Below are 66,226 nucleotides of genomic sequence, written 5' to 3'. Positions count from 1 at the left end.
ATTTGTTATAAAGCGTGACCATCCCGCTGAAATCGGGACATCTGTTCACCTTAAATTACTGACTAATAGTTTAAAAGGAATAGATAGCTAGAACAAATTGGCTCATGATGGTGGTGAGTTTAAAAGACAGGTCTGTCTCCAGGCCTCTTGGAATCTTTTAAGGCTAAGCATTCCAGTTCATTGGATTTCAGCAGAAGCTCAGAAACCATTCATTAGTTCAACAGTTTGTTGTTGCTGCCTGAAAAGGCTTTCCATCCTTAACTGCATTTTTCTACCTTCTGGTCTTCTTCCAACAGGACTTCTGATTGTGTGCCATGTTGCTAAGATTCCACTCCCAGAAGAAAGTAGGAAGGAGATGGTGCGTTACTTGCGTTCAGTGCAACTCCCAGATGGAGGATGGGGCCTGTGAGTAAAGCTCAAAAGCCGTTGCTTCAGAAGGACTTTCCCCACTTTCTGTTATTTCATTATCAGTGGTGGTGGCAGCAGCACTAGCAACATTTCAGTTCTCCTCAGCCTAAATAGAGATGTCCTTGAATTTTTTTTTCAATTGTAAATATCTGACAGTCACTCCTTTTTCCAGCTGGCAAATGCCATCCTGGTTCAGAAGGGACTGATATGCCGCTCTTGGTGTGGGCAGTGTGAATTCATAAGCATATTACAGAGTGGCATATCATACATGTTTGAACCAAAGGCATAAAAAGGCAAAAGCTCTTATTGCTGATGGGCATCAATGCCGAGCCAATTACTTCAGGAGCAAATGGTTGGGATTCCTAAGGAGAAGATGATACCTGTTTCAGGAATTGGCCAAGAGTGTTTAGTGCCTTAAGAAATCAGTAAGAAATCTACAATTACTTTGCATTTTGAAAGGGTAGTAGAAATGTGTTATCTTGCAAAAATCTACTATTGCAGTGAAATATTTTATGAAACCTTGGAGAATCTTTCTCAGTCTTGGCATACTGCAACCATCATAAATATAAGTCAGTTGCCAAACATCTGAATTTTGTTCATGTGACCACAGGAAAACTGCAATAGTCATAAGTGTGAAAAATGGTTATAAGTCACTTTTTTCAGTTCTTCTGTAACTTTGAACGATTACTAAACAAATGGTTGTTAGTTGAGAATTATCTGTATAGTTATTTCTAACATTTTTCTATCTCTAGGAAATATACAAGACATCAACTTGAACCAAAAAAGCTTGTGCATTATCTGTGCTTTTTATCCCTTATTTCCTTCCCTGCCAATACTTTGTTTTATCCAATTTATCTGCTATTGCAATGGCCTGTAGCTTACTCTGTTTTGTATCTAATATATGTCTTTTGTCATGTTGACTAATTTTTATTAATTTGGGGGCTCCAACATAGTTCACACCTGTGTTTATTAATAACATTTGTCATAATCTACACTAATTTAAATATAAGCATAGATTTCCCTTTACATAAAACACTACTTTCTTAATAACTGTTCAGTAATTCTAGCGTCACGATTGACAGATTTTTTATGAAGCCAAGAGGGGATAGACTGGACAATCATTTGATTGGGATAGCATAAGGCTTCTGCCTTGAGCAGAGGGTTGGACTAGAAGACTTCTGAGGTTCCTTCCATCATTATGATTTTATTACCAAAATAGTATAAAATAAAAGCAGAGCGAATGACTTTGGTAGGAAAAAAAGTGGGAGAATGAGGGGAGGGCTTAGAACAGACAGTGGCTTTGTTTGGAATAGGGGGAAATTCTGTTGCTTAGTCCTATTTATGCTTCTTAAACCCCACAAAGTTTGAAAACTCAGCAAATGAAAATGATATGAATTTCAGGAAGACTTCTTAATGCTAGTTTAATGTGTAGTCTTGAAAACTATAAAAATAACTTCCAGACAAATTCATAGCAGATCAATTAAGGTGGAGTTACTTTAAAATGTTTCCTACCCACCTATGGGCTGGGAACTCGTGGCTGGTTCCTGCAGTTGTTTCCAATGCTTCTTCTAACAGATACATTAATTGTAGCTATAGATAGTGAAATGTCCAGACTTCTTTGTTTTCTTTTTAAAGCTATCCTTCCTATAGTTATATTTCTTGGAAAGAAATTTTAGATTTATTGCATTGTTAAAATGCGCTAATAGCTTCCTTTCACAAATGAGGTTGAGGAATGACTTTCTGTCTAAAAGACATTGTCTTCTGTCTTCCACATTGTCTAGAAGGTGGAATGTTTAATTAATAGAAGAGAGAAAGAAACTCAAAACAGCCCAGATAACACCATATTCCTAATGTTTATATGGCTTGGATGAATAGGAAACAAATCCATAGAGTTGTTATCACTAGTGCTCATTAAACTTTGCTTCTCTGATTTACCATTTGAATGCTTAGGGATTACAGTATTAATTTTTCCTATTTCTGGTGAATTGATTCTGCAAGCAAACTGTAATTCTACCTAATCTCAATCTGCAGCATTATATTTCTCTCTTATGCATTTAAAATAAAACTCTAAAATATAGCCATTGTTCATCAAGTTGTAATAAAATTACTCCATGCTCTTTTATTTTGCCTTCTTTGGTTTAATCAGTTCTTAAAAATTCACAGAACTTGAAGTGCAGTTGGGTTTTCTTGTGTGAACACATCTACCTAACACTTTTCTTGTTTGCTGTCTATTAGACACATTGAGGACTTGTCTAAAGTATTTTCTACTGCTCTGAACTACACGGCCATGCATATTCTTAGAGTCAGCGCTGATGATCCAGATTTAGTGAAGGCTCGAAATAACCTCCATAGCAAAGGTGAATGACCAGCTGGAGCCTGGAAGTAAATGTGGCTTTTATTTTTCATTTTACCATCATTTGATGCCTTTGGAAAAAAGGACTCTCTGCTTACAGAATAATCGCAAATTATGGTTTATGTGTTTATGGATTAAGTTGATTTCACCTCTTAATGACCATATTGGTACACTGTCTTTAGAAATATTTATCCCTATTCTGGCCCTTCAGGCCTTCCTGTCTTCAGTGTCTTTATTAGTGTCAATACCACTTCTTGTCGTTTGTAACAGCTTTCTGAAACTCTTTATTTGGTTGCTTCCTGAGATCTTTGCCTATATTTACTTTATTTTCTGTTTTCTTTTTGGCAATTTCCACTTCTTATTCTGACATCTAGTGTTCTTTATTCAATTTTTGGCAGTCTTTTTTCACATTTATTCTTAACAATTTCTCTGATATTATTCCTCATTTCCTCTGATCCTCTGTCAAATTAGGTTCAGGGCTTCCAAGCAGTTCCTGACAAGCTCCTTGAAAATGGTGGATATATGCTCAAGATTGTATCATAGAAACAAGTTGGCTTTGTTCTTATGCTTTAGGTTAGTTTGGAACTTGTACATGAACAGTTCATGATCTGTTCCATAGTGAGTGTCTGGCCACATTTTTGCTCTTGTAGCTGAGTCTTCCACATCCTTCTGCCAATAGCATAGTTATTTTCATTTTTGTATTCATCTTCTATGATGTCCAACACTTTAGATGTTTGAAGATTTTGATAGCAGTGAAGTAATTAGATTGCCAGAAACTGATATATTGTTCTGTTCTTGAAGGAGAAGGAGTGGCAGAACCTGGAGGCAAGTCAAAACAGGAATCAGCCTAGAGTGTTTACATAATCACAGACTAAATCCACCTTGTCTTGAATTCCGTTGACTTTATCTAGTGCCAAAATAGTGCTAAAGTTTAGTTGAGTAAATTCCTGTGCATAAGCATGAATTGTAATAAATCAGTTTAATTGGAACTTCATGTGTGCTCCTGTCTTTCATGCCTGACCATTCCAGTTCAGTTCAGTTTCCTAAGTCGTATAGTCCAACTATATTTTCTTCATCATGATTTCCACCATTGACATTCCAATCTCCAAATAGCACATTTTGTTTGCATATTCTACTGATTTCACGTTAAACTGGATCATAAAACTTGTCCATAAAATTGGACAAGTTGATCCAAACACTGGACCATAAAATTTCCTCTTTTTCTGCATCAGTGGTTGGAGAATATACTTGGATAACCTTCATATTAAAAGGTTGTACAGGAAGTGTAATGGCTAATATTTGATCATTGCTACATTATGCCCAAATACTACTTTCACTAGATCCCTGATTATGAAAAAATGCAATTTCTTTGTTTTTGTGTCCTGAGTAGTAAACATTATGGTCAACTGGCTGAAAATATCCAGTTGGCATTCATTTTAATTTGCTGATGCCAAAGACTTAAACATGTAGCAAATACATTTCCTATTTCATTGTTTTGAGCTTTCCCATGTTCAGGAGGACTTGAGGGGGAATATTACATTTTTACTTTAGATTTTTCAGTGCATTCTTGATTCTCCTTGAGCATGTTTGTTATTATGAAAATCTAGGAGAAGAAAAAAAGATCAGCTTGATGCAACCTGCCTCCTTTTCTAAATATCTAGCTAAGAGGTTCCTCTGGTTTTCAGGTGGTATTTTCAGATGATTGAAGCTGCTCAGTAATTAACATGCCTAATGCTGTTCATTGATTAATAGTTTGCTATTTGCAGGAAATGGGAATGATTATGTGACCACTTGTGAATTAAATGTTACTTACATTATTCAATTTTCCTAGTGTAAAGGCTCCTCTCCTAACTTGAGAAAGTAAAGACTCTTGAAACTGATTATTTCAAAAGGAACCTTTAATCAAGCAGGATGGAAACCATTAGAAGCAAAGCAGCACCTAAAAACCTTTAGGCCATGAAAATGGGATTAAGCTGATAATGACCCCTCTCCTTTGTCAGAATGCAGATTCTGACCAATATACAAGTGTGAAGATGCTTCCTTAACTCTTCTGTCCTGGGAGTCAATAAAGCACACGTTCCCATGGCTATCTCTAGTTAGACATCAAAGTTATATATCCTACATGGCTACCATAAACATCCCTCGAGAGATGTTGGGACCTTCAGTCTCCCGGTGACAGGAAACCAGTTGTAAAGTTATAAAACTCAGTTGTTTCAGATGTAGCTAATGATTTAACTCGGAGGCTCCCCTCCTCCCAATTGAATGGCAGTATCACTTTTAGGGATCTGATACCTAGGAAGTCTTTAAGTAGGAAGCACCATCTCTTTTTTCCTAAGAGTTCCCTGTTTTACTTAGCCTTGTGAGTAGATTTGTTCTTCTGGTCTGCTCCAAGTCCAATGAATAGTAGGTATTTGTATTAGTTCTATGGGAGGTAAAAAGTTACTCACTAGCTCTTTCTTGCTTTCTCTCTGACTGAATAAATTGAAGCCACTCTTTTACTTTTTGTTTTCTACTGTATGTTGTACATTTTCCTGGCCAGAAACTTCAGGAGATATGAAAAGTCTATCTGTAAAGATTGACTCATAAAAACTGTTGTTATGAACAGGGCTAATGGAAAAAGAGGAAGGATGAGGCCAGACTATTTGGTAGCAGTGTCTTTTCGGGACTGAGAAGGCAAGACACACCACATAAGCAGAGGGAAAAAGGAGAACCATAGCTCTCAAATAGATCATTTCTCCCCTTTCTTTTCCTCTGTAATAACTATGAACTGTTTATGTTTTATAAAGTTGTCAGCTGCTTTGATATTATTCTGTTTTGGAATTCTTCAGGTGGTGCTGTAGGAGTCGCTTCCTGGGTTAAATTTTGGCTGGCTGTCTTGAATGTCTACAGTTGGGAAGGAATGAATACGTTGCTTCCTGAGATGTGGTGTGTAAATCATCATCAAGAAAATTATACCCAGCTTCTGTCTGTGTTCATTATATGGATGGATGCTGATTCAGTCGTAAGTGTGAAAGTTATAAGTCACTTTTTTCAGTGACATTGTAATTTTGAATGGTCACTAAACAAATGATTTAAGACTGCCTGTAGTCCAGATATCTCCACCAAGAGGCAGCACAGCAGGACCTGGCCCATAGCTTCTGTTTCTCCCTGACTTATATTTTAGAGGTGTTGCTAAATTGGCTGTTGAAAAGAGCAGGTGGAAGAGCATTACAGTGGGATAATCTAATTTATTTATTAAATGTACTTATGAAATGTATGTGACACTCATCTCACTGTAAAAGTAAGTCTTACAGCATAATAAAAAGATAATACAAAACAATTTTAAAAGTAAGAAAGATTAAATACAGATAAAAAACCAAGAGGACATATTACATGGTGGGGATATTCTCTCTGCATAGTCAGCCCCAGCATTAAGCACCCTTATTGGAGCCCTAGGCCAGCCAACAGAGCCAGGTTTTAAGGCTCTTCTGGGAGGCCAGGAATATGGGGCCAACCTTACCTTCAATGGAAGAATCTGCCAAATGTCGGGAGCCACAACAGAGAAGGCTCTTCTCCTAGATCCTGCCAAAGAAATTATTGCACATGGGAACTCGGTTTGCTGTGGCCTAGAGGTGGAGCTGTATGCTGTCTTAAAGGACTATTTGTTATATTCTAAAACATTGGGATAAAAATACACCTATGCTTAGTAAGAAAGCTTTTCCAGGGGCAGTGGGATACTACTGAGAATGTCAATCTTCTGGTCTCAGTCAACTCATACCACCAATTACTTTCAAGTTGGATTGTTTTCGGGCGGTGTTATCTTACCCGCAGGATGCCAGGATGCCAGTAGACAATCGGGGGAGGCTCCTTTCCTGTCCCTACATGGTTTTTTGCTCATGGGAATTGAGCTGCCAAGCTGCCGACTTCAGCAGAGTGCAGGCTCAGCGTCTTACCATGAAAACAATGTCACTTAATATTATACTATTACTAACCCCTTAACAATCAAGCTCATGAAGAACTAGACAAACGAATCCATCATGTAGAACTAGAAAGTTTTGAAATATATAGTTATAACAATTAGGACAACATGAATGGGGCATCCAGCAATTTGATATATGTCAAAATGCTCTATTTGAGGGAATGCACTAAAACAAGTTTCCAACTTATATTTATACTGTGTAATAAATAACTATATTCACACCAAATCTGAAGACTTTATTTCCTCAAACTATGATCCACAGGCTAAATCTGACCTGCCATTTGTTTTTATACAGCCCATGAGCCATGAATGAACAGGCAAGTGGGTGGCAGATTATCAGTGCCATATTTCAGCCAAGGGCCGTGGATGCGTGAATATCCTAGGTGGCCATAAAGGCCTATCAGTCAGCCTGCTTTCTGACGGGCTGGCACTGTCCAATGGCTACTGTGCTGTTTGGCCTGCAGTCTTGCCATCTTATACCTGCAAAGACAGAGGTAGGATCTGGCCCTTGATCAAAAGAATTTCCCGAATCCTAGTTTAGACCAGTTATGTTGCATAGTATGTTCTATTCAACATGCAAAGTGAAGCAGGACAATTTTCTGTCACAGAATGATTCTCCCACAGAACGATGCTCTGCTCTGACGAAAAATATATTTCAGCAAAACAACCTGAAACATATCCCAGTAAAATAAGCTTGTCAACTCATGAGTAGAAATCATAACTGCAGCAAGGGAATGTTCCACTGAAATCTTTCTTTTTGGCCAAACATCATTTCAGCGAAAAAAATACCAAAAAAAAATCTGTTTCTGAGATATTGAGACCAGCCAAATTGATCAGTCAATATTTTTAATATTAGACACAAAATTTTGGATGGAATCACAACTAGCAGATAGGAGTTTGTTAGCAGCTATCTTTCAAAAGGCAGTTTTGAAGGAAGAAAAGATTCAAAATGTTCAGACTCTGCCTTAAACTCGCTTATAAATGAGGCTAGAAGTTCCTATTGCAGTTAGTGTAATTCTTACTTTTGGGACTTCATCCTGTTGTGAAAGTATAGGCAGTCCTCATCTTACATCCATTTGTTTACTGACCATTTGAAATTACAACACTACTGAAAAGTGACAATCAGTACTCAACTATTGCAGCATCCCCAGAGTCACATGATCAACATTTAGGAGCTTGGCAATTAGCATATTTTTATGAGGGTTGGAGCGTTGGGGTGTTTGTGTCACATGATTATATTTGCTACTTTCCCAGCCAGCTTCCAAGAAGCAAAATCAACGGAGTAAATTGCATATGCTTAATGACCATGAGTCACTTAACTGCTTAACAACCATGGCAGAAAAGGTCATAAACTTGCACAACTCACTTAACAACCACTTTGATTAACAATGGAAATTCTGGTCCCAATTGTGGTCATAAGTCAAGGACCACATATGTACTGATATGTCTTTTCAGTTCAACTTTATGGAAAGAAATGGGTACTCTTATTCAACAAATGTTCTTGGCATATAATTTGACATCTATGTGATATGGTGAACAATCTGCCTCATTACCATCAACGTACAGAATTATTGGATGTCTACAATGGCTTCCTTTAAATAGAAAGGCTGTCAGTTTCATCAATAGGAAACAACATTCAGAATGCAGAATTTAAGATCTGACATTACAGTTCAGGATTCATTTAAGGGTTTCGTGTTTGCACAAACACTGCAGCAGCTAGTCCTGGCCTACTGGTGCTAATTGAACATCTCAGCAATAATGACCAACTTTGTTAGAGATGAACCAGCCAAGCCTCTTTATTTAGCAAAAACAAATAGTATGTTCGTTAGATGACATTACGGGCTAATTTCAGTAACTCAAACTGTTTCAATCGTTAACTGCCTCCCTCCAGCCACAATCTGTCACAGTTAGGCATAATCCAAGAACATGTTTGGTTTGCTGTGAAGCTGTAAATCACTTTAAATTCTACAGAGATCCCCAGCATGATGCGATTTTTCACCGGAAGATTTCCACCTGGTGTTAATGCCCTACAACTATATGTATCTATATCTGGAGAGTTACATTGGTTTGGCTGGCTTGAAAGAAGTTTTGCCTCATATCCTGCAAAGGGCTGTAGCCCCAACACATGATTTTTGCACTTAATTTAGAAGCGTCCCTTCTGTGCTCTTTGCGGCTTTCTTCCCATCCCCATTTTCTTGTCACTGATCTGAGCCAGACTCGCTTCCTTCGCATGGAAGCTCTGCAGCAGTCCACATTTAAGCTCTAAGGAGGAAAACCAGATCAAAGCGTGGAAGGGCTGGCGCTCCTCCGTGGCCTCGGCTTTAAATTTTCAATGATGAAAGCGCCGGAATTTGACTTGCTGAGTCCCTGCATTTCTTTGGATCCTCTCGCTTGCTCCGTTAAAGCTACCAGCGCCTGTTACTGTTCCACATCCAATAACTCGTTCTTCTGTGATTACTCCCTGCAAAGGTTTCTCCTTTCCCATAGGAGACCAACAGCAAGCTTTACTTGGAAACTGACTCCGCCTTCAATTGTACCTAAACTCTCGTGATTGGCTCGTACTTTCATCAGTTCAAATCGGGATGTTTCCAATAGCTTCTTGGGAATTGTAGTCCTCAAGAAGGAACTGCTTTGGGCCACGATTCACCCAAAAGACTTCATATCCCAGCGTGCCGCTGAAACAGTCGAGCTGTGAGGTGTGTGATAAGTCCAGCCTTGGCTGTACTTTATTTTATGCCGGTCCTTATGCTACTGCCTGCAGACTTCAACCTTAGCTCAGAGTGACAGGATGGATGGAACGTGAGTATTTTGGCATCTCTCCTATTTTAGGATTCTTCTAGAGCTTTCTGGTCGTTTTAGTTTTAGCTTTGTTTGGAAAAATCACTAGGATGCTTTACTTGTGGCGATGCAAAAAGAAAAAGAAAAGAATGAAAAGTCCAGGACGTAATTGGTGATTAAAAAATGACACATTTTCCCATGGTCTGAGAAGGGATTTGAATCTTCTGTGATCATCTACCCATTAATTTTTTTGACAAAATGGGAATAATTAAAAACATATTTGTACTATGTATATATGATGTGATACATACATTATTGCTCTATGCTCTTTCTCTGTTAAACAATTTAAATCACACAGAGGCTGTTTGTGGTTTGGTTATCCTTTTGTTTCACAAAAAAGGTTAATTTTGATAATATTTCATATTATCGAGTCATCAAATTCATTCTTGTATTTTATACATCTTTTTCTTCTTCTTCTGTATTATATTTCTCTACTATAACATAGAAAAACTTGAATTGGTTTGCCATAGCCATAAACCTTTTATACATTAAATATAGTAAAATTGACAAATCCCATATAAATAGTAGAATAAAAAGATACATGGTAAAAATAATCCCTTAAAATAGAGGTGCCGAGGGAGTTAGTGACCAAAGAAGGCTGATGTAAAAAGGCTACTTTGGTAAGAATGCCTGCAGCACATCGGCTTGGAGCCTGGATTCTTGGTACTCTGAGCTCAGAAAACATCAAGAACCAACACTTTAAACTTATTCTCATATATTCTCAGCTATTGGAAAGCAAATCATTCTCAAACATGTAAAAAGGTCACCAATGCAGCTCTTTAAATAGCAGTCCCAGAGAAAAGCCGTTTGAGGGGAATTTGATGTCAACAGAGATGTTTCTTTGGTTCATCTATTTGAAGGATTTAGAACTTTGTCCAAAAATAGAAGCCCTTTTAAATTAAAACATTGTAACTTTTCCCACATCATCTGTTGAAATTGACACAATCCCCAGTATCACACCATCAGAAGGTGTGCAAGTAATTACTGGTGCATTTTTACTCTTAAGAGTTTGAGTATATTAGCTGAGTACAATAGTCCTCAACTTACAATCACAATTGACCTCAATATTTCTTGTTAAGTGAGAAAAAGATGATCATATGACCTTGGGACAATAAATGAACTGTTGTAAGTCAAGGACTACCTATATAAATATTGAACTAAGCCAAAGCACATTGAATTACCATTAGATGAATAGCCCATAATTGGCTGTTTGCATATCATGGTATGATTAATAGAAGAGATGCAAATGCTGAGAAGCAGGAATGGGGCTGAACCCTCCACAAACCAAGCAGCTTCACATTGGAAGCATACAGGGAGAAACAGTAGATGTTTTATTTCCTGATTTAATTTTTTATTGGATTTTGAGATTACACATTTAAACAGATATAGACTAACAGAAAATTGGAAGGGACCTTGGAGGTATTCTAGAGCTCAGGCAGAAAACCCTATATCATTTTAGACAAATGGTTGTCCAGTTTTTTTCTTAAAAACTACCACTGTTGGAGCATTCATAACTTCTGGAAAAAAGCTGTTCTACTGATTAATTGTTCTGTTTTACTTATCCAATGGGTTTATTTCCTTACATTTTCTATTACATGTGGCTGTAGCGAGTTTTATTTTATCCACAGTTAATCCATAGTTTAGTTTTAAGCTGGAATCCTAAAAAACAAGTTTCAGACACTGCTTGGATCCTAATGCTTGGACATTTTTCATTTGCAATGCTAGGATGAAGGCTTTACCTAGGGTCTCTCTTTTGCTTTTCACCCCTGTTAGATATTTACGGAGAAGAGGAGGCCCATATAAGACAGAACCAGCCACAGACCTAACCCGCTGGCGTTTGAGTAATGAAGAAGGTCGGCAGCGGTGGCGATATCTAGCAGATGGCGAGGGTGTGGAGCGGGAGCAGACTGCACTGGAGGCTCATTCTCTAGGGCTGGACACAGTAAGTGACTGATGCTGTTGTGAATATGAGATAGGAGGGGGATGGACAGCTTGCAAAACTCTCAGCAATTTCTTTCAAGTTCAGTCTTTAGAGAGCAGGACAGCTTGTCTGTTGCAAAATATTTCTGTACTCTAGCAGACATGGAAGAGAGCAAATTCATAGTGCATCTTTGGGTCATGTGAGGCACTGTGAAGATCTGTGGAGCTCTACTGTTAACATGAGTATCCAGGAATTGTCCCATGACGCACATTGTCTTTGCAAAAGGGAAAATGGTAATGGTGGGAGAGCGCTCCATATTTCTGGGGAGCTTGTCTGTTATTACTTAATTTCTTTTGGAAAAGGCCAAATATGGTGAAACCGATTTGCTTGACAAAAACCTCTGAAAGGACAAAACTATAAGAAGATGTGATGGAGTCAGATGGTTTATGTATACATGTCAGTGCTGGCCCTCTGTAAATTGGAGAAAGGATGCAAAAGCGATCTACAGCTCTCTTTTTAGAAAGATACCATCTGAAATACATGACTTATACTGCAGATTTCAACTTTTATTTCTAGTCTTCTGTAATTAGGAATATTACTTTCCAGTATATACAAGAAAGTGCTTGAAGAAGCCTCATATTCCATATATTTCTCTTACCAATATCTTTCAGTGTTTCAGGCATCAGTGTGTTGGATCTGGGTCCAGAAGAAATATTCAACAGATTCTCACAAGGTGAAAGAGGATACTGCCCTTTAGGAAGCATACAGATACTGGCTGGTTCCATAAAACAATAGATTAGGTGAAATCAGGGGTAGATAACCTGTGGTTTATCATACAGTAGGATTGGTCTAGTGCTTAAGGCATCAGGCTAGAAAGTGTGAAACTGAGTTCTAGTCCTGCATTAGCCATTAAAGCCTAGTGGATTACCTCGAGCCAAGCATCCTCTCTCCACCCAGCTCACCTCACAGGGTTGTTGTAGGGAAAATAGGAGGAGGAAGGTGTTCTGAATATGTTCAATCGTTTGTAAAAACTAATAAACAAAGAACAAGTAAACAAATTCACTATGAATCTTTTCTGGCTGGTATCAGAACTGTTTTTGGTTTGCCTAGGGAGCAAATCCAAGGTCAGCTGCTATCCTTTCTGTTGTACCAGAATCAGGGAGAGAGAGCAGTTAAGTACCCCTCCATACGTTGTACTGCTTGAATAAAGCAGTAGACTTCAGTGAACATCTTTATACATATGCCAGTTCCCTTTAGACTTTTATGGACCTACAGTCTGGTCATTTATATTACTTTCTGGTTGCAATTCTTTCTCTTTTGCAGACTAAAGTCTTCCCAATCTTGCCTACAGCCTGTACTGCAGAAGAGGCAGCGCTAAATGGGATGAAATTTTTTGCAGGCCTACAAGCAGAGGATGGTCATTGGGCTGAGGATTATGGAGGACCTCTCTTTCTGTTGCCAGGTATTATTACAAGAAAGGTCCCAGTAGCTCCTTCTCACAGATGGTCATGCATTGGTCAGATGATCAGTGTTTTGTATCAAAGGCAAAAAAATCTACTAAGCTACATTGGTTGTAGCTACTTCAGAATTAATTACCATATTTTTCAGAGTATAAAACGCACCAAAGTATAAGACGCACCAAGGTTTTGAAGAGGCAAATTTAAAAAAAAGTAGGTAGGTAGATAGAGAGAGAGGAAGAGAGAGAAATACAGTAAGTAGGTAGGGAGAGAGAGAGAATAGGTAGGTAGGTAGGTAGGTAGGTAGGTAGGTGGATAAAGAGGGAGGGGGAGGGAGAGAGAAATACAGTAGGTAGGTAGGAAGAGTGTGTGTGTAGGTAGGTAGGTAGAGGGATAGAGAGAGAAATAGAGAGAGAAATACAGTAGGTAGGGGGAGAGAGTAGGTAGGTAAGTAGATAGATAGAGAGGGAGGGATAAATACAGTAGGTAGGGAGGGAGAGAGAGAGAAAGTGTAGGTAGGTAGAGGGATAGAGAGAGAGAAATAGAAAGAGAGAGAGAAATACAGTAGGTAGGTAGGGAGAGAGTAGGTAGGTAGATAGATAGAGGGATAGAGAGAGATAGGGAGGGAGAAATATAGTAGGTAGGGATAGAGTAGGTAGGTAGATAAAGGGATAGAGAGAGAGAAATAGAGAGAGAGATAGAAATACAGTAGGCAGGTAGGGGGAGAGTGAGTGAGTGTAGGTAGGTAGGTAGAGGGATAGAGAATTAGAAATAGAAAGAGATAGATAGAGAGAAATACAGTAGATAGGTAGGAGAGAGAGTAGGTAGGAAGGTAGGTAGATAGAGGGAGAGAGAGGGAGAAATACAGTAGGTAGGTAGGGAGAGAGAGAGTAGGTAGGTAGGTAGATGTTTCCAGGTGTTTTTATCCATGTGCTGGAGAAGGAAATCAGTGACAATCTGCAGTACCTAAGACTTGTTTCTGCTGGCACAGCACTTGATCAATGTAATTTTCATCAATCGGTTAAAGAGCTTTCCAAAAGGGGAAAAAAAAGTTTTTTCACTATGGAAACCTCCCAAAAACAGCCCGTTTTTCATGAAAATGGGCCCTTTTTTTCAAATAAAAGGTATGAATAGCCTTGGGGGGGGCTTGCAGAGTGCTCCTGGGGGGAGGCTGGGGGGGCAAAAATCAGTAAAAATGACCCGTTTTTTCACAAAAACAGGCCCGTTTTTTAAAATCAAAAACTGCTTATGGAGGCTTATAGAGTGCTGCTGGGAGGGCGGGGGAAACCACCCATTTTTTGCTTATTTCTGCCCTCCCCAGCCCCCAAGAGCTCTCTGAAAGCCTCCATAAGGGTATGCACGGCCATTTTGGTGAAGGGATGGGATTTCAGGAAGCAAAAAATGCTGTATTCGATGTATAAGATGCACCCAGATTTTCAGCCTGTTTTTTTGAGGGAAAAAGGTGCGTCTTATACTCTGAAAAATACGGTAAATGTTTCTCTACATGCTACCAATTACTGACTAATAGTTTAAAAGGAATAGATAACTAGAACAAATTGGCTCATGGCAGTGGTGAGTTTAAAAGACAGTTCTGTCTCCAGGCCTCTTGGAATCTTTTAAGGCTAAGCATTCCAGTTCATTGGATTTCAGCAGAAGCTCAGAGACCATTCATTATTTCAACAGCTTGTTGTTGCTGCCTGAAAAGGCTTTCCATCCTTAACTGCATTTTTCTACCTTCTGGTCTTCTTCCAACAGGACTTCTGATTGTGTGCCATGTTGCTAAGATTCCACTCCCAGAAGAAAGTAGGAAGGAGATGGTGCGTTACTTGCGTTCAGTGCAACTCCCAGATGGAGGATGGGGCCTGTGAGTAAAGCTCAAAAGCCGTTGCTTCAGAAGGACTTTCCCCACTTTCTGTTATTTCATTATCAGTGGTGGTGGCAGCAGCACTAGCAACATTTCAGTTCTCCTCAGCCTAAATAGAGATGTCTCTGAATTTTTTTTTCAATTGTAAATATCTGACAGTCACTCCTTTTTCCAGCTGGCAAATGCCATCCTGGTTCAGAAGGGACTGATATGCCGCTCTTGGTGTGGGCAATGTGAATTCATAAGCATATTACAGAGTGGCATATCATACATGTTTGAACCAAAGGCATAAAAAGGCAAAAGTTCTTATTGCTGATGGGCATCAATGCCTAGCCAATTACTTCAGGAGCAAATGGTTGGGATTCCTAAGGAGAAGATGATACCTGTTTCAGGAATTGGCCAAGAGTGTTTAGTGCCTTAAGAAATCAGTAAGAAATCTACAATTACTTTGCATTTTGAAAGGGTAGTAGAAATGTGTTATCTTGCAAAAATCTACTATTGCAGTGAAATATTTTATGAAACCTTGGATAATCTTTCACAGTCTTGGCATACTGCAACCATCATAAATATAAGTCAGTTGCCAAACATCTGAATTTTGATTATGTGACCACAGGGAAACTGCAATAGTCATAAGTGTGAAAAATGGTTATAGGTCACTTTTTTCAGTTCTTCTGTAACTTTGAACGATTACTAAACAAATGGTTGTTAGTTGAGAATTATCTGTATAGTTATTTCTAACATTTTTCTATCTCTAGGAAATATACAAGACATCAACTTGAACCAAAAAAGCTTGTGTATAATCTGTACTTTTTATCCCTTACTTCCTTCCCTGCCAGTACTTTGTTTTATCCAATTTATCTGCTATTGCAATGGCCTGTAGCTTACTCTGTTTTGTATCTTATATATGTCTTTTGTCATGTTGACTAATTTTTATTAATTTGGGGGCTCGGTCATAGTTCATACCTGTGTTTATTAATAACATCTGTCCTGTGATAATCCACACTAATTTAAATATAAGCATAGATTTCCCTTTACATAAAACACTACTTTCTTAATAACTGTTCAGTAATTCTAGCGTCACAATTGACAGGTTTTTTATGAAGCCAAGAGGGGATAGATTGGACAATCATTTGACTGGGATAGCATAAGGCTTCTGCCTTGAGCAGAGGGTTGGACTAGAAGACTTCTGAGGTTCCTTCCATCACTATGATTTTATTACCAAAATGGTATAAAATAAAGGCAGAGGGAATGACTTTGGTAGGAAAAAAAGTGGGAGAATGAGGGGAGGGCTTAGAACAGACAGTGGCTTTGTTTGGAATAGGTGGAAATTCTGTTGCTTAGTCCTATTTATGCTTCTTAAACCCCTTAAACTAGCTATAGATAGTGAAATGTCCAGACTTCTTTGTTTTCTTTTTAAAGCTATCCTTCCTATAGTTATATTTCTTGGAAAGAAATTTTAGATTTATTGCATTGTTAAAATGTGCTAATAGCTTCCTTTCACAAATGAGGTTGAGGAATGACTTTCTGTCTAAAAGACATTGTCTTCTGTCTTCCATATTGTCTAGAAGGTGGAATGTTTAATTAATAGAAGAGAGAAAGAAACTCAAAACAGCCCAGATAACACCATATTCCTAATGTTTATATGGCTTGGATGAATAGGAAACAAATCCATAGAGTTGTTATCACTAGTGCTCATTAAGCTTTACTTCACTGATTTATCATTTGAATGTTTAGGGATTACAGTATTAATTTTTCCTATTTCTGGTGAATTGATTCTGCAAGCAAACTGTAATTCTACCTAATCTCAATCTGCACATTATATTTCTCTCTTATGCATTTAAAATAAAACTCTAAAATATAGCCATTGTTAGTCAAGTTGTAATAAAATTACTCCATGCTCTTTTATTTTGCCTTCTTTGGTTTATTCAGTTCTTAAAAATTCACAGAACTTGAAGTGCAGTTGGGTTTTCTTGTGTAAACCCATCTACCTAACACTTTTCTTGTTTGTTGTCTGTTAGACACATTGAGGACTTGTCTAAAGTATTTTCTACTGCTCTGAACTATACGGCCATGCGTATTCTTGGAGTCAGCGCTGATGATCCAGATTTAGTGAAGGCTCGAAATAACCTTCATAGCAAAGGTGAATGACCAGCTGGAGCCTGGAAATAAATGTGGCTTTTATTTTTCATTTTATCATCATTTGATGCCTTTGGAAAAAAGAACTCTCTGCTTACAGAATAATCGCAAATTATGGTTTATATGTTTATGGATTAAGTTGATTTCATCTCTTAGTGACCATATTGGTACACTGTCTTCAGAAATATTTATCCCTATTCTGGCCCTTCAGGTCTTCCTGTCTTCAGTGTCTTTATTAGTGTCAATACCACTTCTTGTCATTTGTAACAGCTTTCTGAAACTCTTTATTGCTTCCTTTACTGCTTCCTGAGATCTTTCCTTATATTTACTTTAGTTTCTGTTTTCTTTTTGGCAATTTCCACTTCTTATTCTGACATGTAGTATTCTTTAGTCTATTTTTGACAGTCTTTTTTCACATTTATTCTTAACAATTTATCTGATATTATTCCTCATTTCCTCTGATCCTCTGTCAAATTAGGTTCAGGGCTTCCAAGCAATTCCTGACAAGCTCCTTGAAAATGGTGGATATATGCTCAAGATTGGATCATAGAAACAAGTTGGCTTTGTTCTTATGCTTTAGGTTAGTTTGGAATTTGTACATGAACAGTTCATGATCTGTTCCATAGTGAGTGTCTGGCCACATTTTTGCTCTTGTAGCTAAGTCTTCCACATGCTTCTGCCAATAGCATAGTTATTTTCATTTTTGTATTCATCTTCTATGATGTCCAACACTTTAGATGTTTGAAGATTTTGATAGCAGTGAAGTAATTAGATTGCCAGAAACTGATATATTGTTCTGTTCTTGAAGGAGAAGGAGTGGCAGAACCTGGAGGCAAGTCAAAACAGGAATCAGCCTAGAGTGTTTACATAATCACAGACTAAATCCACCTTGTCTTGAATTCCGTTGACTTTATCTAGTGCCAAAATAGTGCTAAAGTTTAGTTGAGTAAATTCCTGTGCATAAGCATGAATTGTAATAAATCAGTTTAATTGGAACTTCATGTGTGCTCCTGTCTTTCATGCCTGACCATTCCAGTTCAGTTCAGTTTCCTAAGTCGTATAGTCCAACTATATTTTCTTCATCATGATTTCCACCATTGACATTCCAATCTCCAAATAGCACATTTTGTTTGCATATTCTACTGATTTCACGTTAAACTGGATCATAAAACTTGCCCATAAAATTGGACAAGTTGATCCAAACACTGGACCATAACATTTCCTCTTTTTCTGCATCAGTGGTTGGAGAATATACTTGGATAACCTTCATATTAAAAGGTTGTACAGGAAGTGTAATGGCTAATATTTGATCATTGCTACATTATGCTCAAATACTACTTTCACTAGATCCTTCCTGATTATGAAAAAAATGCAATTTCTTTGTTTTTGTGTCCTGAGTAGTAAACAGTATGGTCAACTGGCTGAAAATATCCAGTTGGCATTCATTTTAATTTGCTGATGCCAAAGACTTAGAGTTTTGCTGATGCCAAAACATGTAGCAAATACATTTCCTATTTCATTGTTTTGAGCTTTCCCATGTTCAGGAAGACTTGAGGGGGAATATTACATTTTTACTTTAGATTTTTCAATGCATTCTTGATTCTCTGTGATCATGTTTGTTATTATGAAAATCTAGGAGAAGAAAAAAAGATCAGCTTGATGCCAACCTGCCTCCTTTTCTAAACATCTAGCTAAGAGGTTCCTCTGGTTTTCAGATGATATTCTCAGCTTGATTGAAGCTGCTCAGTAATTAACATGCCTAATGCTGTTCATTGATTAATAGTTTGCTATTTGCAGGAAATGGGAATGATTATGTGACCACTTGTGAATTAAATGTTACTTACATTGTTCAATTTTCCTAGTGTAATGGCTCCTCTCCTAACTTGAGAAAGTAAAGACTCTTGAAACTGATTTCAAAAGGAACCTTTAATCAAGAAGGATGGAAACCATTAGAAGCAAAGTAGCACCTAAAAACCTTTAGGCTATGCAAATGGGATTAAGCTGATAAAGATCCCTCCCCTTTGTCAGAATGCAGATTCTGACCAATATACAAGTGTGAAGATGCTTCCTTAACTCTTCTGCCCTGGGAGTCAATAAAGCACACGTTCCCATGGCTATCTCTAGTTAGACATCAAAGTTATATATATCCTACATGGCTGCCATAAACATCCCTCAAGAGATATTGGGACCTTCAGTCTCCCGGTGACAGGAAACTAGTTGTAAAGTTGTAAAACTCAGTTGTTTCAGATGTAGCTAATGATTTAACTCCGAATTGAAAAGTGATACTCCCAATTGAATGGCAGTATCACTTTTAGGGATCTGATACCTAGGAAGTCTTTAAGTAGGAAGCACCATCTCTTTTTTCCTAAGAGTTCCCTATTTTACTTAGCCTTGTGAGTAGATTTGTTCTTCTGGTCTGCTCCAAGTCCAATGAATAGTAGGTATTTGTATTAGTTCTATGGGAGGTAAAAAGTTACTCACTAGCTCTTTCTTGCTTTCTCTCTGACTGAATAAATTGAAGCCACTCTTTTACTTTTTGTTTTCTACTGTATGTTGTACATTTTCCTGGCCAGAAACTTCAGGAGATATGAAAAGTCTATCTGTAAAGAATGACTCATATAAAAACTGTTGTTATGAACAGGGCTAAGGGAAAAAGAGGAAGGATGAGGCCAGACTATTTGGTAGCAGTGTCTTTTCGGGACTGAGAAGGCAAGACACACCACATAGGTGGAGGGAAAAAGGAGAACCGTAGCTCTTAAATAGATCATTTCTCCCCTTTCTTTTCCTCTGTAATAACTATGAACTGTTTATGTTTTATGAAGTTGTCAGCTGTTTTGATATTATTCTGTTTTGGAATTCTTCAGGTGGTGCTGTAGGAGTCCCTTCCTGGGGTAAATTTTGGCTGGCTGTCTTGAATGTCTACAGTTGGGAAGGAATGAATACGTTGCTTCCTGAGATGTGGTGTGTAAATCATCATCAAGAAAATTATACCCAGCTTCTGTCTGTGTTCGTTATATGGATGGATGCACTTGACCCAAAAAATTCCCAACCCTGTTTACCATCCCCCCTTCCAAGATACAAAGGTTTCTTAGAATTTGCACCTGCTGTTTGCAAGTCAGTTAATTTCCTATTCATTAAGATCAGTTTATTATCTTTCAACCCATGTTCCAGATTATCCCCCCTATCTCCTTCCAAAACAGACCACTTGTAAGTTTAAACTGCTGAAAATTTATTTATGAGGTAAGCTTCATAATGAATTCTTAGTTGTATTTTCATGGTGAGACTGAAGAAGTCACATTATTAATGGAATCTGTTTCAGTATTTAGTATGAGAGCATTTTGGGATTTTCTCCCTGATATTGGCTCTTGAATGTCCTCTAAATGCTTGTTTTACTTTCTCTTCTGTTTTCTTTTCTACAAGCTGAGGAGGAATTTCCTATATTTACTTTTAAAAATTCACCTCAATGTTTAAGATTAGAATCTAATACCCCCTCCCCATAGGAAGGAGTGTATGGTGCTTTAAGCACTACCAAATGGCTCTCTAAACTTGTCTACTTAAAAGTAAAAAGGGTCACTATATCACAGTTTTCATCTAAAACCAAAAGAGTACAACCTGATTCCAGTATTTTTGATACTGTCCCCAAAGGTGAAATTATTTACATACTGGACAACTTCATGGAGACTCTTTGAGATCTGATAGTTGCTATAGATGGGCATGCCAGTGGCTAATTTTTCAAAGCCTACTGGATGAAGTGTGTTTAAGCAGCCACTCCATGTTTTGTTGTCATGATCTTTTTGCATTTCCTTCAGTCAAGTTGTTACATTGTCTTTGCAGGCAACCGTCCACTGTTACGAGCTTTTCCCTTCTTTCCACTTCACAATAGGTTGTTTCCTTCATGGATGCCAGCTAACCCTTCCACACTTTGGTGTCATTGCCGCCAGGTTTACCTGTCAATGGCCTACTGCTATGCTGTCCGCCTCACTGCAGAAGAAGATGAACTTATCTTGAGCCTTCGACAGGTAGTTGCCAAAGCATAGCTTTCCTATTAGTCCAATGACTTTCAATTAATGGAATCTCTGATCTTGTTTAAGATGCAGGGTTGGGCCAATTTTCAGTTTCCCAGTCCCCAAAGGATTCCAAAATTGAAATATAGGAAAATGCCTTTTGACCCCACCCCTTTTTTTTAATATATATACATATAAAACCAATTTTCAAAGCGGTATTATAAAATGCATGGGATTTTAAAGCAGCTACATTTTTCAGGCTTCCACACATTCAGCTCATTAAAGCATTAAAGCTCATTATTTGTGCTGCTTTAAAGAGATGCTGTGCTTGTGCTCTTTCATATTGCAAAACATCTTTCCAAATAGTTTTCAAAGAATGCACAGCCTTACTATTTAAGCTTGTAATTCTCTGTTCATAAAATAGAATAAAACCTCTGAAAATTGACCCAAGGGACTGAATGAAAGTGGCCAGCATACTGAACAACTGTACTGATATGTACACATGCCTCATTTTACTTTACAGAAACACACATAATGAAAACATAGTAAAATCATTCATGCAATACTGCATCATACAAAATCAATACATTTATGTATGTATTATTTTCTCATGAAAAAAAGAGTCAATTTTAGTCTGTTTCTTATTCATGTTATGAAGGTAAGTGGAGAAAGCACTCTGAATGCTGGCCGTACCACTCACTATATCTAGGCAATTTTCCATGGCAAATGACTTTAATTGCATTATCAAATGACTGACATCATCTTCTTTTGGAATATCTGCAGTTTTATTATCCTCATTTAATTCTTTTGCTTCATCAGTTGCTTCCAGCACTTTCCCACTGGGTTGTACCTCAGTCAGTACTGATTGGAAAATTGCTTCTGAATCAGGGTCAGGGATTTGCTTCTGCAGACGAACCATAGGTTTGGATCTTAGCATTGACCCACTGCAGAAGCTGGGCTCAGAAGTGCATTTACAGTAGAATGTTTTGATTATGCCTTGTCAAGAGGTTGAATTTTTGATGTAGTGTTTGGAGGCAAATTTTTCAGTTTGTAGGATGATTCACTTGGGGATGGCTAGGACAATTGTCCACTACAAGAAGAATGGGCCATTTCTTCTTCTTCATTTCTCAGTCAATACCACTTATCCCCTCCTCAAATAGGGCATCAGTCATCCATGTAGGTTTGTTAAGATTTCCAGGTGACGGGAAGGTCTTTGGGCTGCAGGTTCTTGAATGAGGATGGCTTTGCCAATTTACCGATCACCAAAGGTTTTAGCTTCTCTCCGGTTAAGTCAGTGCACAGCAGAACTGTGACTCATTCCTTAGAAAGTTTTCCTTTGTGGATGCCAGCTAACCCTTCCACACTTTGGAATCATGTGGTTGTTAAATGAACCTCACTTCCCCCATTGACTATTTCTTTGAAGCCAGCTGGGAAAGTAACAAATGGTGATCACATGACCCTTGGAAAGTGCAACTGTCATAAATACATGCCAGTTGTTAAGAAGTTAAATTTTGATCACGTGACCATGGGGATGCTGATTCAGTCGTAAGTGTGAAAGTTATAAGTCACTTTTTTCAGTGCCATTGTAATTTTGAATGGTCACTAAACAAATGGTTTAAAACTACCTGTAGTCCAGATATCTCCACCAAGAGGCAGCACAGCAGGACCTGGCCCATAGCTTCTGTTTCTCCCTGACTTATATTTTAGAGGTGTTGCTAAATTGGCTGTTGAAAAGAGCAGGTGGAAGGGCATTACAGTGGGATAATCTAATGTATTTATTAAATGTACTTATGAAACGTATGTGACACTCATCTCACTGTAAAAGTAAGTCTGGATGACTTACAGCATAATAAAAAGATAATACAAAACAATTTTAAAAGTAAGAAAGATTAAATACAGATAAAAAACCAAGAGGACATATTATATGGTGGGGATATTCTCTCTGCATAGTCAGCCCCAGCATTAAGCACCCTTATTGGAGCCCTAAGCCAGCCAACAGAGCCAGGTTTTAAGACTCTTCTGGGAGGCCAGGAATATGGGGCCAACCTTACCTTCAATGGAAGAATCTGTCAAATGTTGGGAGCCACAACACAGAAGGCTCTTCTCCTAGATCCTGCCAAAGAAATTATTGCACATGGGAACTCGGTTTGCTGTGGCCTAGAGGTGGAGCTCTCGTCTCACAATCAGGAGGTTGTGAGTTCGATCCTAGGTAGAAGCAGATGTAGGGTCTCCTGCTTGGTCAGGAGGTTGGACTAGATGGCCTGCAAGGTCCCTTCCAACTTTGTTAATCTGTTAAAGGCTCTTCTCTTGGAGTGAGTGGGACTAGTCCAGCCCCCTACTCAAACAGGAAACTATAACATTTCAGACAAATGGTTGTCCAATCTCTTTTAGGATACAATATTAAATAAATATTGGGCAGGCACAATTGTTTTTTTCTGGTCTCATGGTGGAATCTCTCTAAAGGCCTTTTGGAAGTCAGCACTTCTGGCATGTTCCTTAAGTAACAGTTTTGTCTGTTCAAAACCCACTGAGATTTCTTGTGGATCTTCAAATGCTAATTCTTTATTCTTCTGGGTTTCTTTTGTAGGAACTCTATGTACAAGACTACGACAGTATTGACTGGCCAGCACAAAAAAATAATATTGCTTCTGGGGATTTATACACACCACATAGTTGGCTACTGACCGTGATCTATGGTATGTAAACCTGCTTCTTGCCGAAGGGCCTCCCTCATTTGTTCTTGCTAGATTCCATTTTACTGCAGAATAAAAAACGCTGCCAAGGAAACATCTTTGTAATTCCAAAAGGATCCTCAGAATATAAGGAAGATAAGCCTAAGAGGTGTTTTTCCTAACATTTCATTGTATCTAATGGTTCCCCAAAATGACAGTGATAGTAACAGATATATTATTCTCCTATCTGACAGCACCCTCCTTAGTCACTCGCATACCCTTGCACATCCTCTCCCATGGCAGCAGCCATCCCAAATCCCACTGGATTTGTGCCACTCCTTCCTGACCACCTGTTCCCTGATCACTCCCTTACTCACCCACACACTCCCTCTCTCTCTCTCTACCACCTGGCAGCAGCCACTTATCTACCTGCCTTGGGAGCACCTGGGACTTGCAACTTTCTGCTGGTTTCCCCACTGATCTTGATTAATGGAAGTTGGCAGGAAGTTGCAAGGAAGTACTCACTTAAAAATCCATGATCCTTGTTTAACAACCGCAATAGGGACCACAGGGATTGCTATTGCTAAGTGATGTAGTCATGTGACTTAGGCTTTATGATCACATCGCTTCGCAATATAAATTTCAGTCCCAATTGCCATCATTTCCTGAAGATTACCTATACATTTAACAGGAAATGGCAAAACTATAAACGAAAGCCTTTGTTGGGGGGCGGGGTGAATGAAGATTAAGAAAGGTGTAAAAACTAGACATTGTTTGCCTGGAGCAATATGTTAAATGGAAATTAGATGTGTTTCCCAGTTGCAGCTTGAATTAAGATGGAAACATATGCTGGGTTGATTGTGCAAATTGATTGTGCAAATCATATGCAAATTGATTGAATACAGTTTCTGTTGTATTTGCTTCTGATTTTTCAGAAGGTAAACTGAGTCTTCCATAGGTCTCTCTCTGCTTCTATTCCAGCAATAGCCAATATCTATGAGCAATTTCACATCAAAAAATTGAGACAGCGAGCCGTGGAGGAATTATATGATCATATCAAGGCTGATGACCAATTTACCAAGTTCATCAGCATTGGCCCTGTAAGTAATTTTTAAGTATCAATTAACTCAATCACACTGTATTGTATCATAAATTGCTCTGCAGAAAATCAGTGGCACCATTGTTTGTGGTATCCTTGGTGCTCTCTGAGCTTGGGTTGTGTTTTTTGTTTTTGTTCGCAACCAAGTTTCATTACTCAACAAGTACCATCATTAGTGCTGGGGAGTGTAGGGTTTGCTCCCTGTTTATATTCAGCAGCTTGCCCTGCCAGTATTGGTGGGGGTGGGGTTTTCTCCTTGGTTGCAGAACTGAACCAGGCAGTTATAGAGGTGCAGATGACCGACTCAATAATTCCTCTATATAACTGTATCAGCAGCTCCTTGGCAGTTTGAGCTTGTTGAGTTGGCGCAAGAAGAAGATTCTTTGCTGTGCTTTTTTGATGACGTTTTTGATGTTAGGTGTCCATTTTAGGTCTTGAGATATGATAGAACCTAGAAATTTGAAGGGCTCTACTAAGAGCCAAGGTGGCGCAGTGGTTAAATGCAGCACTGCAGGCTACTGCTAGATCAGCAGTTCAGCGGTTCAAATCTCACCGGCTCAGGGTTGACTCAGCCTTCCATCCTTCCGAGGTGGGTAAAATGAGGACCCAGATTGTTGGGGGCAATATGCTGACTCTCTGTAAACCGCTTAGAGAGGCCTGAAAGGCCTATGAAGGGATATATAAGTCTACTGCTATTGCTACTGCTATTGCTATTGCTAAGAGCTGAGGTGGTGCAGTGGTTAGAGTGCAGTACTGCAGGCCACTTCAGCTGACTGTTATCTGCAGTTCAGCGGTTCAAATCTCACTGGCTCAAGGTTGACTCACCCTTCCATCCTTCCGAGGTGGGTAAAATGAGGACCCGGATTGTTGTTGGGGGCAATATGCTGACTCTGTAAACCGCTTAGAGAGGGCTGAAAGCCCTGTGAAGCGGTATATAAGTCTAACTGCTATTGCTATTGCTATTGATACTGTGTTGTCTAGTACTGTAAGAGGTGGTAGTATGGTAGGGTTTCTCCTAAAGTCTATTTCTATGGTTTTGAGTGTGTTCAGTTCCAGGTTGTTCTGGTCGCACTACAAGGCTAGTTGTTCAACCTCTCATTTGTATGTGGTTTCATCATTGTCTTGAATGAGACCAATCACTCTTGTACCATCTGCAAACTTCAGTAGTTTGCTCAGTAGTTAATATTCCTTTGAATTTTATGAAAAAGGTTGTACTTTTAAATATTTCTCATTTGTGTCTACAGTTAAACAAAAGATACTGGTTTTCTCAGGAGTTTCTGAAATGATGGAGAGCTACATTTGTGAAGAGCACAGCTATTACTCTCAGATGACTTTAGACTTTAGGAGGAAAATAATAGTTTTTTCTTTGCCTTTGTAGATATCTAAAACAATTAACATGCTAGTACGCTGGCATGTCGAAGGAGAGAAGTCTCCCGCATTCCAGGGACACGTTTCTAGAATCTCGGACTATCTCTGGTAAGGCTTTGTTGAAATCCAAACTTGTCCAGCAAACTTTGTTAACCTGGAATCTTCCTGATATGTTGAACTATCTGGTTAGGTATTTTGGGAGTTGACTTTGCAAAGTGTAAATTCTAGTCTGGTGCAACACAGCTAAAAGATACCATGTTATGAAAGCTGTTATGTAGTTTGAAAGTGCAACATGGCTCTTAAATACTGCCTACTATCCTTTAGAAGATACCATATGTACTCCAAAATACATTTAGAAAGTAATTCCAGAATATAGATGGATTATCTAAGGTTATACAGGTAGTCCTCGACTTACAACCACTTGTTTAGTGACCCTATGAAGTTACAACGGCACTGAAAAGTGATCTACAACCAGTCCTCATGCTTACACTTCATAACATCCCCACATGATTAAAATTTGGACACTTGGCAACTGGCATGTATTTATGACAGTTACATCATCCCAGGGACACGTGGTCGCTATTTGTGACCTTCCCAGCCAGCTTTCAACAAAAAAGGCAATGGAAGGAGCTGATTCATGTAAGGATCTCTTGATTCACTTCACAATTGCAGTGATTTACTTAATCTTGCTTAGCAATGGAAATTGTGGCTCCAATTGGATTTGCTTGTGGCTGAACAGTCAGATTTTCCATCTCCAGTGGACAGGCCAGATCCCACACCACATTTACCCACTGACAATAAGAAATGCACAGTGATGATGCCTTAGACCAATGTTGATGAGAGTTCTGAGTGACCAGTATACCCAACAGCAGTCAAACACTGGTTGCCCCAGTAAGTGGTGAGAAGATCCCAGCGGCCTCCCTGAGGTCAGAGAAGCTCTTGGTACAAAGAGAGCCAGTCTGCACAAGAGGGCCAGTCTTCAACCATAATAGCAGATGCTCGCAACCACCTGATAGACTAAATCTGTAGAAAGTACTGGTTCTCATCTGAACTTTTACAATGTTGTGCGTTGTTAATATGAAAAGAGGAAGATGTTACAGATGTTATGTCTGCCTTGTGTGCAGCTTTATTCCTCTCTAGCATTCATCTCTATTGTTTTGTGATGCATTTCCTGCCATTCTAGGATTTACCTCTATCTGCTCTTGTGAGACCCTTCCTGTTCCTGGTGTGTGTGTGTAAATATAATTTCTTAATGAGGGCTTGTATAGTGTTTTTAACTGCATTTTATTAAACTACTTGAAACAGTTGTAAGTCAAAGACTATGTATTGTAGGGGAGAGATATCCTGAGATGAGAAGTACACATTAAAGTTCCAGGTAGAAAATCTTACAAAGTCATTTTTTCCCCTTCCATTTGTGTTGTGACTCACCCCTCTAGGAAATCACTGCAGAGTTTTAGCGATAGGCCAATAAGTATAAGGGTGGGTCATCTAGCCTGCAGAGTTTTAGCGATAGTCCAATAAATATAAGGGTGGGTCATCTAGCCTGCCTCCTTCCTCACATCCAGTCCTAATGTAGCCATTGTCTCTTATTCAAAAGGCCTTTCCAGGAATGACCAGAAGACCAATGTTCATGCTACTCATGGCTCACTGTTTATGATATATAAATATGTTTATGATAGTGAAACTTACAGGTCCCTTACCTGTTTCTTCTTTGCCATGCCTCTCATGCTTGCTTTTGCTTTTCTTGCAGGCTGGGACTGGATGGCATGAAGATGCAGGTAATCATTCCTGGCATGTTTTTATTTTGCTGAGGTCTGAACCCGTCTCACCGGGTAATGACTACTGCAGACTCTGCCAAGAGCTCTGCTTAAAATTAACAGTAACAATAGTAATTTATTAATTTTTTGTCATCTTGCTACTATCAACTTTGAGTGTCTCATAACAATAAAAATGTACAATAAAATCAATTTTAAAAAGATGGCAAGCATGATGAAGTGAAGGGTCCTTCAAGTCAAAGACCTGAGTGAAAAGCCAAGTCTTCCTAGCTCTTTCAAACAATAGCAGAGTGGGGGCCGTTTGGATCTTGGTGGAATCTGTTCCCAGAGGGCAGGTGTTGCCACTGGGAAGATCCAACTCTAGAATCCCAATAGATGTCATTGTTTAATCCAAGGAACCTACACCATGCCAACCCTGCAGGAACAAATCTGCCAGGCAAAAGCGAGGAGAGACAGGCAGTCCCTGGAGCAAGCAAGCCCTATGCCAAGTACTAGTGCTTTATATGTAACAACAGCTTAAATCACACCTGGAAACAAGCAACAAGTGCAGCTTGTAAAGCAGAAGCTTTAGAGATGGGCATGCCCATCGCTGTCTGTATTGTTGTTACATTCTAGACTAATTAAAGCTTCCAGTTAGTTTTCAAATGGAGTGCATTGAGTAGTCGAGCCAGGATGTGACTGGGCATGAGCGACTATATAAAGTTCATTTCCAAAGAGGAAGTTGGTATTAGGGAGGTAGAGAACTGTTTCTCTTCTTCTAATAAATTCCTACCCCACCCACACTCCCAGCCATTAAGTATGAGAAGGTAAAAGTGATAAAGTAAGTTTTGACTCCTGACCATCAAATTCCCTTTTCCATACTCCCATTTTTTTGCTTTCAACCACTTTCGCTTCAGAAATCAAATCATTAGTTTTCTTATCTTTGTATTCATTTTTCTCTTCAGTTTTTGGGGCTCCATCTCCATCATTTTTTCTAATATAAACTCTATCTTCTTCTCCATTCTCCCAGTTACTACCTCCAATAAGTTTTGAATTGCACCCCAAATCTTTTGCAAGATTAAAGTTTCCTCTTCTGAAAATTGATCCATGTTTCCAAATTGTAAATTACTGCCACTCTAGCTTTCAAGACTATATATTCTGAGCCTCCTCGTTCCACACCAAAGCACACTCTGAGCCAGAGATAAATTACGGCATTTAATTAACAGACAAACAGGTCTTTGGCAGCAACCCAGCACAGACAAGCTTGGGCAGCAATAAACACAGATAAGGCTTGGCAGCAATCCAGCCTAACAAGCTCACACAAAGTTCTCCGACATTCGATTCTGTGTTGACTTCTGCAAAGAGGGGCGTGTGCACAAGTAGCTTTTTATAGTCTGGAGAGGAGCCTAATGACCACCAGCTGAGCGCAATTACCTCCTGTAATTGCGTAATTGTTCCTGACGCCTAGTAGCTCTTCGATGGTGTACATCCAGGAACAACTCACTACTGGCCTCTGGCTCACTCTTCCTTGTCTCCTCCCCACTGGTCCAAGGCTCAGGTGCCTCCTGGTGGCCAACCAGCCTCTCTGCGCCCTTCCCAGAGTCGGAACCCTGTCCTGGGTCCTCCATATCCTCCAGAGCCGACTCAGAGGGCCCTTCGCTGTCGGAGTCTGGTGGCAGCTCCAATGGCACCTGCTGGGCCATAGCACATGTGCGCACGCGCGCGCGCGCACACACACACACACACACACACACACACATATCTTAAACACAAAATCATTTGCAATCTTCACATGAAAGAGGTTCCATTTTTCCCCCTCTCCCAGTGCCAATAAGGCTCTCAAAGGACAGCTGTGCTAAACACTTTGTGCCCTTGGCTCTTATCACTTTTAGTTACGGAGCTTTGAGCACAAAGACGGTGAGATCAAAGGAGAAACAGGAATAAATGCGTAGTTTCAAAAAAACTCTAGCCTATAGCCTCTGAGCAGCAGAATTCAAGTATTTTCCTTTCACTTTCTTGTGTTGTCTCAGATTTAGGAGGGACAAAGTTCTTAAATGGATTTTAATAGCAAATAATAGACGATTTTTGTTAGAGTAGAGACTGAGATTTTAATCCTTAAATTGAAAAAAATAAAGCACGAAAAAGTCGAAGAAGAAAAACCGGTCCGTTCAGTTAAAGAAAAGGGAGAGAGAAAAAAAAGTTGTGAGCACTTCAATCCACAAAGTGTAATTACAAAAAGAAAAGCATACTAACCAAAACAATCCAATGGAGATCAATTCTGCCGCTTACTTCTTCTGCTTAAGGATTTAATTTAGCATAAAAAAGAAGTTCTTTTGGGCAATCTTTTTCAAAACAGAAAAGATTCACCAGATGATCACACTTTCTCTTTCCTTTTCCTTCCGTTTTGGAGCCGCCCTGACTTCATCAGCCTTGGCTGGATTTTTTACTGCCGTCTTGAAGAACTTCTCTTGCTTCTTTCAGGGATTTTGCGATATCCCCGAGATCAGCAAGATGTATTCTTCCTGTTCACCATCTCTTCGGGATAATTTAGGTCCGTTTGGACCACCCAGCAGCAAAAGTATTGCCTGCGGTCTCAGCGCATCGAGGCCGCACGACCATATCGTTGTGACGTTGGTTCCTCCAGCAGCAACAACTCTTGATGATCTCGGCCATCCAGCATCTTTTGGACATCGAGGCCATCCAACCAGTGCCAGATGACCAATGTCATCAGGGTTTTTATTCTGTTTATTTGTTATCCCCAAGTCCTTGGGGGGTTGGAGGGCTATTTTGGGTTTTAAACGTCTTAATAAATACTTGAAATACCGCGCTTTAAAATGCACTCCTGGCAGTCAATTTTAGAGGGGGTCCAGCAAGGGGACTATCTTACCTCTATAGATCTGACAGAGGCATATTTACATATACCTATCCTCCAGGACCACCGTCGCTCCCTACGTTTTCGTTATGACAGCTGTCATTACCAGTACAGGGCCTTGTCATTCAGCCTATCATCTGCCCCCGGGCTTTCACTAAGGTTTTAGCCGCCCTTTGAGAACAGTGCCCATTAGGATTATGTCTTATCTGGATGATATTTTGCTATTATCACCTTCTAGGGATGGGGCCACAAGGGATCTTGACACCACTGTTCGGATGCTCCAATCCCATGTTTTCCATCAATTGGACCAAGAGTCACTTTAAACCCACCCCTCGCATTTTGCACCTAGGGGCTTGGATTGACACGAAAGCGGCCCAAGTTTTCATCTCTTAGGAGAGACAAGACAGTGTCCGCCAACTGGTGTCTCAGGTGGAAAGGGAACAGAAGGTGCCGCTAGCTATCTTACCAAAATTGCTAGGGAAAATGGTTTCAGCCATTTCAATTGTCCCTTGGACTAGACTTCACACCAGGGAGTTGCAATGGTTCCTCCTGCCCTTCCAAAAGGAACGGAGGAGCACTTCCCTGATAAGAGTCACCTTGCCTGGTGAGGTGCTGCACTACTTGAGTTGTTGGAGGTCCCCTGCTATCGCCAGGGAGTGCCATTTTGGGGTAGAAGACAGAATCACGATCACCACTGATGCGTCTTAGAGGTTGGGGTGCTCACCTGGAGGCACATATTGCAGAAGGCAGGTGAACGGAGGAAGAGGGTATCTTGAGTATTAACCTCCTTGAGCTCAGGGCCATCTGTCTCGCCCTCCTGTGTTTCGTAGACTTGATCAAGGGGATCCATGTCCTTGTTCTAACCGATAACATTACAGCCAAGGCTCATGTAAACAGACGGGGTGGGTGGGTACCAGGTCAAGACAGCTGATGAAGGAGGCGAGCGAGCTGGGTCGCTGGGCGGAGGTTAACCTCCTGTCCATTACTGCTGAGCACATTTCAGGGATTGACAATATGAGGGTAGACTGGCTGAGTCGCTCTACCCTGTATCAGGCAGAGTGGAGATTGCACTCTTCTCTCTTCCAGAAGATTACATGCCGGTTCGGGGTTCTAGTCAGGGACCTGTTCGCCTCTCCAGCCAAACGTTCTTTGGTTTGCAGATCTCCAGACATTGTCCGTGGAGAGGCCCTGGAGGATCCCGCCAGACAGGGTGTTTCTCAGCCAGGGGTCATTGGACCACCCGAACCCCCAATGGCTCCAATTGACTGCCTGGCGATTGAGCGGGAGAGTCTAATGCTGGACAGCTTTTCCACTAGAGTTATAGACACTATACAGGCATCTAGACGGCTCTCTCCGGACCGCATTTATAACGCCACCTGGAGGATATTTTGTGAATGATGTTCTGTGAGAGGGATCATGTCTACTTCAGCTTCAGTTCCCCAGGTCCTGGAGTTGTCACCCAATACTCTTAGGAGGCAGGTGGCGGCCCTGGCAACCCTGTTGTCTTGTGGAGGGGGTACGTCATTGTCCCATCACCCAGTAGTTAGGAGGTTTTTAAAGGGAGCGTCCAACCTGAGACCACCTGTGGTTCACAGATACCCCGGGTGGGATTTGTGAAAGGTTCTCACTGTACTTACTCAGTCTCCATTTGAGCCACTCTGTACGATTCCGCTACAATTTCTTTCCCTGAAAGTCTCATTCTTAGTAGCCATCACCTCTGCTCGGAGGATATCATAGGTCCAGGCATTATCAGTGAGGGACAAATTGTGTACCTTTTATGAGGATAGGGTGGTACTTAGACTGCACCCTTCATTCCAACCCAAGGGCAGTACAGGGTTCCATCGGGCACAGGAAATTGTTTTACCAGAGTTTTGTCCAAGGCCATTAGAAGAGCAGTAGCACAACCTAGATGTCCGGCGAGCTCTCCAAATCTACATAAACCAGACATCGGAATTTAGAAAGACGGAACATCTTTTTGTCTCTTTCCAATCTTCCTCCCTGGTGCAAAAGGTATCAGTCACTACAATGGGCAGATGGGTTAGAAAGTGCATCGCTGCGGCCTATTCATCTAATCAGGAGCCGATCCCTCAAGGAATTACGGCACATTCAACCAGGAGTTCGGCCACCAGGAATTCGGACACCACTATGGTGTGGAGTACGCAGGCTTCCCTGGGAGAGATCTGCAGGGCAGCTGCGTGGGCACTCTCTTCGCCCTTTATTCGTAATTATAAATTAGACAAGTTCGCTTCGGTGGACGCTGCCTTTGGCCGTAGAGTTCTACAAGCAGTGCATGCTGACAGGTAGACCTACAGTCTCCTCCCTCTCAACGGGGACTAGCTTGGGTATGTCCCATACATGGTTTCTATCTCCACCTCTATTGAGAAAGGGCATTGGTACTTACCTGATACACCTCTTCTAATAGAGTGGAGATAGCATCCAGCCCCGCCCTGCACGGAGACTGTTTTCCCATCAAGGACTGGGGAGGTGATTGATCAGTTGGTCTATGTTGGTTTTTTTATTGGTGTTTTTGGTCAGGATCTGAGTTGAATTGTTCACTAAAGTTGATCTTTGGATAACACGAGGAGTCTTTTTCTTCGTCGTAAGCTGGGTGGAGTCACTCACAGGGACGGGTTATATAGGTGATTAATTAATTAGTAATCAGTCCAATCAGAGAACGGACAGTGTTAATCCATACATGGATGCTATCTCCACTCTATTAGAAGAGGTGTATCAGGTAAGTACCAACACCTTTTTTTGTTGCCCCATGTGTGGCAAGGGATACATTTAGAAAGTAATTCCTAAATAGCAAAGGACTATCGAAGTTTTTATTGCAGGAGAGAGAAATTGTCTTGAAGAGTACAGTAAGGTTCCAGGTAGAAGGTATTGGTGCTAGAACAGGGTGTCTAACGCAGCCCAAAGGCCACATCTATCACGTGTTAGCCCCATTTTCACTCGGTTTAGTGAAGGGGAAAAAAGTCCTGATATGTCACATGAAAACGCCGTGATGAAGCGAGTTTGACACCCCTGTGCTACAGGAAAGGTTCCTGGAAGAGTATCCCTTAGCATACTGTCCTCTTGGAAGGGAGACCAGCTGCAATTGATTTTATGTAGTCTGCTGGCTGAAACAGTATGCATGATGTATATTTCAAAAAGTGTCATTTCAAACTATCTTCTCTTTTAGGGCACCAATGGATCACAGGTTTGGGATACAGCATTTGCTGTCCAAGCTTTTCTGGAGGTAACAGCTTTTCACAAGTTTTTCTTGTTAATTTTAATAAACTTTATGGAATAGTTAACTAGCTGCACTTTCCTATATCATAATTTAAACAAGAACTCTGCCCCAAAGCAGCTCTTTCAGCTTCAAATTGCAATTGTGAGAGAAAAACAAAACAAATGAAATTACATCACTTTCTACTCTATCTATTCAATATGCTAATAGCCTTACTCTGGCTTCTTTTCCTTCCTTATTTTATTTACATTTTTAAACTGGATATAATTAATATAACTATATTGGCTATGGTTTGCAGTGAGTGTAAATAGTATTCTAGCAATAAACCCTAAATGGAAATTAATGGTAATAAAATATTAAATAAAAAATTACAGAGATTGATTGGAATCTAAAATGATGTCTTTGCTGTACTTGATTAAACTCTTTTTATTTAAAGGCTGGTGCCCATGAGAAGCCTGAATTTGACAACTGTCTGATACTTGCACATCAGCACTTCAGAATAGCACAGGTGAAAATCTCACATTCTAGTCCCTGATTATATTTGAAGGATTTTTTTTCCCAGCGGCCACTGAGCTATGTACTGTAGTCATTGTATCTATTGAACATTTGAGTATAAAAAGAACTAATCACATCAGAGAACAAACTAATCATTTCTGATAGTCCCAACAACAACATCTGCTATCCCAGATCCTTACAAAGTACTTGATAGGTGGATAAAAAATTCTAAGTCCATAGCTCTTCTTAAAAATGAAAACCCTGAATCTGGAAAATAGAACTATGGAGAAAGGAAATGATAACTCCTATCCATTCTCATTCTATTATTTATTTTTTATATCTTGCCTTTGTTTTTGTTTTTTTGTAAATAGCTCAAGTTTTTCCCCACAACAACTATCCTGTAAGGTGGGTTGGACTGAGAGAGAGTGATGGGCCCAAAATAACCCAGGCGGCTTTCACACTTATGGTGGGACTTGAACTCTCAATCTTCAGATTCCTATTCTACCACCCTAACCACTGGTTCTCTCTCCTCAAGCCCATAGCTAGAACTAAGTAACTTTGTTGTGGTTTACTCCTGCAAGATGCATATCATTATAATATTTTATCTCCTCCAGGTTCCAGATAATCCACCTAATTATGAAAAGTACTACCGTCAGATGAACAAGGTATGATTGTTCAAGGTGACAGAAAGTGGAAACAAGTTCTTAAATTAGCTGTGAAAAATTCTCTGTGCCCTAGAACAGAAGAGCTAGGGCGAATAAGAAGGGTGAAAGAAGCAAAGCAGGTTTGTAATTGTTGAGTAGATTTGGGGGTTTGTTTGAAGGAGCCTTCTGCATTCCTGCTTGTACACTGAATGATCTAACAGTGTAAGACCTCAGAGGCAGTCACACTGTAGGATTATGGATGAGAGTGTTCAGTGAACACTCTGAACATTGGGTCATCTTTTAGCATTTCCCTTTCTTCTAGATGTGGCAGAATTGTTCTCTTTTCCCCAGAGGGCAAAATAGGGTGAGAGTGGCATTGGAATTGATTGTAATGATACATTATGGACTCTCATTCACTCAAGGCATTTAAAATAAATCTACCAGAGCCATGCTGCAAAAATCTGCATCATCATTAGAGAAGCAGAGTTTCATTGCTCCCATCTTCTAGATTCAGGTCAACAAATATCTAGACTTGCAGCTCACATATGCTAAACAGAGGCAGATAGAATATCTTGCCTGGTAATTTTTACCCCAAGAAGGAGTTGGAGGTTTCTAATATTTTCCTGAGTGCTACAGCAATGTGTTTAAGAGAGAAAGAAATAGTAAGGCAGAGAAATTAGAGCATAAGAATGAGAAAAAAAGGAAAAATTGTTGAGCCTAATACCACCATTCACTTTTCCAACTTTCCATCCTTGATTCCCTGTTCTGACACTACTTCATAGATGCAGTGTAATTTACTATTTTTCCTTTTTACAATCTTGTCAACTCAATCCAAGCATACAAGCATAGGTTTTTAGTTGTCCCCTTTCTCTCAACTCCTGACTTTTCCTTTATAATCTTAATGTACATCTTTTGTATTGGTTATTTTACATTCAATTAATACTCATGTAAGCATACATTCTTGTTTTTTTCTCTTTTTGTTTTATGACACATATTTCTCCCACCTCATTCAACATATTAATTCCTCCTAATATTTTACATACTAATCATTAGCTTTTTACAAGTATTTACCTGTCTTTGATTTTCACCATATTTCATAAACTTTAGTTAGTTAGGATATGTAATTCATTATTTCTTCTCAGTGAATGTTGCCATTTTAGTTTGCAAATTTGTTTTCTTTTGTGTTCTTTTTCGGTGTTCTGTGCTCCAAACCAAATTAATCCACTATTGTCTAATATCCACTAGGGTGGATTTCCCTTCAGTACTCGTGACTGTGGCAGCATCGTTACTGACTGTACTGCAGAAGGTCTGAAATCTGTGATACTGTTACAGGAAAAGTGCCCATTCATCAAGGAACACATCCCCCCCAGTCGTCTCTTTGATGCTGTAAATGTGGTGAGCACAGAAAAGTAAATTTCTTCCTGAGAATCCATCTCCCCCACTGATTCTCATCTTGCCCATGCTGTGCAGAGTGACCAAAAGGGCAGAGATACTGAGGGGATAGCTGGGGGAGGGGGTTAAAGCAGAGGCAATTCATGCAGGGCAGAGAAGTGGGAAATCCTTGTCCAATGACCATTGCTAAATGGCATGGTCCTGCAATGTTTTGTTTAATGACTGTTTTGCTTAATGACAGAAATTCCATTTCCAATTAGGGTCATAACCCGAGGACTACATGTAGAGATTTCTAGACAAGAAGTAGTGCTGTTTTCTCTTAATTGTATTTTTAGGCTGCCCTGATCAGTTATGACTTTAGGTGGTAAATAACAAAGCAAAACAGAAACAATAATAGCCAAATAAAAGCAGCAGTACAGATTTCCTGCAGTGACATCACTTCCATGTGGGTGAAGGAATGGGATCTCCGCTAGCTTTTCTGTGGTGAAGATCTGGGAAAAGGATGAGTTGAACCTGGAGGAATCAACAGGAGAGAGGGGGAGCCTGGGCGTCGAAGGAGGAAGCAAGCAACTTCCCTATCGGACAAGGGAAAACCCCTTGAAATCATCGGAGAAGAAATTGGCATTCATGGCCGAGCTTGAGTGGTGACAGCAGCACATGAGGGAGAGAAGATAGCAACACAGCAACATCGGTGAGAATAAGTAAAACAACTAAACTAAAACAATGTAAATTCTACTAAAGATTCTTTGAGGTAGAATTTCAAAGCTTTGAAGTGAGCTGGATACCGTTCAATATTGGCAGCTATAAGGAGAGCTGAAAGCATGTGATTTGCTGTAGCAATAGAAGATTTGGAGTGATTTAAGAACGGAACGGAATAAGCAGAGGAGAGGGCTGTTGGAGCGATTTGGACAATAAACAGAAATTGGAGCCAGATAAATCAGTGATAACAGCGAAGAAGGAGAGAGAAATACTTTGGAATACTTGAGAGAAAACGTCGGATGATTGAAGAGCGCAAAAAAAAAAAAAGCCTATACGAAAGAAGAGTAACAGCGCCATCTAGTGGATGGTGAACTGAATAACAATATATAGGACAAATCTGCTGATGCAACATGAAAATATTTTTTTTTTGTTGTGATCTCTGAAATTGGACTAAAAAAAAATCTTTTATTTTGAAGGATAACATTGAAAGAAGAAATATAAAGCTAAACTGAACTGTGGTGAGATAAAATATTGTTGAATTGTATTGAACCATATTATAATTGGAAGAGAGAGCATAGAGGATATATGAACTATCTGTGATACTCTGAAATTATCAACGTTATAAATAGATGACATAATATTATATAATAGTATATAAGAATTAAATTAAGGATCTATTAGCCTAAACATACTGTATACCTTGAGAATATAAAAAAATAATAATAGTAATATAGTGTTGAAGTAGGGGGTAACAGTTTGTAGTTATTAAACAGACAATATAAGGTTATATACTGAATCAAATCAAGAACGTGTTAGGTTAAATATATTGAATATTGCATGAATATTGTGTGTATTGACTTACATACAAACCCGAATATATAGAAATTAAATTGTTAGATTGTAAGATTGAATGATATTGAATTGAAATGTACATGGAAGAGGGAAAGTTCAAAGATTGAAGGGGCTGGTAAGAGAGTGGAAACAGGCAGTGGGCAAAGAGAAGTATATGCTATTGTGGGAAAACATTGTAAAGAAATTAAAATCAAAAATGACAAGTACAACAACAACAATTAGTAAAATGAATAGGAAGGCAGCATCCAATCCAGCATCACCAACATCTTCACTCTCAAACCAATTGCTTCCTTGACCTTTGTATCGCCTGGATTCAATGTTAACTGCAGTTTTTTCCTCTTAATTTCCTCTTCCAATTCTGTTCGTTTTACCCCTTGTTTATGTCTATGTGCTTTATTTATATTTATCAGTACTCCTCTCATATACGCTTTGCTTGCATCCCATACGAATTTCATAGGTGTACCCTTATTCATATTAAAAACAAAGTATTTGGTTAGCAATTTTTTACAGTCATTGATATACTTTTCATATCTAAATAAGTTTTCATTCAATCTCCAAGACCTTCTTGCGTGTACCATCCCTCCCAATTCCATCCAAACTGGGTTATGATCCGAAAGGACCCTAGCCGCAATCTTTGTCTTTTTCACCCTAGAAAGCAAATCATTAGTGATTAGTATGAAATCAATCCTAGAAAAGGATTGATGTCTATCAGAAAAGAAGGTAAAATCATATTCCTCTGCATTTCTTTCTCGCCAGATATCTCTCAGTTCAAAGTCATCCATCATGTCAAAAAAGGATTTAGGTAGCTTTGCTCGCATCTTAGTATTTGGGCGAGAAATCTTCTTATCTCTCTTGGTATCTATAACGCCATTGCAGTCACCCAATAGTATACAAGTCCTATAATCTCACTGTACTAATTTAGCATGAAGATTTCTATAGAATCCGACTTGCTGTTGATTAGGAGCATAAATTCCCAAAAGCAATGTCTTTTTCCCTTCTAGGATTAGATCTAACGCGATGTATCTTCCATAGGGATCTGCTTCAATTAATTCAGCTTTCATATCTTTTCTTAAGTATACAACTATACCATTTTTCTTTTCCATAGCAGAAGCTACAAAATGTTGACCAAGTCTTGGGTTAATCAGATATTTTTGATTGGTTGATTTAATATGAGTTTCTTGCAAACAAATTATGTCATTCTTAAACTGTTTAAGATAGTGAAATATTTTCTTTCTCTTCTGTGGAGAATTCAATCCATTGACATTCCATGTTAAAATCTTAGTTGTCATCTTTGGTTTACCTGAAGCTTTTTTAGAGTCTCTTGCATGGCCTGTTTAACCTTTGGCTTAGCTCCTCCCATTGCTTCTGGACTTGTTGCTGTAGCTCCTTGATCGATGGCAGGTGATGGTTGAGGTTGTTGCCTTTTAGCTTGTTGCTCCATTCGTCTAGTATAATCATACGGCTAGGTCTTTGTTCCATAACACCTTGCGCTTCTAGGAGAGAAAGATGATCCATCTTATCTGGTAGTTGTGTGGTTTGCTGTCTGTCTTGTCCTTCTTGTGATCTTTCTCCGGGTCCAGATGGTACAGGATGTCCAGCCTTCAAAATATTATAGTAAAAATCTCGGGCTTTCCATACGGAGTTGAGACGATATCTTTGCCTATCAAATGTAAGTATAATGCCAAATAGTGCGTCCCATCTGTACTGTATCTGACGGTTTCTGCAGCTTTTACACGCTTCTGATGGGCCGCTCATGTTTGTAGCCGAATGAGAAGAAAGACACCGGACAAATCTCTCTTGAGATGAGCTTCACTGGCTTGGCCCCGAGCAATGCCTGGGGGGCTCTTTTTATTAGTTCCAAACAAGAAAAGGTGTGTACAAATTACATCAAAAGGCACATGACTAAATAATCCAATAATAATAATGCAGCGTGGCAAAAGGCTTCGTCTCTGGGCAAAAGAGGAGAGGTGGATGAAAAAAAGGGGGGCTGCATCTCCCTGGACAGGAGAAGATTGATAGATGAGAAGGGAAGGAAGTGAAGAGATAGGGAGAGTGGGGGAAGGCGAGCAGCTCGCATTCCTGCATTTCTTTGAGGTGTTAACTGCTAAATAAACTAGTACAGAGAGGCACACTAATTGATAGGAAAACTTTTTATTGCTAACAAGAATGTTTTTGTTAGCATCCATCTCTGGGCCTGTGTTTCCAGACAGCCTATAGCCGCCCTATACACAGAACTGGTAATGGATCTCAACAGGTTTCTAAGTTCTTCAACTAAAAAAGCATAATTTCTCCTGGCTCTTAGCATTTGAGGTGGTATCTCTTTCAAAACAGTCAGGTCTTGACCCCCAATTTGGAGCTTAGTATTATAAGACTCTTGTAATATCGTGTTTCTGAGCTCTCTTGTAGTGAAATATATAACAATGTCTCGAGGGAGCTGCTTCTGCTTTGCGACCCAAGAGTTAACACGATAAACTTTATCGATTTGCCAGTCAAACCTAGCCCCCGGTCTTCCCACCAGACTATCAAAAGCTTCTGAAAGAATCTGTTTCAGGTTTTCCTGTTTTTCTTCACGCAACCCCCTTACTCTTAATGCCAGTTCCATTTGCCTGTACTGTATCATAATTTCTTTTTCAGCATTTTCAACTTTTTGTTGCACCACCTCTGTTTTTGATGTCAAGTTTATATTAGTTTCATTAAGATCCTCTAGACTATCTTCAATTCCGGAAACATGTTCTGTCAGTACAGTTACAAGCCCCAGCATATCATCTCTAATTTTAGCAACGCTGGCATCAATTTTATCATACAACTCCTCTTTAAGTTCTTTTATCTCCTCTTTTATCTCCTCTTTTATCTCCTCTTTAAAATCTTTAAATTTGTCTTCCACTTTAATTGTCTGAGTGTTGAGAGCCTCATTTAATTCCCTCAAGAAAAATTCTTTCGTTAGCAAATCTCCAGTAGGGGGCATGGAGAGCGGAGGCTGCGACTTTGTGCTAGGTATTGGTGATGTGCTTCTGGGGGCTGAGGGAGGGGGTTTCAAATTAGGATTTGGTTTTGAGGCCATTCCAAGTTTTATCTTCAAGCAATTAGTAAAACTCTACTGGCCCACTGTACAGCTATGGAAAGAGGTACTAAATATCCCCTTTATTTTGAAATTTATGAGGCTCTGTAGGACTTTGCAAAAGGTTTCAGAAGATAAACATTGTAGCGAAACAGTTCAGCATACTCATCGCCATTTTAAGTGTCTCTATATTAGCAGAGTTAACAGAAGAAAGAAAGTCTTGTAAAAGTGAAACTAATTAGTAAAACTCTGCTGGCCGGCTGTGAGGCAAAGTAATAAATCACTCCCTTCCTTTGAAGTTTTAAAGCTCCGTAGAACTTAACAAGGAGATTAAGAAAATAATCATTGTTACGCAAGAATTCAGCAGGCTCATCGCCATTTTAAATGCCTCTTTAAATAGCTAGATTAACGGAAGAAGATCTTGTAAAAATGAAGCTAGGATTTGAATAAACAATTAAAGTTCTCGCATACGAGTTCAGCTCGTATTAAAATCAAATAGTTCAAGCCTTGTTCTGAGTGGGAGAATGCTTACTTCGTGCTGCAAGGCAGCTAGAGATTCCCAGCATGGATACAGTTCTGCCTTCGGCTGGGCCCCCTCTCTCCGCAGACACAAAAGCTGCAAAGATCAAAAGGCACTTGCACAGCAGAACTAATCTTCTTCCCTTCTTGCCCAAAGAGTAAGATACCTGTCAGACGTCTGATAGACAATCGTCTAAACAGATAACGCGACCAGGAACTCGAGAGCAGCTATGTTAAGCTGCTTCCATCAGTAAGCCCCGCCCAGGAAGTCAAACCAGCATACAATTGAGAGCACACTGGGTCTAGAGAAAGCGAGCTCAACAATGAACCTTCAGTGTACGCAAGATGCATTAGCAATGATACAAGAAACAATGCTGAAAACACAAGAAACAATTACAAAAACAAAAGAAACAATTACAAAAACACAACAATCAATTACAAAAAATCACGAAGAAACTAGGAGAAATCATGAAGAAATTAAACTAGAAATGGGAGAAATGAAGAGAGATTAGAATAGATGATACAATAGGGAAAATACGAAGCGAAATAACAAAAAATGGACAAAAAATTCAAAAAGTAGAAACAAAGGTAGAAAAAACAGAGAAGAGAATAGAGATTGTAGATTAGAAGCTGACTACACTAAACAGACAATTAGGGAAAAAATAGTGTTTTTGGAACTTGAAAAAGCTGGCTTCTTTCTCTGCTTTCAAAATATAGTAGAAGAAAAGGAGGAGGATTTAGAGGAAACAATCACAGAGATTGTTGCGAACATATTACAAAAAAGCAAACAAGAAACAAGAAGGAAGGGACATAGACGAGGTGTATCAAATCCACACAAATTATGCCAGGAGACACAGGCTCCCACTTTACTAGAAAATCGGTAAGAGATGAAGTATATAAGAAAGTGAGAGAAGAACAAATAACATATAAAGGAAGAGAGAAATAGAAACAGAACAAAGAAAAATTCTTCTCACAGCAATATACGCCCCAAATAAAAACCAAAAAGAATTTTATAAGAAGATCCACCAAAAAATAATAGAAATAGAATATGATATATGTCTAATTGGTGACTTCAAAGCTATAACAGATATCAACGATGGCTCACGAAAAAACTAAAAGAGAAAGACGAATCTGAATATTACTCCGTATGGGATTTATTGGCTAGAGGAAAGGAGGGGAAAAGCAGGAAAGCAAAAAAGAACGGAAGAAAGATGAACAAAACAATAGACAACTACAAAACCGGAAAAGGATTAAAAGATTGAAATATGAGATAGAATATAGCAAATAAATATTACACAAAATGATGTAAATGTAGTAAAAACTGTTATACATAGAATATATAGAATATTACATATAGAATGAAAAAAATGTATGAAATAAAGTAAATGCACAAATATATAAAATCAGTTATAAAAGATTTAATATATTATATACTAGCTGTACCCGGCCATGCGTTGCTGTGACCCAGTTTGGGCGTAGTGGGGTGGCGGGTGGGTGCTGCCGTTGGTTAGGACTTGGGGCTGCTGGGCCGGGCGAGGCTGGTTGGGGGAGATGGTGCCGGGGCTGTCGACCTCGTGGAAGTTGTTGAGCATCTCCTCGGAGGAGCTGCGCTCGGGCTTCCCCAAGTCAGTGGCTCAGGAGAGTGAGATGTCTAGGATCTCGGAGGAGGAGAAGTCCTTGGTGTGCCTCCTCACGGGGCACCCAGGGGCTGCCCCAGCCCCACTGCACCTCAGGCTGCCACCGCCCCATCAAAACCGCCTTGGCAAGGCCGTAGCTGGCTCGCTGTGAGGTGGGGTGGAAAGTGCGTGCAGCTAGCTCCGCCTCCGCCTCCTCTGGAGCTCCACTGGGCTGGCCTGGGGTAGGCTGGCTTAAGGACGGGGGGAGGCAGCCGAGGGATGGTGTAGGTGGCACCCCGCTGCAGACAGCAAAGGCCTGGCGGGAGGGGAGGGAGAGAGGGGAGGCAGAGGCCGAAGGGCTTTGGCTCCCCTTGGCGGAAATGGCCAAAGCTCGTCAGATGAGGGGTGGAAAGGGGAAAGGGTGTGGCCGCAGCCCAGCAACACTTATAAAGGGACCGTCGGGGTGAAGCTGGAGAGAGGCCGAATTGTTCCGAATATAGTATACTCACTAAATGAACGCTATGATAAATGACACAGCTCAATTCCAATGCAATGTCACACAATATAATTAAATCAAAATGAAAATAAATCGAAATCTATGAAAATTCAATATAACAATGCAATTGGAAACATTGAAATGGAATCATGAAATATTTAGTATAGTGTGTGTTGCCTTTACGTCCACCAGATGGCGCTGGAAACATTGAAATGGAATCATGAAATATTTAGTATAGCATGTGTTGCTGTCACGTCCACCAGATGGCACTGGAAACATTGAAATGGAATTATGAAATATTTGGTATAGCGTGTGTTGCTTTTACATCCATCAGATAGCACTGGAAACATTGAAATGGAATAATGAAATATTTAGTATAGCGTGTGTTCTTTTACGTCCACCAGATGGCATTGGTTTTCAAAAAAGCATTTTTTACAAAAAGTAATGTTTTTACCTGTCACAGGTGTGACATCTATGTGATATACGTATATAATATACGCCATTTGAATGCAACGTTGTGTCAAAATTTCAAAGCAATCGGTGAAGCACTTTCAGAGATTAGCGATTTTGAACAATCATTACATTTTTATTTATATAGATTATACAAAACAACATAAATGTAGTAAAAACTACTATACATAGAACATATAGAATATTATGTATAGTCATAGTTATAAAATATTTATTTGTATAGATAAAACAGACATCATAGATAGGTAAAAAAAGTAATGTGTTGCAAAGATGTAAAGTTTGTAGAAACAAAATATTTTTTTTTTTAAAAGCAGCAGTACAAGGTGTGCCCACAAACAATAAGTTAGACTGAATTCACAGAGGAATTGTGATTTTCCGGGAAGTATGGGGCTGAATATACATCTAGATCAGCGATTCTCAACCTGTGGGTCGCGACCCCTTTGGGGGTCGAACAACCTTTTCACAGGGGTCACCGAGGAGCCTCCCACAAAGAGGCTAGTGAGAAGCTGTCCCAAAGGAAAGGAGCGGCTCGGGTTCCCCACACGGCGGAAGGAGAGGTGCCAGAAGACTGACAGGCTTCCCAGCAGGCATTTTTCAGCAAGTGTTCCTGCCAGGGAGCTCCTACAGGGCGCACTCCTTCGCCAGGGTTGAGCTGCATCAAAGGGGAAGGCTTGGGCAGTGAGAAGGGTAACGGCTGAGGAGAGGCTGCGGCGGTGGCCGAGTTTCCACCTGACATTGCTTCCCTGCCCCCGGCACAGACCTGGCTCTGCTGAGCTGGCTCTGCTTAGTTCCGCCAGGATCCGAGCGGGAAATTGTTAGCTGCTCATCTCTAGCGTGTGCACAAGCAAAATACCCTCCTGGGCCAGGATCAAGGCGGAGGGGACAACACTGCGCAATGAGGTGAGTAACTGGGTACACAGCACAGGGGAGCCACGCTGCGCAGGAGACTCCAGCATCAGATTAGGTCGGTGTGAGCTGCTTTCCCCTTCGTGTTGGCTCAGGAAAGAGGGGAATGGGGAGCAGCAGCAGCTGGTTGGGTGCAGGGAGGGAAGAGCTCCAGTTCTCCTGTGCTGCACATGGCTCTCCTTGCGCAGGGCTCTGGAACTCTTCCCTCTCTGCATCCAGAGGTGGCTGCTCTGGCTCTTTCCTGAGCCAACACGAAGGGGACCTGGCACTGAGGAGTCTGGCGCTGAGGAGTCTCCTGCGCAGCATGGTTCTCCTGCGCAACACAACTAGCTACTCACTTCTCAGTGGCGGCAGCGGAAGGAGTCGCTGTCCCTGCCACCGTGATCCCGGCCCAGGAAGGTATTTTGCTTGCACGTGCAAGAAAGAGATGAAAGAGAAAAGGGGAGAAAGAGAGAGAGAGAGAGAGAAATGAAAGAGCTGGAAGGAGGGAATGGGAAAGAGGGAAAATAGAGGCGGACAAATTAGAGAGAGAAGGGGGAGAGGGAAAAGAGAGGGAAACAAATCGGGGAAAGAAAGGAAGAGAAAAGAAAGAAAAAGAAAGAAAGAAAGACTAACTTTCTCAGACCTATGACGAAAGCAATGGCAAGCTAGATCTCTTGCCAAGAAAACTGCAGTTTGCCAGAAGGCACAAATTGGAAGCAAGTCTGATATTTTTTAAAGAAAATAAAAGAGAAGGAGAAAAAATGCATCTGAAAATAAGATTATTTATAATTTAGATAACATATTATATTGTCAAACTCAAAAGAAATCAAAATATATATCCTATTGCTATTAGTACAATCTTGCCAGTTTCTATCAACATAGAGTTCACTATGAATAGATTGCAGAGAAGCAATTTCCTACAATTAATAACTTTATTTTGGATTTGCTATCATGTTCAATGAGAAAGAAAGAAAAAGAAAGAGGGAAAGGAAAGGAAGAAAGAAGAGAAAGGAAGAGGAAAAATAGAGAAAAACAGAAATGAGAGGGAGGGGGAGAGAAGAGAGAGAGACCCTATTCCCACAGAAAACACTGAGCCATGAAACCTGGGTAGGCCTTTTGGGGGGGGGATGTCATGTGACTGGGTGGGAGTGATGTTGAGTTGGCTCTTTGAGTGTTTTAAGATTGCCTACCCCTGTGCTACACCATGCTTCAAGACAAAATTTCATTTATTTGTAATTAGAAATAAATATTTCACAATATATAATTACATATTGTTTTTGTGATTAATCACTATGCTTTAATTATGTTAAACTTATAGCAATAAAAATACATCCGGCATATCAGATATTTACATTACAGTTCATAACAGTAGCAAAATTATAGTTACGTAGTAGCAATGAAAATAATTTTATGGTTGGGGATCACCACAACATGAGGAACTGTATTAAAGGGTTGCGGCATTAGGAAGGTGAGAACCACTGATCTAGATGGAGTGATGGCTCCATTAGAGACGATTTTCAATGCAGATAAAGTCTGAACTTTTTTGGATCTTCCTGGACTCCTCTTTGACCAAGTCAGATTGTTCTTTGTCCTCTCTCTCTCTTTAGCTGCTAAACATGCAGAATGCGGATGGTGGCTTTTCAAGCTATGAAACTATGCGCGGAGGCTGGTTGCTGGAGTTGTTGAATCCTTCAGAGGTATTTGGTAAGAGTGAAAACTTACATGGCTTCTTTACTTTCTCTAGAAGGCCTTCGGTTCCCTTTCTAGACAATTCATGTCAGTCTCTGCTACGGTTTATTCTGTCCAAGGGATGGTTGCCTTTATAGAATAAAGATGGGTTGAATCTACCGCCCTCCCCTCACGTTGCCAGTGCTCAGCAGTTTTCTTGCCTTTTGATGGCTTCACCATGTAAAACATGCCAGAAGTTCACTGGAAGAAAGAAAAGTACCGTATTTTTCTAAGTATAAGTTGCTCTGAAGTATAAGACGCACCTAGCTTTTGGGGAGAAAAACAAGGGAAAAAAATCTGCCTCTGCCTCCCAGCAATTTGCCTCCTTGCAACAAACAGCAAACAGTACAGACGATATACACTGTTTGTGGTGTTATATTTCAGACTATACTTCTACAGATGCTGTTAAAATTGATGTGGCTTTCTGGAAGTATACATTATTCTCTGCTATTTAAAAAAGATACAATAGCATTGGGCCTCTTCAGGTCAAGCATTTATTTTAAAAAGCTTCTTCTTTTTGTTAAGTCATCTAGAACAATAATAAGGTAGTCTTTAAAAAATAAGTCTAATAATTTGAACATTCTATAGGTATTTATAGTTGTTGATTTACCTCCTTGCAGCAAACAGCCTGATTAGCACAAGAAAAAAAAATCTGCCTTTGCCTCCCAGCAATTTGCCTCCTGCAGCAAACAGCAAGTTTCACTTTCAATTTTAGTTTAAGCATGACCCTCCCGATCATCACCTGTTTCAGGCTGCAGGGATTGCCACAGCCTATTGCAGCCTCTGCAAACCCCATTTCCCCCATTTGCTGCAAGGAGGTAAATTGCTGGGAGGCAGAGGCCAAAGGGTGGGGGCCGGTGGGTGGGGCTCTATTCAGTGTATAAGACGCACCAAATTTTCACCCTTTTTTAAGGGGGGGGAGGTGCATTTTATACTCTGAAAAACATGGTATATTCCGCATCCAACATCCAGATCATTCTGACCTATTTGTTGCTGTGTGGTGTTTAGGTGATATCATGGTTGACTATACATATGTGGAATGTACCTCAGCTGTGATGCAGGGGCTGAAGCATTTCCACAAGTGCTTCCCGGAACACAAAACCCTGGAAATCAGGTAAACAAAGGCGAGTGAGGGTAGAAGGAAAGACTCTTTCAGAGTTTACTTTTATTTTACTTTATTTTATTTTACTGGACCTTCTTTTTGAGAAAGTCTGCTAGAGGACAAACTGCAGAATCAGGGCAGGGGAGGAAATAGATCATGATTCCTTAAGGGGAGAGAAAATCTTGATAGCTTAGGAAGGAGAGAACAGAGAGTGGAAATGTTGAAATGGTTTCCCATTGTGTTCTCCTTTTTACTTAGAGAGATACTGCAAAAGGGCTTGAGATATTGTCAGAAAAAGCAGAGAGCTGATGGGTCATGGGAAGGGTGAGTATCTTCTAAATAAATACAGCTTGACAGTTTTAGGGCTGTCTATTCCAGACATTTCTTTGGATTGGAAAATGTGTCATTGCAAATAGGGAGATCCCTGGTTTGTTTCACAGATCCTGTTTTCTCACTTGTTGGTTTGCAGTCAGTGGCCCTTTGTCATTGTAGCAGAAGGTTACCCACTGTGAACCTGGAAGATCCCTCCTGTTTCTGGCAGGCATATCTCCATCTCTTTCTCTCTCTGTCTCTCTCTCCATCTCTCTCTCTCTCTCCGTCTCTCTCTCTCTCTCTCCGTCTCTCTCTCCGTCTCTCTCTCTCTCTCTCCGTCTCTCTCTCCGTCTCTCTCTCCGTCTCTCTCTCTCTCTCTCTCCCTCCCTCCCTCTCTCTCTCTCTATCTCTCTCCCTCTCTCTCTCCTGAGAATGAACAACAGACAGCCCAGTATTTTGCCCTCCCCTCCCTTCTGCACTGAGCAGTCTGCATTGGCTGACTGATTTCTTCTCCTTTTTAGAAGCTGGGGTGTGTGCTTCACTTATGGCACATGGTTTGGATTGGAAGCACATGCTTGTATGCAGCAGACCTACTGTGGCAGGTGAGTCACCTCCTTTCTCCTTTCATTTCTGGTTAGGAGGAAAGATTGGCAGTGGAAGAAACTTCTCATGAGCACTTTAGGATAAAATCTTTTTCCTTGCTCTTCCAATCACTCTTTTGGTTGGCAAGGGTGGCTTTGAATTTCCATCCTTTTGCCTTTCTCCTCCTAGAGCGGCCTGTCAGGCAGTGTCCCGGGCTTGTGAGTTCTTAGTCTCCAAGCAGATGGAGGATGGTGGTTGGGGAGAGGACTTTGAGTCTTGTGAACAACGCAGATATGTCCAGAGCATTGCATCGCAGATCCACAACACCTGTTGGGCTCTCTTGGGACTCATGGCTGCTAGGTAAGAGCTTGCAGGATCCACTGCCTTTGGGGGTTGGTGGCTTCCCACAGAGGGAAGGGAGAAAGAAAGAAGGAAGGGAGGGAGGGAAAACAGCACAGCAATTTAGGGCTAGAAGGTCATCTAGTCCAACTCCCTGCTGCAACAGGAAACCTTACATTGTCTGGATTATTTTGGTGCCAGAAAAATTGCCAGAAAGGAGAAGGAACTAGGACAAGGCTGCCATGCAGAGGAAAGTAGAGATAGTCCTTGACTTATGACTACAATTGAGCTCAAAATTTTGGTTGCTAAGTAAGAGTGTTGTTAAGTGAGCTTCACCACATTTTACCCAAGCCATGACATCTCCTGGTGAGTGACATCAAGTTGGCCACACCCACACAGTCACAGGACCGCTAAGCCAAACCCACAAAATAGGCCACACCCACAAAATAGGTAGCAATTTTGTTTGAAACCCACCACTGGTCCACACAACCACTTCCAATATAGGTGTTGTAACTGATTGTGCAAAACAGTATCTTTAGGATGTCTCCTGAAACAGCATTTTCTCCATAGTCTCACATCCACATTCAATTTTCTATCATTTCAAATAAAGTGTGCTGAGCTGTGAATAGAGTCTATCTGAAGACGTATTATACACCACAAGACCCTTCAGCAATGCCCTCAGCCACCTTAAATGTTTGCCATGAATTGGGTAATTAATCACAGGTCTCTGATGGAAATTCTAACAAGAGATTGGACTGGATTTTTGTGCTTGGGGTACTGTAGGACATGGAAAAAGAGCTTTTCTGAACATAGATGTTTTCTCTGCTACCTTTTCTTTCTCTAAATTTAACTGCAAGTTAAGTTCCCTGAATCTGCTTGTAGCAGTTTTATAGGAAGCAAGTGGAGGAGAAGGGGAAGATGGTGATTTCTATCCTGCCTTTATAATGTGCATTCAAGGCAATACACATTATGCTCTGACCTCCTCCTCTTGTCCTCTGTGGGATGAATTAGATTGGGAAAGAGTGACTGGCCCAGAGTCATCTAGCCAGCTTTCATGATTAATGGAGCACTAGAACTTATTAGCTTCTAGTTTCTGTCCAGCCTCTTAATTACTACATCAGATTGGTTCATTTTGCTTTGCAGGTATCCAGATGTTGGAGTTCTGGAAAAGGGAATTAAACTATTGATTGAGAAACAGCTGCCTAATGGGGACTGGCCCCAGGTAAAATGTCTCTTTTTTCAGTTTACCTGTCTTTTGCTTAAAAGCATTGTGCCTCAATTACTTAGCCCTTATAATCCTTCTCCCTGGATTTTTCAGCATCAAAAAAGTTCCTTTTCTGTTGCTCTGTAGGATTTACTGATATGTTTTTACTTATCTTCTGCACGCCCTACCAGCTAAGTGGTATATTCTTTCCCACTCTTAGGCTACTCTTGAGGAACTGCCATGCCAACAGTTTTTAATGCTTAAAAGGCTTAGTTCTCAAAGTCCTCTTCTCAGCTTAGGTCCTTTTATCCGGCGTGCAGAGCCAATAAGCCACACCAGATAGATGGAAAGCAATAAGACTTTTATTTGCAAAAAAAAAAAAAAAAGATTGCCAAGAAGCAAGTTCCAAAATGGCCACATCCCTGCTTACAGTGGATTCCCATTTATGCAGGTTTGAAAATCATACATTGCCATGAACCAGTCAAAGAAACATCACTGTAAACCAATCGTTAAAAGTAACATCATGCACACATTTCAGAAGTAACATAATTCAACAAAACCTACAAGGTTTGTTAAGACTTTTATCTTATCAATAATATTCCTACAGTAAAAGAATTCCTGAGAACTTGGTACTTTGACCTTGTCCATCATCTTAATGGACAGCCATTCTTGAGCAGGAAGGCAGATGGTCTGGCTTCCATCTATTGCTATTTTCCCTGCCTAACAAAGCAGCTCAGTCAGTGGATAACCACACCATCCCCAAAGCTATTACTATATACTAAATAATGATTAATATATGAATTAAAATACATTAAAGTGGGTTGTCCCCAAACTCTCATGAAGTTGCTGACATGCTTAAATATGGATGGAAAACAAAAAGCATCTGCCACTACTGCCTTGTACTTTGCAATAATATCATGAGTTCAGTTTTGATTTATTCTGATACCCTTCTTGGTTAAGTCCATTTCAACAGCAGCAAGTCCCTCCTTTTTGAATTCCTAAATTATCCTCAAAATATGCAGACTTTTTATTCTTTTGATATACAAGGCAAGTCAACTTGTTAGAAGCTTCCCGTATGTGGTCATGTATGTTAGGTGCAGGTGACTCACATGTTTTATTTTCTTTTCCTGCAGGATCTTTTGGGCTATGAAATGCACAGGAAAGATGAGAGGGAAGCTTTACATTTTGTTTCTTGTTTTGCTTACAGGAGAATAATGCAGGTGTATTTAACAAGACTTGTGCTATCAGCTACAGCTCCTATCGAAATGTCTTCCCCGTCTGGACCCTGGGGCGCTTTTCTTCCCTATATCCTGACAGTCCCCTTTCAGGCAAATGCTCAACAAAGGCAATAAGAAACGGGAGGAAAGAACTGGCTGCAGAAATGACCAACAGACATAGTTTAGGATTTGCTGCTTCGTTGTAACAATCTTGAAGTCTGTCTGAGGTTCTTTTTGAGGCAGTAACTTGAGGCCAGTCAAAGGGACTCTTTTCCAAGGAACCAGTGAAGAGAGAAGTCAGTGAAAACCTGCTGCTGCCCTGTTGGTTGTTGCTCCTTATAAAGTGTCTCTAAATTCTGCTACATTTGGAAGAAAAAAGAACTTATCTGGCAAAGACAAACACATCTGAGGAAAAATGTAAATATGGAGTCTTGAAGGCCTGTGGAACTTTGTTCTTCTGACTGTTGAAGCTCCCCTCTCTTAAGTAGAAATAAGAGCAAAAACATTAACCACCTTTATTCTGTCCAGTCATTTATATGCCCTACTTGTGCATAACCCTAACCCTAAGATTTTTTTCCTCCTTCTTTCTTTTTCTAATATTTCTTAAGATATCCCTACTTCCTTTTGCTACTTTCTTTCATCAATTTATCTATATTTCATCGCTGTGCACTATTTCTCTCCCCCTTGAAGAATTGGTTTTATTAAGACCCTTATTAAAAAAAAATGAATTCTTTTTATATGCTTGTCTTTTGTATATATGATCCAAGTTTTCTGACTTTTCATTCATCATAGATTTGCTTTAATAAACAATAATTTTAAAAATGTTTGTAATCTTTGATGTCCTTAGTTTTGGTTTTCAAGCTTTCCTCAGTTCTCTGAGTTCATTATCAAAAAGATCATATTTGCATACGGCATTCAAAATATAATAAACACTTTGTTTGCATAAACAGGAATTATCCAAATAACATTGGCTTTCAGACTAATCCCCAGCCTGACCTAGTGCAAATAGTTGTGTAATTTACCTAGGCTAAAAACCAAGAATTTCTATACTTGTATAGGCTATTTTATATTAGGGAATATAAATAGCATTAGGAAAATATGATCTGGTTCATCCATAGTTTTTATATGTAGTAATAAAAAGTATAGGTTTTAGAAAAATTAAAAGATGACGGGTGATATGATTTTTTTCTTCTTTCCTTAAATATGGATTTCTTTCATTTTTTAAAGGGAATGCTTATTTTTCCTGAGTCATGTGGGGTTCTCCAATAGATCAACATACATGCATGCATACATACCAGGGGTGGGTTTCAGCCGTATGGGCCAGCACGGAGGTTCTATGATTTTTGATTCTCTTCCATTTGCAGAGCTTAAGCCGAAGCAGAGATCCTATAGAATACTGAGAGAAATGAGTGTATGAAAGGTTTCAAGTTAGAGACTTAGCACTATTGAAGTTTTATGTGCACTGAAAAAAATAAACTTTATTTCCAAGAAAAAGAAAGAAAGAAAGAAAGAAAGAGTGGGAGAGAGAGATGAAAGAAAGAAAAAGGGAGAGAGAGACAAAAGGAAGGAAGGAAAGAAAGAAAGAAAGAAAGAAAAAGAAAGAAAGAAAAAAGAAAGAAAAAGAAAGAAAAAAGAAAGAAAAAAGAAAGACAACTTATGACCACAATTGAGGCCAAAATTTTGGTTGCTAAGCAAGAGCATAGTTAAGTGAGTTTCACCACATTTTCCAAGTTGGCCACGCCTACACCTACAGAATAGGTTCTAAAATTTTTTGAAACCCACCATTGATGCATGCATGCATGCCTACATACATACATGCATGCATACATGCATACATACATACATACATAGCACAGAATGGAATCTGAAGTCTCAGACAGAAAAGTAGTCTTTTAACTTACATTAGGCAATTCAGTTTCTTTTTTTTTTTTAATAAATGTTTTTTAATTTTAATTTAAAACAGGTACAGCATCTTTCTTTACATCTGTAGAAAATGTGTCAATCAATTACAGATAAGTTTTGGTACATCTCCTCCACAGTAAACCAACATAACTCATATTAACTCAAGCATTATTATATATCCATTTTCATTTAACTGTAATTATTATTTAGAGATATTAATAAAAGTAATAATCTTGAACAATACCTGCCCACACCGGTGGGAAAAGAAAAAATCAAAAAGAAAGGGCAAAAAAAATAAAATAAAAATAAAAAGTAAAAAATAAAAATAATACAAAAAAAAGACAAAAACGACAAGAGACAAGGCAGGAAAACAAAACAAAACACAGGTATCTATTATTAAAAAAAAGAAGTATATCAACTGGTTACAACATGCTTTGGTGCTTCTCTTCCATTAACTCATATTAATTCAAATATCTTAACTCGAATATTTACCATATCAACATCATTATACCTCCAGTTTTAATTACCTATGGTTATTTAAACATTCTTCATCCTTAGCTATGCCAAAGAATTAATCCATAACACATGCTGACATTTCATTTACTTATTTGTAAAATCCTCTATTATCATCAAAGCCTCATGTCCTATTTTAGCTGAACATACATAATATTTAATTATATCATATATCATAACATTTTCCCAGTATTGATTAACATTTGATTGTATGTATTTTATTTAGTTTTTTAAATAGTGATAATTATTGTAGTTAATACTCTTTATGTATAATCTAAAAATGTTTTCTCATATCCAATTGTTAGTTATCATATCAACTCCACATTATATACATTACTATCAATATCAGTTATTATTCAACTATATTTGTTACAAAAAAGAGCAATTAGGTTTAGCTAGTTTTCAATTGTATTCTTCAATCTATCAGCCAGTTCCAAGTTATATACATTACTATCCATATCAGTCATTATTCAGCTATATCTATTACAAATTAAGGTAATCAGATTTAGCTAATTTTAAGTTGCGTTCTTCCATCTGTCAGCCTGTGTCTCTCCAATAGCAAAATCTTCTCAAACCAATTGCCACGCGTTGGATAAATTTACCAAATGTTTTTATAAGCAAGTCCAAACAAAGATATCTTCGCACCTTTGGGCTCTGAATGTCGGTGATGGAATAATAGTGTTGTCCCGGGCTTGTAAAGTTTTTCAAATTGACTTTAATTCTCAGGGGTGGAGTTTTCATTTCTCTTATACTCTGTCTCTTTAAATGAGTCTTCTTTATAGCTCCCCCCCTCCTTTCTTCCTCTGAGATAGACCAGACGCCATTTCTCACATTTTCCATTTGTATTTCAGGAACATTCAAACATTCAACGATCTCAGTTTTTCCTTCATATTTTAAAATCAGATCCAATTGTCTTTCCAATCTCTGATAAGAGTCAAAAAGCTCTCGACATGCGGAAAAAAGAATTTGGAGTGAAGCCATGATGTGTCACAGTTAAAAATTACAAGTAAAAAGACGCTGAAAACTGTGCAATCTTATCTGATCGTAAACACAACCAAGTAATAAAAATGTCAAATTGTGAAAGGCTAATTAGTAGAGAGTAAACTTTACGATCCACTTAGAGAGAATCAGAGGGTGGGGGGGATGTCGAGGAGTTCCTTGAAGCTTTTAAGAAATAAAGTAGCCACCAACCATAAATAAAAAGGAGACCAATTCACCGCTAAATTCTTCTATTCTTTGGTTTCAATTGGCTTAGGCTTTTAACGCGGACAGTCTCTCTTGAATAATAAAATCAGCTTACCAGATGACATCACTTCTACCATTCTTAGGGGCAACCTGCAGTTTCATTTAGCACGCAGCTAATCCAGAAAGGAATTGGCAAGAGGGGTTAATACCCCCCCCCCCAGAGACTTTGCGAACGTCTCTGAGGTCACTGGGTCTCCCCTCACCTTTCACTGTCGTCTACGGGACAGCTAGGGTTCAAAAACCCGTCCAAGAATCCTTCGGTATAGAGGAATTTCAGGAATAGCCTGAAACTCCATCTTCTCACTGCTAAGCCCCGCCTTCTTCTCCAGGCAATTCAGTTTCTGAATTGGGGAGGGGAACCTGGTTGAAAATAGAAAATAAACAGCATTATGATTAAGCACAGCTGTAGCATTTCTTTGGCATAGTTGCTCACTAGCAGATAATCTACTTAACTTGAATAAATAATAACAATAAAATCCCTTCTTTGTATTCTGAAAGAACATTCTATTCTATAGTCTTATACAAACACATATTTTTGGAGTTTGAATATTTCACAAAGTTAATCTAGACCAGGGGTGTCAAACTCAATTTCACTGAGGGCCACATCAGGGTTGTGTTTGACCTTGGGGAGGTGGAGGGATGGGGGCATGGCCAGGGTGGGCATGGTCAGCTTGACGTCACTCATGTTGGGGCCACCTGTGGCAGCTCAGGAGGGCCATACGCAGCCTTGCGAGCTCCGTTTTCACTGGCAGAGGCACTGCGGGCCAGGCCTTTGCTGTTTCCAGGGCGGCCCCATGGGCCAGATCTGGGCCCCAGGCCTTGAGTTTGAAATCCCTGATTTAGTCTAACCCTCTGCAATGTACAGGAAAACCAAGTAAAATGTAGTCTTGTGTTTGTTCCCAGACTATATTATTCAGATTATTATTTTCTCATTTACCACTTTGCTCCAACAATCTGCACAAAGGAGAGACAAAGAAAGCAAGACTTTAATTGCTTGCACTTCACTATCTCAAGGATGAACCCAGCACAGAGCACATTCAGCAATAAAGACAGCTACTTACAGAGGAAGGATCACTGGCTTGCTGGTCTTCTGCACCATCACCTCACCACTTTGCTCCAACAACCTGCACAAAGGAGAGAGACAGAAAGCAAGACTTTAATTGCTTGTACTTACATCTTACATAAGAATAACACAATGAAAGAGATATACTCAAGTATTTACTTGTGTTATTGCTTTCCTGGTTGTTGATATTTCCTTACTGTTCTTAGGCTTCCAGATTCCTCTGTTGCAGCTTTCCTGGTCTTTACTTGTGAATCATCAGCCGTGTGGTGGTGCGCTCTGAGCCAATCTTTCACTGTAGGAATTGAGTCCCATCTCTCAACAAGCATGCCAACAATACTTATCACCATCCGATAACTTATATTTGGAACAATTAGGCGTGTTCTTTGTTCTGAACATATGAGGTTCATTTTTGAGAACCCCTTTTCCGTCTCTGCTGAACTAACAGCAATTGTCCTGACTCTCTAGCTTTTCTGATACCATCAGGGATTTTGTACTTGTCTGGATTTTTCAGCACATTTTCCAAAAAATCTCTGTAGGCGTTCAAATTAATTTTGTAATTAAAAATTCTGCCAAATGCAACCAATGCTGCATCTGCCTCAGCCCATGGAACAACTACATCTTCAATTTTCCAGTAATCTGGCTCCAAATATGTGATAAAGTGTAACTTGTTTGTGGCTGGCAATAGGCTACCTGTTCTTAGATGGTCGCAATCCATCAGCCTTTTCTTCAAATTGGTGATGATGCTTGACAGAAGCTTGTCATGAGGAAGGGCAACAAATCGTTGATTTGGAGCTAAATTGATGTTTTTCAAGGCTTGTGTTTTTAGCACTTCAACAAGTTCTGTTTCATATCTGCCCTTTCTCTGTCTAAGCACGTCAAAAGCATTGATTGTTTGCAATACTAACTTTTTGGCCATGATGGTATCTGTCTCTCTCCCCTACAGAGCATTTGATAGAAGAGAAATCTCATTTAGAATATCAATCATGAGGGCCAAATCCTTCAAAAAAAATTAGATTTTCAAAACGGGAAGCCGTGCCTGGGAATCTTTCATTGCCCAGAATTAACTGATGTAGCGCTGGATAAGCACACCACACAGCTATGGTTGCCTTAAACTACAGGCAGCCTATCTTGGTCCCAAAACTCTGCCAATCTTCACAATTTCTATGCCCAATTGTTCAGAGATTTGGAAAAGGTCATTCTGGCTCTTGCAGGATTTCTGGAAAGTGGTGTGCATTTTATCAAGGAAGCTCTTGAAGTGGTTGATCTGCTTCACTTCTCATATTGATCATCCAGCACAAGTTGCAGGCGGTGGTTCAAGCAGTGCCAGATTACGATGTTTGGGAAGTCTTGAGCTATTCTGGCGCTGACTCCAGATTTTCTTCCAAGCATAATATTGGCACCATTGGAGCAGAAAGCGATTAAATTCTTCTGTAGATGTTCAGTGGTAAATCCAACTTTATGCAAGCTTCCCATAACTGCAGAATATATGGTCTCCGCGTCTTGTTTCTCTAATTCCAAAAGCTCAACGAAGACAGTTGCTGAGCATTCTGGATCCTCAACTCTAACAAAAACTATCAGCACTGCTTTCATTGAAAGTGTTGTGGCTTCATCGATTATTAGGCACACCTTTTGATTATTTGCAATAATCCTGGAAAACAGAGTGGTCTTGATTTGGTTTGCAATGAATTCAACTATTTTCACTGCAGATCTCCGTGAATGCAAGCCAACTCTCACATCCACTCCAACTGTATTTAACAAATTTACCTGCGCTTCAATGTCTGAGAATGGATTACATCTTTGCGCCAGATTGTAAGCAGTAGAAAATATTGTGCAAGTACTAGATAAATATTTGTCAGTTGACTTATCCACGGATTTGGTTAAAGCTTCCTGCTCCCGTTGCTTCCTGCTCTCCACGCAAATAAGGTGTGCTTTTGATTGAAAATGTTCCCTTATTTTTTTTCTGAGCGATGCTTGTTGTGTATCCTTAGTTTTTCCTGCTGGCACAACCTGGAAATGCTTCCACTCTTTAGAAACATGAATACCTTTCTCTAAAGAGAACATGGGTTTTGCACAGTACTCACAACCCATCTTCTTGTCGGATACTGCCAGTCCATCATACTTGTCCTTGAAGTGTCTGTATTGCTGCAAATTCCAACAGTCAGGAAGTTGTGGAACTTCAGTGCAGTCGATGGACTTGCTGCTTTCTCCAACCTTAAGTGGTGCAAGTGGTCGTGCTGGTGGTGCTGGTGCTTGTGGTGCTGGTGCTTGTGGTTCTGGTGCTTGTGGTTCTGGTGGTACTGGTGCTGGTGACTGTTGTGGATCAGTTGATTCTTCAACTCTTGGTTTTTTGGAGAAGAAGGCGGTCATACTCTGTTGCCTATTCTTCATTATGCCAAATAAATAAAACAATATTGGACTCAATTGTGGTTGTAAGCTGAGGACTACAGGTAACAGAAGGGGCCTCTGCTTTCAACCAACAATGTACAGTCTTTTCAGGAAGGATAAGAAACAGGAAAGATATAAACAAACAGGAAAGATACAGTCTTTCATCCAAGAAGTTCAATAATGAATGTCATAGATTCCCAGAGCAATACAGATTTCCTTTTTCTGAAATTTAGTTCTCAGTTCCAAAAAACAGGAATATATGAATTAGGTTCAGTACTTAGATTGGTCCAAGTAGCTATTCAGAAGTTAGTGGTTAGAAGCAATGGTAAAGCAAGATATGAAATTAAAACCAGAAATATTTTGTTGGCTATTTGAAAGGGAGTACAATATACATTTAATTTTACATATGTTAGCAGCTGCTGGAATTGTGTTTGCACAACAGTGGAAAAACAGATATGAAAATGAATAAATATTACAATGTGCAAGAATAAATAAATTGACAATTAAAATCAAGAAGGCTTTGAATACTTTTTCACGTGGGATTTGTTTTAGCAATTGCTAACAGAAACAGAAAATAAGAAATCCAAAAGTATGAAAGAAAACACCATGGAAGGAAAGGTCACTAAAATGTATAAGGAAATATTATTAGTTCTTGATCATTATTAATGTGTAGATAACTGCGGGACATTACAGACCCACACCCACAAAAACTATGACAGTGCCAGGAAAACATCAAAAAATAAGAATCCCACCCCCAAAAAGACTGCAAATGAAACCAGTTTTTCTCTTAACCCTAAGGACAGGAAAGACAAAGCCACTGGAATAAAAACCATCAAGGCATTGTGGGAAATTATAAAGGACAGTGCCAGGAAGCTCACAGAACCAGCAACCACCTCAGAATTACCTAAACAACCAGGGTGAAACACACTAAATCTGGCAAAGCACCAATCTGGCCTGCCCATAGAAAAGCAGCCACTTTGAGACACATAAACCTGGTCTGAACACTTAAAAGCAACATATTGTATCACAAAGAAAACATTTGCAAAAAGGAATAACATTTCTTGTAGTAAATATATTTTAAAAACAATTAAAAATAATTTTTCCCTAAAATAATTAAAAAAGATATTCTATAAATAAAAAAATATCCTTAAAAAACATTGTTAAGTATTCCACGCACAATAATTTATACTGTAACGATTTCAAGGTACTCTACCAGCAATAATTTATACTGTAACCATTTCAAGGTATTCTACCAGCAATAATTTATACTGTAATAATTTCAAGATATTCTACCAGCAATAATTTATACTGTAATATAAATTATTACAGTATTACGGGGGTGTGACTCTAGGGCTTCAACATCGAGCTCTCTGCTGTATTGGCTGTGTTGGCTATTGTCTGCTGCTGCCACCATCTCGAGAGAGTCACGTCCGACAGAATTATTCATGGAACTCCTTTATATCGGACGCCATTGCTTTGGAAAGGCAGGATATCTGGAGCTTAGACTCCCTCCAGTGGCCACTATTGGTATTTTTCTCATCTTCGGGCTGGCTCACTATCTTGAACTCCCCCTTGTGGCCATTACTGGTACTTTTGCATCTTCTGGCTGGTTTGTCATCTTCACCGCCTCTTCAATTAACATCTACCTGCCCTCTCTGCAATCATATCTCCCGGGCCCCCACAGGCGTGAACAAACTGTACCTGCCCAAACAACGCTACTCTTTACCACCCCAGGGAAGCCATTTCAGTCACCTAGACTTTGCCTTCCCTAACATCGTTGGCAAACCGGACTAAACATCATTGGCGGTCTTTTTAACCGCCTAGACTCTCGGGACCCTTGGGACCTTCCCACTTGTATAAGAAGGGAAGCAATGCCATCTCCCTCTTCTGTACATCTTTTATTTGACTTTTAACCAACTTTGCGCAACTTATAATTTCTTTCTTTTCTTTCATCTTTTTCTTCTTCCTTTGCATGGGCTATATATGAGGTACGCATGAGATGAATGAATGTCCCACTTTTATGACCATATTGTTGTAAATTTGTGTTTTTAACTTTCACGTGGGGACTGTTTGGGGGAGTGTTTGAGTATGTATGATTCGGAGGACCTGCCGGGAGTTGCGGGGGCCATGGGGGTGGTTGAGGGGACCAGAGACACGGGAGAGGGTCGGGATATTGCGGTCGTAACAGGGAGGGGCAGATACGGCGGGGACTTTAGGGCAGGCCATTACCGGGGAAGGAGGGTTCGCTACATTGCAGAGATCCCTCCTTCCGGCCCTAGGAGTCCCACTCCAAGACCAGATGGCGTAAGTAGTCAGGACCCTGGTCTCAGGCTGTTGTCGCTAAATGCCAGGTCTGTTGTTCACAAAGCTCCTCTCGTCCGGGACTTAATTTTAGACGAGAGGGCAGACCTGGCATGTATTACTGAAACCTGGCTGGGCCCAGAGGGAGGAGTCCCCCTTGTAGAGCTGTGCCCAGAAGGATTTCAGGTGCTGCATCAGCCGAGAGCCCAGGGAAGGGGTGGGGGTGTGGCCGCCGTTATCCGGGAGTCGTTAGCTCCTCGTAGGGTCCCTGCTCCGGAGATTGTCGGGTGTGAGTCTTTGCTGTTAAAGTTGGACCTCAAGGGTCAAGTGGGTCTGCTGCTAACGTACCTGCCTCCCAACAGCGTTGCAGCAGCCCTCCCCTCGCTCCTCGAGTCGGTAGCCGAGCTGGCAATTGAGTTCCCTAGGTTGATGGTCCTGGGGGACTTCAATTTGCCGTCGCTCGGTGAAAACTCTGATGGGGCGCAGGAGTTCATGGCCTCCATGACAGCCATGGGCTTGACCCAAGTAATTCGAGGCCCAACCCATTCAGCGGGACACATGCTTGACCTTGTATTTCTCTCGGAGCAGTGGATTTGTGATCTTGGTCTGAGGGGGAGCGACATCATACCCCTGTCGTGGTCAGACCACTGCCTACTGAGGCTCGACTTCCAGAGGCCAAACCCCCACTGTAGGGAGGAGGAACCGACCAGGTGGTTCCGCCCCAGGCGCCTTATGGAGCTGTCAAGGTTCCAGACAGAGCTTGGGGTTATTCCTGACACTCTCGCCCACAGTCCGGTGGAGACTCTGGCTGCTGCGTGGCACTCGGCAGCGTCGGAGGCCCTCGACCGGATTGCGCCACTGCGGCTCCTCCGAGGCAGCGGATCCCGGAGACCCCCTTGGTTTACCGAGGAACTCCGGGAGATGAAGCGCCGGAGGAGATGCCTAGAGCACCGTTGGAGGTCCGATAAGTCCGAATCGAACCGAGCAATGGTAACCACCTGCACCAGGGAATACACCAGAGCACTTAGGGCAGCAAAAAGATCCCACATAGCCACCCTGGTTGCATCCGCTGAGTCCCGTCCAGCCGCCCTGTTTAGGATAACCCGCTCCCTATTGAACAAAAGGGAGGCGGGGGAACCCTTGCAGGGCAGAGCTGAAGAGTATGCCCAATTCTTAGCGGACAAAATTGCTCGGTTTCGGTCGGACTTGGACTCCACCCCCGCAGTTCCAGCCGAGGCACAAGGGGACCAAGTAGAACAGCTCTGGGTTGAGTTTCAGGACGTTACCCCCGGGGATGTGGACAAGGCCATGAGAGCTGTAAGTACCTCCACCTGGTTTCTGGATCCGTGTCCCTCATGGCTGGTTACGAACTGCAGTGAGGTGACACGAGGCTGGATCCAGGCGGTCGTGACCGCCTCCCTTCAGGAGGGGAACTTCCCCGCCGCACTGAAAGCGGCGGTGGTGAGACCCCTCCTGAAGAAACCATCTTTGGATCCAGCTGCTCTTAATAGCTATCGCCCTGTCTCCAACCTTCCCTTCTTGGGGAAGGTTGTTGAGAAGGTGGTGGCCTTCCAGCTCCAACGGTCCTTGGAGGAAGCAAACTACCTAGACCCCTTCCAGTCAGGCTTCAGACCCGGTTACAGCACAGAAACCGCTTTGGTCGCATTGATTGATGATCTCTGGAGAGCCAGAGATGAAGGACATTCCTCCATCCTGGTCCTCCTTGACCTCTCAGCGGCTTTCGATACCATCGACCATGGTATCCTTCTGCGACGACTGCGGGGGGTGGGAGTGGGAGGCACCGTGCTACGGTGGTTCTCCTCCTACCTCTCGGACAGGTCGCAGTCGGTGTTAGTGGGGGGGCAGAGATCGTCCCCTAGGCCCCTAAGTTATGGGGTGCCTCAGGGTTCGGTCTTATCCCCCCTGCTATTCAACATCTACATGAAACCGCTGGGAGAGATCATCCGCAGGCACGGGATTAGATACCATCAATACGCGGACGATACTCAATTGTATCTGTCCGCCCCGTGCCAACTCAATGAAGCGGTAGATGTGATGAGCCGGGGTCTTGAGGCCGTTATGGACTGGATGAGGGTTAACAAGCTTGTGCTCAACCCAGAAAAGACCGAGTGGCTGTTGTGTTTTCCTCCCAAAGATTTGACTAATATTCCATCACTCAGGTTGGGGGGTCAAATTCTACACCCCTCAGAGAGGGTTCGCAACTTGGGAGTCCTCCTGGATCCACAGCTGTCATTTGACCACCACCTAACGGCTGTGACCAGGGGGGCATTCGCCCAGGTTCGCCTGGTGCGCCAGTTGCGACCCTACCTGAATCGGGAGGCTCTCACAACAGTCACTCGGGCCCTTGTGATCTCTAGGCTGGAATACTGCAATGTGCTCTACATGGGGCTGCCCTTGAAGAGCATCCGGCGACTACAGCTAGTGCAGAACGCAGCCGCGCGAGTGATTGCGGGTGCACCTCGATTCACCCGCATAACACCTATCCTCCGCGAGCTGCGCTGGCTGCCTGTCGATCTCCGGATGCGCTTCAAGGTGCTATTAATCACCCATAAAGCCCTACATGGCAGTGGATCTGGATACTTGAGAGACCGCCTTCTGCCAATTACATCCCTGCGACCAATAAGATCCCATAGAGTAGGCCTCCTCCGTATACCATCGGCCAGCCAGTGTCGGCTGGCAACCACAAGGAGGAGGGCCTTCTCAGCAGTAGCCCCGGCCCTTTGGAACGAGCTCCCCGTGGAGATTCGTACCCTCTCCACCGTCCAAGCCTTCCGCATAGCCTTGAAGAACTGGCTCGCCCATCAGGACTGGGGATAAGGATAGTTACCCCTCCCGAATGATGAATGTATGTTGCCTACCATTTTATTATATGTTTCTATCTTGATGTTTGTATTCCCCCCTTCCCAGTTTTATGTGAGCCGCCCTGAGTCCCCTCAGGGAAAAGGGCGGCCTACAAATTCTAATAAAACTACAAACTACAAACTACAATAAGTTCAAGATATTCTACCAGCAATAATTTATACTGTAACCATTTCAAGATATTCTACCAGCAATAATTTATACTGTAATAATTTCAAGATATTCTACCAGCAATAATTTATACTGTAACCATTTCAAGGTATTCTACCAGCAATAATTTATACTGTAACCATTTCAAGATATTCTACCAGCAATAATTTATACTGTAATAATTTCAAGATATTCTACCAGCAATAATTTATACTGTAACCATTTCAAGATATTCTACCAGCAATAATTTATACTGTAACCTTTTCAAGGTATTCTACCAGCAATAATTTATACTGTAACCATTTCAAGGTATTCTACCAGCAATAATTTATACTGTAACCATTTCAAGGTATTCTACCAGCAATAATTTATACTGTAACCATTTCAAGGTATTCTACCAGCAATAATTTATACTGTAACCATTTCAAGGTATTCTACCAGCAATAATTTATACTGTAATAATTTCAAGGTATTCTACACACAATAAATTGAAGTAAACCATTTTAAAACATTCTATACTCAATAATTTTAAGTAAAATGATTTAAAATTTTTTTATGCAGAATAAATAAAATATTCTAGCGAAAGCTGAAGGCCTTCCCTCGCAAAAGCTAGACCACTGCCGCCACCCATCTGCTTTCAGTCACACAGCGTATGCCAGCCCGTGGCTTGCACAAGGCAAGACCTGAAGGCCTTCCCTCACGAAAGCTAGCCCACTGCTGCCGCCTACCTGCTTTCGGCCATGAGGCATAAGCCAGCTTGCGGCTTGTGTGAGGGAAGTCCTGAAGGCCTTCCCTCATGAAAGCTAGCCTGCCACCACTGCCGCCGCCCACCCGCTTTCGGCTGCATGGTGCACGCCAGCTCGCAGCTTTCATGAGCCGTGAAAGCTAGCCTGCCGCTGCCGCCACTGCTACCCACCCGCTTTCAGCCATGTGGCGTACGCCAGCCTGAAGGCCTTCCCTCACGAAAGTTAGCCTGCCGCCGCCGCCACCATCGCTGACCAGCACCTTTTGGCCATGCGGCGTATGCCAGCTCACAGCTTTCATGAGGCAAGGCTGGAAGCTAGCCTCCCACTGCCGCCCCTCACACTTAGTTGCTTATCTGAGGGAAGCAGCAAGCTACTGGAAGGCGAATTGAAGCAAAGGGAGGACCGATCAGCAAGCGCAATGCGACAGCTGCTTGGGAACAAGAAAAACTCTTTTCAAAAGAGAAAGACTGTTTTCAAAAGAAGAATGTTGGCCGCTGGAGCCACACTTTTAAATGGGTCGCCTCCAGCCTACTCACTGATTGGCTGCACTCCAGCCAATCAGTGAGCAGTGGGCTGGGCTAGTTTAGTGCGGATGGGCGGGAGAGCGAGCAAGCTGTGACGGGACGGCCAGGGCGAGCGAGCGACAGGGCCGGGGCAGGTGTTCTGAAAGTTACTTCCGGGTCCTCCGGTCGAACCTCCTCTCACTGGATTGATAAATGTCACCAACCAGTTCTCCCAAGGTGGATGACCGGATGGTGAGCCAATCAAAGTTCCCTTAGTCCATCAAGCACTATGGCCAAGGCAGCCACCTGCCTATAAATTGTGCTTTGTGAAAGATCCCTATGTAACCCATCCTGAAGGAACTCCAGCACCTGAGGGGCGGAAGCTGAGGTAGGATCTAACTGCACTGCCTGGCACCAGGGGACAAAGGTAGACTACGTGGTGTTATATATCCACGTGGTGGACTGCCTCCTAGAGGCCTTAATAGTCCTGATCACCCGAGCTGAGAAATCAGCAGCCCTCAAGCATTCTCACTGAAGTGCCAGGCATTCAACTGGAGCCACTGAGGCTCTGGATGGACCAGGACCCCTGGCACAGGGAAATTTCCTCCCGGGGGATTCTCCAATGGGAAGAGATGGATAGGCTTACAAGGTTCGCGAACCAAGACCTGCAAGATCAATATGGTGCTATCAAAATCATTGCTGCCCTCTCTGCAACTACTTTCCGAAGGACCCCTGAGATGAGAGGAAGAGGAGGAAAGGCATAGAGAAGGCCCTCCGGCCAGTTGCACCAAGAGCATCAACTGCTTCTGCCCCTTGGGATGGAAACCTGGAGATGAATATCGGTAGTTGTGTGTTCATTGGCATTGCAAACAGGTCTACAATGGGCCGCCTGAACCTCTGGCAAATCAGAAGGAACAGTTCTGGATGTAGCAGCCACTCACCATGGTCCACTGTCGCTCTGCTGAGCCAGTCAGCCTGATGGTTCTCCATG

General features: G+C 40.8%; 2 protein-coding genes across 2 annotated transcripts; one reads left to right on the top strand and one right to left on the bottom strand.

The window, feature by feature from the left end:
• Positions 1–9,376: 9,376 nt before the first annotated feature.
• Positions 9,377–52,362, top strand: LOC148045591 (lanosterol synthase-like). The gene is made up of 22 exons (XM_087716673.1): positions 9,377–9,518; positions 11,331–11,499; positions 12,802–12,940; positions 14,691–14,799; positions 16,818–16,939; positions 19,800–19,896; positions 20,819–20,954; positions 23,527–23,635; positions 24,593–24,711; positions 26,089–26,186; positions 27,829–27,856; positions 33,886–33,942; positions 34,370–34,441; positions 35,043–35,093; positions 36,318–36,467; positions 46,671–46,767; positions 47,800–47,905; positions 48,152–48,217; positions 48,727–48,807; positions 48,977–49,147; positions 50,270–50,348; positions 51,538–52,362. Exons 1-22 carry the CDS (start codon positions 9,508–9,510, stop codon positions 51,751–51,753), a joined length of 2,283 nt encoding a protein of 760 aa, XP_087572799.1. The 5' UTR covers positions 9,377–9,507; the 3' UTR covers positions 51,754–52,362.
• Positions 52,363–56,305: 3,943 nt separating this feature from the next.
• LOC148045590 (E3 SUMO-protein ligase KIAA1586-like) lies at positions 56,306–58,658 on the bottom strand. Its single transcript, XM_087717041.1, has 2 exons — positions 57,671–58,658; positions 56,306–56,331 (listed from the first exon to the last, which is right to left on the bottom strand). The coding sequence occupies exons 1-2, from the start codon at positions 58,656–58,658 to the stop codon at positions 56,306–56,308; spliced, it is 1,014 nt and encodes a 337-aa protein (XP_087573167.1).
• Positions 58,659–66,226: the final 7,568 nt, after the last annotated feature.

Source organism: Thamnophis sirtalis, unplaced genomic scaffold (assembly GCF_051295495.1).
Source record: "Thamnophis sirtalis isolate CommonGarterSnake01/CBP01778 unplaced genomic scaffold, rThaSir2_p1.2 scaffold_5, whole genome shotgun sequence".
Lineage (NCBI taxonomy): Eukaryota > Metazoa > Chordata > Lepidosauria > Squamata > Natricidae > Thamnophis > Thamnophis sirtalis.
Note: the sequence above shows the minus strand (reverse complement) of the source record. Positions and strands in the feature narration are given on the sequence as shown.

Coding starts and splice junctions, on each gene's coding strand:
- LOC148045591 (XM_087716673.1), top strand. Junction 24,712..26,088: donor AGTTCATCAGCATTGGCCCT/GTAAGTAATTTT, acceptor TTGCCTTTGTAG/ATATCTAAAACAATTAACAT. Junction 46,768..47,799: donor GAATCCTTCAGAGGTATTTG/GTAAGAGTGAAA, acceptor TGTGGTGTTTAG/GTGATATCATGGTTGACTAT.
- LOC148045590 (XM_087717041.1), bottom strand. CDS start 58,658: ATGAAGAATAGGCAACAGAGTATGACCGCCTTCTTCTCCAAAAAACCA. Junction 56,332..57,670: donor AATCGCTTTCTGCTCCAATG/GTGCCAATATTA, acceptor TCCTTTGTGCAG/GTTGTTGGAGCAAAGTGGTG.